Consider the following 72,089-nt stretch of genomic DNA (forward strand, 5'->3'; position numbering starts at 1 on the left):
CAATACTCTTCAGACTATTCCACAAAATAGAAACAGAAGATAGACTACCCAATTCATTCTATGAAGCCACAACTACACTTGTACCTAAAACACACAAAGACCAAATGAAGAAAGAAAACTTCAGACCAATCTTCCTTATAAACACTGATGCAAAAATACTCAATATAATTCTTGCCAGCAGAATCAAAGAACACATCAAAACCATCATTCACCACTATCAGGTAGGCTTCATTCCAGGGATGCAGGAATGGTTCAATATTCAGAAATCCATCAACATAATCCACCACATAAAGTAATTCAAAGACGAAAACCACATGATCATTTCATTAGATGCTAAAAAAGCATTTGACAAAATTTAACATCCATTCAAGTTAAAAGTCTTGGAAAAATCAGGAATTCAAGGCCCGTACCTAAAAATAGTAAAAGCAATATACAGCAAACCAGTAGCCAACATCAAACTAAATGGAGAGAAACTTGAAGCAATCCCACTAAAATCAGGGACTAGACAAGGCTGCTCACTCTTTCCCTATCTATTCAACATAGCACTTGAAGTTCTAACTAGGGCAATTGCTATATCCACTCCAGTAGTGACAGAATGACAGGCCAAAGGCCTGGATGCCGTCCTGAGGCAAAAGGTTCACGGAAACTTAGTTTCCTGGAACTGTGGCATTCCATAGCACATATGCTCCAATTTTGTCCTTGCGAATGGTTCTGTGTGCTTCCTTTCAGTATTGTTTTGTTATAGGTGCCTCCAAGCAATGACTTGCCAAATACCTAAGCAAAATCGAACTTTGCTTCCTGGCCTTCACCAATGCCCTAGGTAGTCACTGAGCCGACCCTGGGCTTGGAATTCAGTAAGAATGTTGCCTATTCAGTGACATTCAGAATTGCCTCTAGTATTGTAAGAGAGATAGTGAAAGAAATCAGGCTTTACTATCTACTACATAGAGTTAGAAATCTCAGGGCAAGCTTAGCAACATAAGTTTAGAATTCTTATTATAGTTATGTATGGCAGACTACATTACTTATTAGTAGAAAAATTCCCCCCACACTATCACTTAGAGTAAAAGCCAAGTGGCTTCCATATACAGGAATTTACAATGGTTTAGGAAGTAGATCAGGCTGTGGTTTTAGGATATTGCATTATTCATGAGATAGTTAGGTAGAGCGGAACTCCCTAATTAGAACCATGACTTGGGCGTGAAAGTCCTTGCCCTGGGAGTGTAAAGACCTCACACCTGGCTTCTAAGACTATAGCTGACCTTAGGTAGAGTTGACTTTGTCTCAGTTGTTTTATTGCTCAGTTCCTGCCAGTCTTTGTGTTTGCTTTCCTCTGTTTTGTTTAAGAGTCATTAAGCAGCCGGTAACCTCTTTTGTACCTTGCCAATGTGTCACCTAACTTCTATTTTCTTCTGTATAAAAAATTTGATGCTCGATTTGACAAATTACATTCAGATTCAGCACACTCCCTTGTGTCCTGTCTGTTTGTCACCCCATTATCGCTGACTCTATGCCCATCTGTCAGAGACCCGTATTCCCATAGATTGATCGGGGCTGACTGGGCCCGGTCTGTGGCAGGCAATTAGACAACAAAAGGAAGTCAAAGGGATACAAATTGGAAAGGAAGAAGTCAAAATATCACTAATTGCAGATGATATGATTATATACTTAAGTGACCCCAAAAATTCCACCATAGGACTTTTAAAGCTGATAAACAACTGTGACACCATTCACAATAGCTACAAGTAATATTACATACCTTAGTGTGACTCTAATCAAACAAGTGAAAGATATATATGACAAGATTTTCAAGTCTCTGAAGAAAGAAATTGAAGAAGATCTCAGAAAATGGAAAGATCTCCCATGCTCATGGATTGGCAGAATTAATATAGTAAAAATGGCCATCTTGCCAAAAGCAGTCTACAGATTCAATGCAATCCCCATCAAAATTCCAACTCAATTCTTCATAGAGTTAGAAAGAGCAGTTTTCAAATTCATTTGGAATAACAAAAAACCCCATGATAGTGAAAACTATTCTCAACAATAAAAGAACTTCTGGTGGAATCACCATCCACTACCTCAAGCTGTATTATAGAGCAATCATGATAAAAACTGCATGGTACTGGTACAGATAAGGCAGGAAGATCAATGGAATAGAATTGAAGATCCAGAAATGACCCACACATATAAGGTCACTTGATCTTTGACCAAGGAGCTAAAACCATCTAGTGGAAAAAAGACAGCATTTTTAACAACTGGTGCTGGTTCAACTGACAGTCAGCATGTAGAAGAATGCAAATCAACCCATTCTTATCTTATTGTACAAAGATCAAGTCCAAGTGGATCAAGGACCTCCACATAAAACCATATACACTGAAACTTATAGAGGAGAAAGTGGGGAAGAGCCTTGAACATATGGGCATAGGGGAAAAATTCCTGAACAGAACACCAATGGCTTGTGCTGTAAAATCAAGAATTGACAAATGGGATCTCATAAAATTGCAAATCTTTTGTAAGTCAGGGACACTGTCAATAAGACATAAAGGCAATCAATAGATTGGGAAAAGGTCTTTGCCAATCCTACATCTGAAAGAAGGCTAATATCCAATATATACAAAGAACTCAAGAAGTTAGACTCCAGTGAACCAAATAACCCTATTAAAAAATGGAATAAAGAGCTAAACAAAGAATTCTCAACTGAGGAATATTGAATGGCCATGAAGCACCTAAAAAAATGTTCAATATCCTTAGTCATCAGGGAAATGCAAATCAAAACAACCCTGAGATTCCATCTCACACCAGTGAGAATGGCTAAAATCAAAAACTCAGGTGACAGTAGATGCTGTCAAGGATGTGGAGAAAGGAACACTCCTCCATTGCTGGTGAGATTGCAAGCTGGTACAACCACTCTGGAAATGAGTTTGGCAGTTCCTCAGAAAAATTGGACATAGTATTACTTGAGGATCTATCTATACCACTCCTGGGCATATACCCAGAAGTTGCCCCAACATGTAATAAGGACACATGCTCCACTATGTTCATAGTAACCTTATTTAAATAGCCAGGAGCTAGAAAGAACCCAGATGTCATTCAACAGAGGAATGGATACAGAAAATGTGGTTCACTTACACATTGGAGTACTACTCAACTATTAAAAATGATGAATTCATGAAGTTCTTAGGCAAATGGATAGAACTAGAAAATGTCATCCTGACTGAGGTAACCCAATCACAAAAAAACACACATGGTATGCACTCACTGATAAGTGGATACTAGCCCAAAAGCTCCAAATAACCAGGATACAATTCACAGACCACATGAAGCTCAAGAAGAAGAAAGACCAAAGTGTGGATACTTCGGTCCTTCTTAGAAGGAGAACAAAATACTCACAGGAGCAAATATGGAGATAAAGTGTACAGCAGAGACTAAAGGAAAGGCCATCCAGAGACTGTCCCACCTGGGGATTCATCCCATATACAGTTACCAAACCCAGACACTATTGTGGATGCCAAGAAGTGCATGTTGAAAGGAGCCTGATATGACTGTCTCCCGAGAGGCCCTGTCAGAGCCTTACAAATACAGAGGTGGATATTAGCAGCTAACCATTGGACTGAGCATGGGGTCCCTAATAGAGGAGTTAGAGAAGGGACTGAAGCAGTTGAAGGAGTTTGCAGCCCCATAGGAGAAAACAACAATATCAACCAACTAGATGCCCCAGAACTCCTAGGGGCTAAGCCATCAATAAAGGAGTACACACGGTTCCAGCTGCATATGTAGGAGAGAATGGCCTTGTCATGTATCAATGGAAGAAGAGGTCCTTGGTCCTATGAAGGTTTGATAGATGCTCCAGTATAGGGTAATTGAGGGCAGGGATGTGGGAGTGGGTGGGTGGGTGGGTGGAGGAACACCCTCACAGAAGCAGGGGAATGTAGGATGTGATAGGGTGTTTCTGGGAGGGAGGCAAACTGGATAACATTTGAAATGTAAATGAAGAAAATACCCAATTAAAAAAAAAAGAAGCAAAAACAAAACAAAACAAAACAAAAAAAAAAAACAAAACCAAAAACCAAACAACAACAACAACAACAACAACAAAAACAAAAGCAGAGTGGGGGCTTTAATCATTCCAAGAAGATCCTTTACAAAGATGTGATGCTGGTAACCTATAGGAACTGCTATAGGTAAAAACGTGAGTTTTCCTTTACATCCTAAAGAGGAGAAAGTGTTTCTTGATTCTCTAGGCTCTTCTGTGATTTCAATTGTGGAGAAGGAAGAATGAGTTAAATAAATCAGGTATGTGTGTAGGGTTTACTGAATATAGAAATTTATGTTTTTCAATTTCCCAAAATATTTTATATTTTTTCCTGGCACTTTATTTTGTAATACAGTTTGAAGATTCCAATATTGAAGAACCTTGTCAAAATTTTAGAAGGAATGGTATTAATATTCATGTGTCAGCCAACACAAATGTCCCTCTGAAGGAAATTTTAAGTTGTTCCAGAAATTTTAAGAGATGCACCAGAGTAAAAGACCACAGCTTTAAGAGTATTGATGGTTTTTATGTTTTACAAAACTATATATCTCATTGTAAGTTGTTTGCAAGGCATTTCTCTAAGACACAATACTAGGACACTGCCATAAAAAATATCACTGTTTAAATTATACCCTATGACAGCCATAATGCAGAACTGTCAAAACATTTAAATTTAAACCAGTCAGGTCTGGTAAAAGGTCATGCTAGAAGTGAACATTTGAATGTAATCAATGTCATAAAGCCTTTGCATGTCACAGTTATCTTCATGGACATAAAATAGCTCATACTGGAGAGAACACATATGAATGTAAGTAATGTGGAAAAGCCTTTGCATGTAAACATTACTGTTGGGAGCACAAAATTCTTTGTACCCAAAGATCACTAGGGAAATGAGGAATTTTAAGTGCACAGGGTTGTCGTTGTCTTCTTCTTCTTCTTCTTCTTCTTCTTCTTCTTCTTCTTCTTCTTCTTCTTCTTCTTCTTCTTCTTCTTCTTCTTCTTCTTCTTCTTCTTCTTCTTCCTCTTCTTCTTTTTTTAAAATTATACCTTGTTTTTCCACTAAGAAAGTTTAGAAATGGAGGTGATTAATAGCCTAATAGCCTGGTGCTCGCCGGGCGGTGGTGGTGCACGCCTTTAATCCCAGTACTTGGGAGGCAGAGGCAGGCAGATTTCTGAGTTCGAGGCTAGCCTAGTCTACAAAGTGAGTTCCAGGACAGTCAGGACTATACAGAGAAACCCTGTCTTGAAAAACCAAACCAACCAACCAACCAACCAACCAACCAACCAACCAAGCAACCAAACAAACAAATAGCCTGGTGCTCCATGTTATGTGGAGGGCCAAGCTCTATGAAATTTCTACCACCAAGAACAGAGTTGGCTCATAGTCTAAATGACCCTTCCACTATCTGTACACTCAGGGTCATCCTCAAGTACCCACAACTAGAACTGATGGTATCGAAGAGCCAAAATCACCTCTACACTTTCTATATAACAGAGACCATGTGAGAGCCTTCCCTAGGTTCTTAAGCTAATACATGTATCCCATCTCTAGAACCCATCTTCCTGGAAGAAATGACGTGTACTTTGAATTGAGTTTCGATGTAATTATGCCTTCTAGTTTATTTTATTGCACCAAGAAACTTTATTCCAAATTATACTACGTTTAAATATGCTGGCAACAAACCACCTGGTATCAGACACTCAATATTTGATCTTGTAGCTTGGAGGGTTTTTTGGTACTCTGCTTTATGCTACAGGTGGGTCGTACACTTCCAGACCCCCCCCCCCAGTCCCCCAGAAACTCTGGATCTGAGAATGAAAGACAATGACAAATTAGCTTATTTTTGAAATGCCTTAGCAATCAAAAGCTGGGCAGTTTTAATTTTCCTGAAACTAGCTTACTAGTTTACTTACTTCTGGTACTCTTGGCTCAACACTATCTAAATCTACTTATAACTCTGCTGCCCTGTTACCTTCTGTGAGGCCCACTGCTCTTTGCTTCCCGAGACAGCAACCCTTCTGGGGACTACTTGCCCTTCCTACCTACATTTCAGATGATCTTCGGTCTGCAGCTCTAAATCTGATTCGTCTCCCTTCCCCTCGACCTGCCGCCCCCAATCATGGCAATTCATCAATTATTTTTAATAGTGGGTTCTTGCCTACCATATGGTTCCCTGCCAAGGAATCAAGTGCAGGGAGGGAGGGAGAGAGGGAGGGAGGGAGGGAGGGAGAGAGAGACAGAGAGAGAGAGAGAGAGAGAGACAGAGAATATGAGAGAGAGAGAATGTGAGAAAGAGAATATGAGAGAGAGAGAATGAGAAAAAAATCACTATGAAGCAGAGGGAGATGGATGGAAGTAGAAGCTTTAGGAGATAAAGCCAACCAGCCATGTGAGATTTCTGGTAAGTGGCCAGTTACCACTTCCCCAACTGGGCCTAGGGTAAGAGGCAGAGGATTAGACGTGCCTAGGCATTGAGTTAGATAAGGCAATTAAAAAATAAGCTTGTGTGTGTCTTTCATTCACGGATTAAAAGGGATCCTGGGCCAGTGTCTGGAGCCAAAGCTGAGTAGGTAAACTCCATGCTATATAGTTCCACCTCAGCTACATCCATCTGACTTCCTTCCCACTTTGCAGATTGTCTCCTGCACACCAAGATTCTTGTAGGTACTCACAAACATTACCATTTAGGGCATGAAAGGATTCATGGAGGAGTAAACCTTTAATGTGTAAACAATATGGGAAAGCACATAAGATTTCACATTAGTGTTTGATGTCATGAAATAATGCTTACTTACAGGAATATATGACTCAGAATAATGTAGGATTATCTTTAGCCAACATACATCACTTCAGTTGCAGAATGTTACATTTTCTGTAGGCAAAAAATTTGACAGCTGCAATCTATCTGTTCAAGTCCTTTGATGTCCTTTTTCATTTCACGTGCACCTATAAGTTCATAGGAGAAAAGACATATATACATATATTATGTCTCTATAATATATATACATGTGGGTATGAGACATGAAATATATATTTATATTTTTTCCTAAGTACAGATGTGGTAGCACATGCCTTTTATTTGGGAGGCAAAATGAAGCAGTTTTTCTTTTTTCTTTCGAAGCTCGACTTGATTCCACAACTGCATGAGCTTTTGCAGTGAAATAAAGTAGACATCAATTCGATCTGACACAGCAGGCCATTCTGTTCTGTGAAAGAGGACCAGGAGACCAGAAGAATAAGGAGATACATTAGTTCGGGATCAGAAGGTATCACACAAGCTATATCGTATGCCAAGCATGCTCACTTTGAAGTAGAATATCTCATATACTATTTTAAAGAAAGAAATAAGATGAGGTCAGCAGAAGCTACCATACAATGGGATGAAGACAGCAGGGAGCTAATGAAGCAATGTTGCACAAAGCAACACATGATACCTTCAGAGAATTACACACAGAGCACCCAGTAGCCTTGGGACTGCTGACCATACCCTAGTATAAGAATATGAGCTGTGTACTTTGGATCCTAAGCCAAAGATCCCCAGAGGCTTTGGTCTAGTCCTACTGGCCTGCCAAGCAAACTCCATGTTGTAGGGTCAAAGCTCCGTGTTTTCTATATGATATATATGATATAAATCAGGGTCTCAGGGAAAAGCTGCCAAGAACCTCACCCCCAGTTGTTAATGGCTCTGCCAAGCATGTTCCTAAAACTACTTTTCTTCTCCATACATCATGGCCTCAAGGAAAACCTTGACCAGGCCAGACCACAACACAATTTAATAGTGCTCATTTCTTTGACAGGCAGAGTTGCCTCTACAGCATACACAGTCAAAACAATTTCCGAGACTTCACAAGCCATTGATTCTCTCAACATTCTCCACTGTTCTACAAGAACAGACCCTCCATGATATCTCAGCATGGAATTTACAGCTCTGTTTTTAAAACACCTCTATCATCTGCTAACACAGTTATCTGTGTCTTAGGATTTTACTGCTGGAACAGATACCATGACCAAGGCAACTCTCATAAGGACAACATTTAATTGGGGCTGGCTTACAGGTTTAGAGATTCAGTCCATTATCATCAAAGTGGGAACATGGCAACATCCAGTCAGTCATAGTGCAGGAGGAGCTGAGAGTTCTACATCTTTATCTGAAGGCTGATGGCAGAATACAGGCTTCCAGGCAGCAAGGATGAAGGTCTTAAAGCCCACAACCACAGGGACACACCTACTTCAACAACACCAAACATTCTAATAGTGCCACTCCCTGAAATTAGCATATACAAACCATAACAATCTGGAAGCATAAAACGCCACAAAGTCACAGTATTCTAACCTGCAGCCCCACATCTCTGATAAGGTTTTCTTTCTAGTTCTAGTTCCATTTTATTTACTTATTCCTGTTTGTTTACTTGTATAAATAGCCCGACCAAATCAACCATAGGGAGAAAGGCTCTGTTTGTGCTGTGATTCCAAGTTATCATTTCAGAGGTGTACAGGGAGGAACTCAAGCATTTACTCACATAACACCCACAGTCAAGAACAAACCAGGATGACTGACTGCACGGTGGTGCGTGCCTTTAATCCCAGCTCTCAGAAGGCAGCAGCCCTGAGACATGTGTGAGTGCAAGACAGGTTGATTTTCTTACTGATATCTAGGCCAGCCTGGCCCTGTCTCAAAACCAAAACCATGCAAAGTAATAACAACAAAAACTATTAAGGACTGTCATTAACCTTAAAATTATCAATGTCTTAAATGTGAGAGGAAACTCACAGAATACAATCTATAAAACAGAAGGCAGCTTGAGCAAACATGAAATTTAGGAGCCTATTTTTGGCCTCTGGGAACTTTTTATTACAAATGGTATGGAAGGCGGCATCTTTTTTTTTTTTTTTTTTTTTTTGGTTTTTCGAGATAGGGTTTTTCGAGACAGGGTTTCTCTGTGTAGCCCTGACTTTCCTGGCACTCACTTTGTAGACCAGGCTGGCCTCGAACTCAGAAATCCGGGAAGGCATCTTTTAAGGTATGCACCTGATTTTTCATTGTTGTAGTTGACTGCTGTTCATTGTTTGCTCCAGGGAATTTCTGCCATCTAAGAACTGTCTGTATGAAGCTTTTTCTTGGTTTTGGGGTCTAAGAGTTAACTGTTTTAGCTCACATTCAGGCAGCTCTGAACAAACGCCTGAATCATTTAGTGACTGAGCCTTAAAGTTGTATGAACAATCATCTAATCACATGATGAGGGCTTCTGTTGTTCTCCAACCTTATTTCTGCACTGCTGGAGACAAGATTGTGAGGTCAAATATAGCAGCTTTCTTTATCTAGGATCTTAAATTTCTGAGATTAATGCATTAAAAAAAATCTTTCCTCTAGCATATACTGGTACGACCAGTAGCCAGCTTATATCTTTAATTTGTTAGGTTAGTTTGAGACTGGCTAACAAGATTTCTATGTTTCCATTGACTTTCATGGGTGTAAATGAACATCAAATACATACTTTCCCCAAAGCTCTTTAAACAGTTCACAGAATACTATCAAGAGACTCTTTAGAAATGCTAAGAGTCATACAGTTGGCAAATCAATTGTAGAAATGGCCGAGCACATTAAAAACTCATCCTAGAGCCAAGGATGGCCAGCGATTAATAATACTTGATGATGCCATGAGGACCAGAATTTGAATAAGACTACATGTCAGTACATCACAAGTGCCTACAACTCCACCTCCTGTGATCTGATATTCAATTTGGGATTGTTCACACATAGATCCCCCCCACCCCCCCACCCCCCCAGTGAGAAAGGAGAAAATGAGAAGGGGGATGGGAAAAGGGAGAGAGGCAGGTACAGAGGGGAAGACAGAGATACAGAGAGATTAAAAACAAAACAGAAGCAATTTATTCTAGAGCATGGACTGAAGTCTCTGAACCTGTAGCCAAAATCAATTCCCCTTCAGTTACTAGCTCACCTATTTCTTTCACAGAGATAATACAGTTGTGAAGGATCATGGAAAGACCAGCTAGAGTACCAGCAAAAAGATCATGTTCTTTTCACCTGAAACTGAAAACAAAACTAAATTCTCACCTACTACTCTCATGCAAGTGAACAATATCACACTAAATCTTAATAAATGTCACAAACAACAAACAAATCAACTCACATTCATGAACATGTCCAGATTATAATAGAATATATAATTAGAATAGTTTTCAAAATTTAACATAAGTTTTTATTTAATTTTTTTTGATAGGAGCTATATAGAAGAATCACTGAGTTTTTATTAGTATTTATATAAACAGACACATAAAAATATTAGCAATGAAAGTCTCACAGATGCAAACCAAGAATGAAATACAAGTGGTAAGAAGAAATATAATTTATTTTGATTACATGTTACAGTTCTATCATTGCAGGACAAATTCAAGAACATTGTATTTTATGGCCAATATTAAATAAGGAAAACCTGTAAATCCAATCTAAATTTTTATACAATAGTGATGTTGATGTTGATGACAATAAAGTATGTGTGTGGTTTGTGTGTGTGATGTGTGTGTGTGCACGAGCATGGATGTGTTTGTGTGTTTGTCTATTTATTTTTTAAAAAGCAGTGCCTACAGGGACAAGAGGATGCCAGACATAATGGAAGTGAAGTTACAGGGGTTTGTGAACTGCTAGACAATTAACATAAGCCTTTAAACTGAGCTATCATTGAATCGAAGAATGAAAGGAACTGTCATTGTTTTGGTAAACAGTGACAATTCTTGGAACATTTTAAGATACTAATCCCAACTTCTTAAACGTATCATATTTTTTTTTTCATTTAATATTTTGGCTATTTTCTGTGGTTTGTTAATTTCTTCTATTTAAAAAGGTACACCTGTAGCTGGGCAGTGGTGGCGCACGCCTTTAATCCCAGCACTCAGGAGGCAGAGGCAGGCAGATTTCTGAGTTCGAGGCCAGCCTGGTCTATAGCGTGAGTTCCAGGACAGCCAGGGCTACACAGAGACACCCTGTCTCGAAAAACAAAACAAAACAAAACAAAACAAAACAAAACAAAACAAAACAAAACAAAACAAAACAAAAGGTATACCTGTGTTTGTGTGCCATGGAGTACATGTGGAAATCAGAGAACATCTTATATCTGTCTGTTTTCTCCTTGCTCCACCTAAGTTCTAGAGATGAAATGCATGTAAGCAAACTTGGCAGCAAGTATCTTGCATTAGTAAGTGACTTTGGTGCCTTTAGGTATTTCCTTGAGTGGTGGTGTGTGGATATTCATATGTTATAGTTCAAGTGTAGAAGTCAGAGTATACAGAATAGCCAGGGCTATTCAGAGAAACCCTGTCTCGAAAAACCAAAAAAAAAAAAAAAAAAAGAAGTCAGAGTATAATGTGTGGGAGTCATGTGGATCTCTCAGGAATTGACTTCAGTCATCAGGCTTAGCACCAAACGCCTTTTCCCTCTGTGCCATCTCACAGGCACACATCTGTGCCATCTCACAGGCACACATCTGTGCCATCTCACAGGCACACATCTGTGCCATCTCACAGGCACACATCTGTGCCATCTCACAGGCACACATCTGTGCCATCTCACAGGCACACATCTGTGCCATCTCACAGGCACATCTCATCTGTGCCATCTCACAGGCACACATCTGTGCCATCTCACAGGCACACATCTGTGCCATCTCACAGGCACACATCTGTGCCATCTCACAGGCACACATCTGTGCCATCTCACAGGCACACATCTGTGCCATCTCACAGGCACACATCTGTGCCATCTCACAGGCACACATCTGTGCCATCTCACAGGCACACATTGCATTTCTGAGATTCTGTTTATGAGAGTTTCCTAATCACAGGTTTTTATGTTTAGTCTTCAAAATAAAGTAACACGCATAGAAAAACGAGGGTATGACTATCATTTTGGCTTGCAAGTAGGGCTTATTACTCAGATTATCCATGGACTTATACACTTGGATTATGAGATTTTAAAAGGAGACATACCTTTTACTGGTGGAATGTTACTGCAAGTGTTATTTGCAGACCAGTGAAAAGGCTTACTGAGAAAACTTCCTCTTGGGTACAAATCTGGCAACATGAGCTGGATATTCAGAGTCCATGTAAAGAAAGGGTCCACACAGTTATCATCCAGTTATTATATCTACATATCTGCATCTGTCTACACATCCATAATCATATCACACAGGCAAACTGCAGAGAAATTTGTTTAAAAAATATAGCCTAAGGCATTAAGGCATCAGACTCCCATTCTCACTAAAGAGGACAATTCTCTTACAAGTAGGACAATCAGCTGCAGACAGAGACAAACTTCCTAATTGGCTATCCAGTGCAATGTGATCAGCCCAGAAACCATAAACACACAGCCAAAAATAAGAAAATACTCAGCAGGTTGTAGTCATATATTAAGAGCTTGCTTATACATAACAAGGAAAATTTTGGGACAAGATGGAAAGAGGACGAGGAAGGGTGTGTGAGATGTAATATATTTTAATCAACCAGTATAAAAGGAAATTTTAAATAAAAAAGTAAGGCTAGAGAGATAGATGCTTCAGCAGTTAAGAGCACTGGGTGTTTTCCGGAGGACACAGGTTCCAGTTCCAGGACACATAAGGTTACTAATAATATGCTATGACTCCAGTTGCTGGGATCGTCTGCCCTCTTCTGGCCTCTGTGGGTTCTGAATAGACTCATGCAGGCAAACACTCATTACTAACATAAAAAAGAAAAATAAATCTTTGTGGATGTCACAGTCTTGAGAGAGACAGCAGCCAGGGTTGGTTAAAATGAACTCTTTCTTATTCTGCATGGCAACAGCCATCGCCTTCCTCTGAGCCAGCCTGCTCAGAGGCGAAAGCAGCCTTCTGAGCATAGAATAGCTCAGTGTAGCTGTTCACTGTAAGTACAGTGTCTACGGTGCCAATAGGTGACTTTTCCTTGATGTTTGCTATATTTGTGCTCTCTCTCATTTGTATGTGTGAAAATTATTGAATTGATACATCTATCTTTAAGAGTATAAAACATAATTAACAGGTATTATTGGCTCCTAAGTAAGATATATTCACAGACTCATTTACTTATGAGGAACCTGCCTGACTCCATTTTGAAGGCAGCAGCCATTATGCTGTATTTTTAAAAAATAGGTTTCCATTTACTGTAAGAGCTGAGCTGCTGCTTTTAATTTTGTTTCCTGGAGCTTGACCTGTCCCAACTCATGACCTTGATTTATTTTTGAGGACGCCTTGAACATTCCTGACCCTTCCTAACCACTCTTGCTAATCACATAATGACCATAGTGTGTGTTTTTGAGATATTTTTTCATATTACTTTACTGCCTCCATGTCTCCCTTCTGTAAACTGGCTTGGCAAATCTTATGATTTTACTCCTTAAAGTGGGTCAAAAATGAAGGGTTTCTCTCTTTAACCTGACTTAGGGGGCAGTTGCTGGCTAGCTCTTGGGTGCATCCCAATAAAATCAAGCTTGGTTCAAATTTGGCTCAAAATTGTGGTAGTGGCCTTATTCTCTCCTGGCTAGATTAACACATGATTTTCATTTATGATCTTGTGGTACAAGATGAACATGCCGGAGACATTTCCTTCCATCTTTTAAGATAATTTTTTTATGTTCCTGCTTGACTTTGAGTTAGAAGGCACATAAACGTCTCTGCTTTTAGATTGCGACCATGTTCAAAAGTGTATTTGTTAAATGAGCATGTTGAGGAATAAGCAGAACTCCACGTGAATGTGTCCAGGCTTCCTAAGAAAAATCCCCATGCTTCCTTTTTTGAGAAACAGCATTGCTTTGGAAATGACTCCCATGCCCATACAGGTAAGAACTTTGGCTCAGCATTTCTGTTTTGTCTGCTGTGATAGCAATTTTTGATAGTCAGACTGAATACATCTGGAATTAACTAAAACCCAATGGGCTGAAAACATGCGAGGGATTTTAATTAAAGCTTTTAAAGTGGAAAGACATTTCAGGATCTTTTGAGGTGACAATATTCACCTTTAATCTGGGCCACACCTTCTGGTAACAGCCTACTTTTGTAAGTTCATTTCTTTACTGGCATTAGAGCCCCTATCTTTAAAATCGTGGGTTATACTGAAGACCGGCTGAGACAACCAGCCTAATGGACTGAACTAGTGAATTCTTCAACTTTTAGTTGGTAGACAGCCCTTCTTGGACTTGCTGGACCACAGCCTGTGAGCCATTCTAATAGATTCCCTTTCTACCTACATAGAGATCTGTTTTATCCCTTCTGTTCATCTAGAGAACCTTCACTAATACACAGCTATGTTCTTTTCACCTTAACTCAGGAACATGCTGGCTAAGAATAGTGTTCATAAAAGGCATGTTTCTATGAACCAATTCATTCTAAGTATTCAAGTTACCATGGAGACTATACTTTTCATTATTACTAATTTGTCAGGAGACAGGCCTGCATTTCATGAGGAAAACTCCTATAGGAGTGGAGTACCATTCAGCCTTCTGGTGGGAGGTATACCTATCATTGTGTTTCTGATCTGGTTCCAGCTTTTCTCTCAGGATATTCTGACGTACCCTTGCCTCCCAGGTTACATGCAGTTGAACTTCACCTAGCCTCAGTGTCAAGCAAAAGAACAAACGTTTTGATTCCTAAAATCTCTCCTTAATTGTTAATATTGTGGCTCCCTTCTACTTGTGGGACACAAAAATCACTCCACTCCACATTGTGAAATGAGATGCACAAGCCAGCCACCCAGTGTCCAGGAGGAAGAAGGAAATGTTGCTGAGTGCAGAAAGGCGGAAGGGTGAATGGTTGGAGGCAGGGGCAAATGCGACTGAAATGCAAATATGTGCATATCCGGGAAAGGTCTGGCCTTGGGGTTGATATCAGCTCTAGCAAACACTGTGCTGTGTCCCTTCTGCATCCTCTAAGCATAAGGGGGAGGTTCTTGTCACTCAAGTCTCATTAGCCAATCAGACCCTTGAGGCGGACCTCCAGTCAGAAGGGGAGGCGGGCTCTTCCGGGGGACTTTCTGCAGGCTGGAATCTGAAGCTTCCTTAGTGCTAGTGGTTCTTTGCCACTACCTGCGGCTTAAGCGCGAGCCTGGGAGAGAAGATATGGTGAGCGAGGGGCGGTTGCCTGGTGAGCAGTGGGCTTGTGAACCTCGGGAGCCCGTGTGGTTGGCCCTCCCTGGGGTCGGATGGGAAGCAGTGGTTAGATGCAGCCTGCTGTGAGATTCTTTGTGGTATTTGCATCTCCCTAGACCCCAGTGGTGGTCTGGGAGCTGCATCTGCGCAGAGCCTTGGGAACAGGGGTAGTGTGTAGAAGTATCCTTGTAGTCAGTTTCACCAGGCTTTTGTTGCATCTGAAGATGGCAGTTTGCCAAACTCAGAGAGTCCCAGTTTCTCTAGCATCTCTAGAATTTCTGTGCTTCATATTTAATATTTAGGAGTACGATCCATTTGGAGTTAGTTTTGGGGAGGTAGTAAATGGCGTTTCATGTGTTCGTTAGCACTCCGCTAATAATCTGTGATGGAGAAGGGTAGAGTTGATGATGGAAAGGATTTACCAATGCTTAGGAGATAATAAGTCACGCAAAGTAGAGTTTAGCTAAGGGTGGGCTGCCTCTAAAGCATCCTAAAGATGATGATAAGTAGTATGCTAACCAGGCTTCTTAGACATGAGGTGATCAGAAACACATGTTCACTCACCAGAATTGTCTCGACATTTGGCCCCAAACTCTAACAAAAGATTTACAACCAGCCACTAACGCAATCCGCATATTAAAAGGCAGTTAGTTGTCTAAAAGCTATTCAAAGAAGTAGTGCACGGTCACAACTAACATCAAGGTCTGGTGTGCTATACAGGTCTAGTTTTTCCCACTAAAAAAGCATAGTTTTGCCCGATGGGTAAGACACAGCTCTTTGAAAAGGAAGGGCACTGTTGTGTTGAGGGCTGGCCTGATCTAGCAAGGTTTTCCCTGAGGCTTTCCTGTGTGGAAAAGGAGCACTGCCCCTTCTCAAACTGAGGAACAAACCTGGTAGATCCAGTAGAAACCTGGATTGACACAGTTAAGTCAGCTCAGAGGTTTGAGACACAGGCCACTCACTGGCTGTAGCTGTGTGTCATGGGTTATACATCTCAACAGCTAACACTGTGCCCAGAGGCAAGGTCAATCGATATCTTATTAATGGCATTCCCTCTACTAAGGAAGGATCTACTCTTTTTCCAGGTCAATAGTGCTAAGATTTTTTTTTCAATTATTTTTACCTTTTAAAAATTTTTTAACTTAATAACATGTACACTTTTTATTTTCTTAATTTAGGTTATATGTGGGAAACTGAGACAGTAATTCAAATAAAAAAAGTGTTTTGGTTGTACACATAGAAGAGGTAATGGAGCAGAAAAGTGAGAAAAGCAGAGAGAACAACTGAAGGTGAATCCCCACAGGGAAACTCCAAAGCAATGTAAAGCACACGGGGAGTTTCCCCACCAGGAGAAGCAGCTGGCTGGGATCATGCTTTTACACATCACCTCCAGTCAGCAATTTGTTAAAAGTTGTCCGTCAAGGGAGATGATACACGTACATTTCGGCACGCTGAGCCTGCTGCAATGACTTAGGGTGACAGGCAAAACTAAAATAGCAAGAGACAAATATACCAGAGGGCTTAGAGTTAGCAGGTAGGCGGGATGTACTGATGTGCTCAGTAGAGTAATACAGACAGAGCACCAGCAATGCTGACCACATTTGTCATAGCATTCTCCAACTAAGTGGTGGTCCTATGCTACACGGTGTACTGTGTACCCAGTGTAGCTAAAGCATCAGTTAAGTACAAAATTATACATCATTTTTACCTTTTAAAAAAGTCAGTTATTGGTATCACTTTTTAAATGTAATTTTCTTTAAATGTGTCACTGCTCCAATCTCTATTTCTTTCTGTTCTCCAGTGTTTCCTTCTCGTTAGGAATTTTATTCTGTTTTTCTCAAATGCTATTTATGTATTGATTTCTGTTTACAGCAATGTCTCCCATAGCCCAGGCTTGCAATTTATCATTGCTTTCCACACCTAATCCTGCCTCTGCTGCCTAGTGCTTGAAAGGCAGTCCTGCAACTCCTTCCAGGAAAAGGGAAAAGAGACCAATGAATGATTGTCCTCTGCCCTCCTTGGCTTCTATTAGGAAATTACAAATGAAGAGGAACTTGTGTTAGAACCGAGTTCACTGACCAACTTTGAAACTGCTGTAGTCACAGCACAGAAAGGCAGGGTCAGGAAGGGTGGTGAGAGCTTTTTTGCTCTGGCAACAGTAGGGATTACCAATGAGTACTCTGGGAGTCAATTTTAGGTGATCAATCAATGTCCTGTTTCTTGGGTCCACAGGACATGCAATCAAGAATCTGAATAAAGAACTGAATTTATTTCTAGGAACCAAATTACTGTAGTTACACTAGTTTAACCAGTACAGAAGATCTGGTCAAACTGACATGGCCATGTCTAACAGGAGTGTTGCTTTTCCTGGATGAAAATGGAGAGTCTGAGAGAAAAGGTGTGAGTAATCCTAGGTGTGGTCTTCTACAAATCGATAGTCCCTTGAGCAGGTGGGGCCATAAAGCTGGGTTTCAACGTTAAAATATAATTTTTGAAATTGTAATTACATCATTTACAAATTATTTTTCCTTTCTCCTATATACTCCTTTATGCATTCTATGAAATGGCCTCTTTTTGCTTTAATTGTTGTTACTGGTTGAATTTAACCTAAATTTGGCTGCAGGACTTCCCAGCTGTGAGATCAAGAAATGGCTCCACTAGACATTGAGTATCAAAGGGACCTCATGTCATGGAAGAGAGACAGGAAGTGCTCTGGGAGACTGGAAGAATTTCTACTAAAATACAAGTTTTCCAGACTAGGGACCTGTCTGCCTCTATTGTGGAAGGCCTGTCCTATTTGAGTCTGTTGATTTCTGCTCACCCTGTAGGGGAGCTGCTATTGTCCTATACCCTGCTGGGAAGACCTAGCTAATGAGAGACTCTGAGAAGTCCTAATAATCAGAAACACCAGTGAAAGGTAGTTTGTGGGTTCCTTCCAGAATTCTCCTCTGGTGCTGCTGTAGGGAGTGTGATGGAGACTACTAGCCATACCATGGTAGGTGTGGGGTCTGCTGACTAGATTAGGGGAGATAAGGCCAGCTATGCTGTCAGAGTCATTGGGACTGGGATGGAATGTGAACCAGACTGGATTCTGTTGAAGCATGTGGAGACTTGGGTAGTGTCCCCTGGCCTCTGAGCTTCCCTGAGTGTGGATTGCTGTGGGATGCTGTGGTTCTTGTAACATCACTGCCCAGTGTGCACACACAGGCATTCTGAAGGTTTGTCTGGTTTCTAGAACTTCTGAATGTTGTATTCTACTTTCAGGCTTGTCATATATAAATATTACAAAGGGTTTAGAAACTGGTAGAAAAGAGGTGATGGGGACCTAGGCCTGGAGAGATGGCTTAGTGGTAAAGAGCTCTTGATGTGTTTCCGGAGAACCAGAGTTCAGTTCCCAGGATCCATATCATGTGGTTCACAACTACCTGTAACTCTACCTCCAGGTGGTCTGATGTTCTATTCTTTTTTTTTTTTTTTTTTTTTCTTGAGACAGGGTTTCTCTTTATAGCCCTGGCTGTCCTGGAACTCACTTTGTAGACCAGGCTGGCCTCGAACTCAGAAATCCACCTGCCTCTGCCTCCTGAGTGCTGGGATTAAAGGCACGTGTCACCCACGCCCGGCTCTGATGGTCTATTCTTAACCTCTCTGGGCACACACACACACACACACGTGCGCGCACACACACACACACACACACACACACACACACACACACAACATAGACACAAGCATAGACACATATTTGTGTGTAGAGCCCATCTGCACTCTCCCTCATGTCCAGTGTTCCTACATTTCACTTCAAAAAAGAGCAGGCCTCCTAGTGATATCAACTGAACAAGGCAAGACAAGATACAATAAAACTAGGCATAAGCCCTCATTTCAAGGAAACCCACTAGGAAGAAAAGTGTTCCTTGAGAAGGCAAAAGAGTCAGAGACAGCCCAACCCCCACTGTTAGTAGTTCCACAAAATCCCCAAGCTGAACAACCACAGCACATACGCAGAGGACCTAGCATAGAACCATGCAGGCTCCATGATGGTTGATTCAGTCTCTGTGATTACCTATGAGTCCCCCCTTAGGTGGGCCATATTCTCATGGTGTCATCAACTCCTCTGTTTCCAGCAATCTGTCCTCCTCCTCTTCCTCAGGGTGCCCCAAACTCCACCTGATGTTTGGGTGTTGGTGTCTGCATCTGCTCCCATCAGTTGCTGTAGGAATCCTCTAGGCAGCATCTGTGAATAAAGTAGAATTTCATTAAGAATCACTTCATTGATTTTTTTTGTTTTTTTATTATCAGTCCAGTTACATTCAACCTTAGGTCTCTAAACCATATACCTTCTGATTCCTAGCCATATAGGCAGTGTTGACCATGGGCTCTCTCTTTGCTTGGGCCACAAGTTAGGCCAGTCTTTAGTTGGCCACATCTACAAGCTCTGAACCACCACTGCCCCCAGCATATTTTGCAGGCAGACCAGGTTGTGAGCTCAAGAATTTGAGGCTGGGTTGTTGTTCCAGTCCCACCACTGGAAGCCTAGCCTGGTTATAAGAAGATGTTTTGTTTAGGCTCTATATCTTCCATAACTAGGAGACTTCATTAGAGTCACCCTCAGAGTTTCCAGGAAGGTTCCACTGCACTTGGTTTCCACATTGGTCCATAAATGCCCAGCTATTTCACTAGTCGTTCCTCATACTCTCATCCTCCTACCCTCCTTCCTTTACCTGTTCTATCCTGTTCCCAGCATCATTCAACACTCCCCAACACCAAGTCACTGGGAAAATCTATTTCCACTTCTCCAGGGGATCCTCCCTCTACCTTGATCCCCCAGAGCCCTTTTTATTTCTTTGCCTCTTGGGGTTCTTAGATTGCAGTGTAATTATCCTTAACTTAAAAGCTAATACGTGCTTTTAAGTGAGTACATACCATGTTTGTCTTTCTGGGTCTGGATTACCATACTCAAGATGGTCTTTCTATTTTCATGCATTTCCCTGTATACTACAGTTTCTTTATTCTTTCTTACATTGAGAGAAACCCAAGTTGTTTTCAGTTTCTGGCTATTATGAATAAAGCTTCTATGAGTACAATATAATACATATGAATATAGTTGGATGGTGTCTTAATCAGGGTTTCTATTCTTGCACAAACATCATGACCAAGAAACAAGTTGGGGAGGAAAGAATTTATTCGGCTTACACTTCCATACTGCTGTTCATCACCAAGGAAGTCAGGACTGGAACTCAAGCACACCAGGAAGCAGGAGCTGATGCAGAGGCCATGGAGGGATGTTCCTTACTGGCTTGCTTCCCCTGGCTTGCTCAGCCTGCTTTCTTATAGAATGAAGATTACCAGCCCAGAAATGGTCCCACCCACAAGGAGCCCTTCCCCCTTGATCACTAATTGAGAAAATGCCTTACAGTTGGATCTCATGGAGGCATTTCCTCAACTGAAGCTCCTTTCTCTGTGATAACTCCAGCTGTGTCAGGTAGACACAAAACTAGCCAGTACAGATGGCCAGTGTCCTTGTGGTAGAAAATAGGGTCCTTTGGGTGTATGACCAAGAGTGATATAGCTTTTGGGGACCTGGTGGATTGATATTGTTGTTTTTCCTGGGGGGATGCTAACCCCTTTGGCTCCTTTTGTCCTTCCCGTAACTCCTCCATTTCGGTCCCCACACTTAATCCAATGGATGGCTGCTTGCATCTGCATCTGTATTGGTCAGGCTCTGGCACAGCCTCTCAGGGGACAGCTATACCAGGCTCCTTGTCAGCAAGAGCTTCTTGGTATCAGCAATAGCGTCTAGGTTTGATGTCTGCAGATGGGATGGATCCCTAGATAGCGCAGTCTCTGAATGGCCTTTCCTTCAGTCTCTGCTCCACACTTTGTCTTGGTGTTTCCTTTTGACAGGAGCAATTCTGGATTAATATTTTTCAGATGGGTGGGTGGCCCCATCCCTCAATAGGGGGCAATGCCTATCCACTGGATATGGTCTCTACAGGTTATCTCTCACCTTTGTTGGGTATTTTGGCTAATGTCATCCCTGTTGGGTCCTGGGAATCTCTTCAGTCCCTGGCCTCTGGGACTTTCTAGTGGCTACCCATCGTTTCCCACCCCCCACTTCTACCTCCATCCACTTTCCTGACCCTCTGTAGTTCTCTTCTGTCTCCACCCACACCTGATCCTGCTCTCCCTTTACTAAATCTTCCTCTCTCCCTTCCAGATCCCTCTCTCCCTCTACCTCCTGGGATTATTTTCTTACCCCTTCTGAGTAGGACTGAAGCATCCATACTTTGGTCTTCCTTCTTTTTGGGTTTCATATGGTCTGTGAGTTGTATCATGGGTATTCTGAACTTTTTTGGGGGGAGGTGCTTAATATCAACTTATCAGTGAGTACATACCATGTATGTTCTTTTGTGACTGGGTTACCTCACTCAGGATGATTTTTTCTAGTTCCATCCATTTGCCTGTGAATTTCATGAAGTCATTGTTTTGTTTTGTTTTTTTTGTTTGTTTTGTTTTTGTTTTTGTTTTTGTTTTTTTTCGAGACAGGGTTTCTCTGTGTAGTCCTGGCTGTCCTGGAGCTCACTCTGTAGACCAGAAGTCATTGTTTTTAATAGCTGAGTATTACTCCATTGAGTAAATGTACCACATTTTCTGTATCCATCCCTCTGTTAAGGGACGTATGACTTGTTTCCAGTTTCTGGCTATTATAAATAAAGTTGCTATGAGCATAGTGGAGCAGGTGTCCTTGTTATATGTTGAAGCATCTTTTGGGTATATGCTCAGGAGTGGTATAGCTGGGTCCTCAGGTAGTACTATGTCCAGTTTTCTGAGGAACTGCCAAACTGATTTCCAGAGTGGTTGTACAAGCTTGCAATCCCACCAACAATGGATGAGTGTTTCTCTTTCTCCACATCCTCGCCAGCATCTGCTGTCACCTGAATTTTTGATCTTAGCCATTCTGACTGGTGTGAGATGGAATCTCAGGATCTCTTTTTTTTTCATTTCTCTGATGATTAAGGATGTTGAACATTTCTTTAGGTGCTTCACAGCCATTTGAGATTTCTCAGTTGAGAATTCTTTGTTTAGCTCTATACCCAAATTTTTAATAGGATTATTTGATTCTCTGAAGTCTAACTTCTCTTTGTACATTTTGGATATTAGCCCTCTTTTGAATGTAGGGTTGGTAAAGATCTTTTCTCAATCTGTTGGTTGCTATTTTGTCTTATTGACAGTGTCCTTTGCCTTACAGAAGCTTTCCAATTTTATGAGGTTCCATTTATCAATTCTCTCTCTCTCTCTCTCTCTCTCTCTCTCTTTGGTTTTTCGAGACAGGGTTTCTTTGTGTAGCCCTGGCTGTCCTGGAACTCACTCTGTAGACCAGGATGGCCTCGAACTCAGAAATTCACCTGCCTCTGCCTCCCAAGTGTTGGGACTAAAGGCGTGTGCCACCACACCCAGCCTTTTTATTTTTAATTTTTTCAATTCTTGATCTTAGAGCATAAGCCATTGGTGTTCTGTTCAGGCATTTCCCCCCTATGCCCATATATTCAGGGTCTTTCCCACTTTCTCTTTATTAGATTCAGATTCAGTGCATCTGGTTTTATGTGGAGGTCCTTGATCCACTGGAACTTGAGCTTTGTACATGGAGATAGGAATGGATCAATTTGCATTCTTTTACATGCTGACCACCAGTTGTACCAGCACCATTTGTTGAAAATGCTGTCTTATTTTTTTTTTTTTTTTGGCACTGTATGGTTTTAGCTCCTTTGTCAAAGATCAAGTGACCGTTGGTGTGTGGGTTCATTTCTGGTTATTCAATTCTATTCTACTGATTTACCTGCCTGTTTCTATACCAATACCATAGAGTTTTTTGTTTTGTTTTTATTATTATTATTTATTTTACTATTGCCCACGCTTTTGTTCCACTGGCAAGAAAGACGCAACAAACCGGAATCTTCTGCGGCAAAAGCTTTATTGCTTACATCTTCAGGAGCAAGAGAGAAAATGGCAAAACCCCGTCCCTTTTAAGGAGAATTATCCTCCGCCTAGGACGTGTCGCTCCCTGATTGGCTGCAGCCCATTGGCCAAGTTGTCGTCACGGGGAAGGCAGAGCACATGGAGTGAAGAACTACCCTTGGCACATGCGCAGATTATTTGTTTACTACTTAGAACACAGGATGTCAGCTCCATCTTGTAACAGCGAATGTGAGGGCGGCTCCCCACATTTTACTTTATTTTATTAGATATTTTCTTTTTTTTTTTTTTTTTTTTTAAAGATTTATTTATTATTATATGTAAGTACACTGTAGCTGTCTTCAGACATACCAGAAGAGGGAGTCAGATCTTGTTACGGATGGTTGTAAGCCACCATGTGGTTGCCGGGATTTGAACTCTGGACCTTCGGAAGAGCAGTCGGGTGCTCTTACCCACTGAGCCATCTCACCAGCCCAGATATTTTCTTTATTTACATTTCAAATGCTATCCCAAAAGTTCCCTATACCCTTCCCCCCACCCTGCTCCCCTACCCAGCCACTCCCACTTCATGGCCCTGGCATTCCCCTGTACTGGGGCATATAAAGTTTGCAAGACCTAGGGGCCTCTCTTCCCAATGATGGCCGACTAGGCCATCTTCTGCTACATATGCAGATAGAAACATGAGCTCTGGGGGGTACTGGTTAGTTCATATTGTTGTTCCACCTATAGGGTTGCAGACCCCTTTAGCTCCTTGGGTACTTTTTCTATCTCCTCCATTGGGGGCTCTGTGTCAAATCCTATAGATGACTATGAGACTATAGATGACTTCTGTATTTGCCAGGCACTGGCATAACCTCATATGAGACAGCTATATCAGGGTCCCTTCAGCAAAATCAGGCTGGCATATGCAATAGTGTCATGGTTTGGTGCCTAATTATGGGATGGATCCCCGGGTTGGGTAGTTTCTGGAAAGTCCATCCTTTCGTCTTAGCTCCAAACTTTGTCTCTGTAACTCCTTTCATGGGTATTTTGTTCCCTATTCTAAGGAGGAATGATGTATCCACACATTGGTCTTCCTTCTTCTTGATTTTCTTTTGGTTTGTAAATTGTATCTTGGGTATTTTAAGTTTCTGGGTTAATATCCACTTATCAGTGAGTGCATATCTAGTGACTTCTTTTGTGATTGGGTTACCTCACTAAGGATGATATCTTCCAGGTACATCCATTTGCCCAAGAATTTCATAAATTCATTGTTTTTAATAGCTGAGTAGTACTCCATTGTGTAAATGTTGTGGGAAGCCGTTGCAGAGTGGCAATTACAGAGTGGCAGTTACAGAGTGGCAGTTACAGAGTGGCAGTTGGCTACAGCTGGCCACCACACATACATAGCCAGTAAAGGTTCTTTTGCTAAGGTGAGGTTTTGAGAATTGACAAAAATTAACCAATCAGATGAGAGACAAGTTAACCAATCAGATGAGAGACAAGTTAACCAATCAGATGAGAGAGAACGCCTGTCCTAGGCCTATAAAAGCAGCACCAGTTCTGGGCTCGAGGTCTTTTCGCCTCTACAATCAAGCTCTCCCAATAAACGTATGCAGAAGGATCCTGTTGCAGCGTTGTTCTTCCTGGCCAGTCGAGCGCGCGCAAGAAAATGTACCACATTTTCTGTATCCATTCCTCTGTTGACGGACATCTGGGTTCTTTTCAGCTTCTGGTTATTATAAATAAGGCTGCTATGAACATAGTGGAGCATGTGTCCTTATTACCAGTTGGAACATCTTCTGGGTATATGCCCAGGAGTGGTATTGCTGGATGTTCTGGTAGTACTATGTCCAATTATCTGAGGAACCGCCAGACTGACTTCCTGAGTGGTTGTACCAGCTTGCAATCCCACCAGCAATGGAGGAGTGTTCTTCTTTCTCCACATCCTCGCCAGCATCTGCTGTCACCTGAATTTTTGATCTTAGCCATTCTGACTGGTGTGAGGTGGAATCCCAAGGTTGTTTTGATTTGCATTTCCCTGATGATTAAGGATGCTGAACATTTTTTCAGGTGCTTCTCAGCCAATCGGTATTCCTCAGTTGAGAATTCTTTGTTTAGCTCTGTACCCCATTTTTAATGGGGCTATTTGAATTTTTTGGAGTCCAGCTTTTTGAGGTCTTTGTATATATTAGATATTAGTCCCCTATCAGATTTAGGATTGGTAAAGATCCTTTCCCAATCTGTTGGTGGCCATTTTGTGTTATTGACAGTGTCTTTTGCTGTACAGAAGCTTTGCAATTTTATGAGGTTCCATTTGTCACTTCTTGATCTTACAGCACAAGCCATTGCTGTTCTGTTCAGGAATTTTTCCCCCGTGCCCATATCTTCGAGGCTTTTCCCTGCTTTCTCCTCTATAAATTTCAGTGTCTCTAGTTTTATATGGAGTTCCTTGATCCACTTAGACTTAAGCTTTGTACAAGGAGATAGGAATGGATCAATTCGCATTCTTCTACATGTTAACCGCCAGTTGTGCCAGCACCATTTGTTGAAAATGCTGTCTTTTTCCCACTGGATGGTTTTAGCTCCCTTGTCAAAGATCAAGTGACCATAGGTGTGTAGATTCATTTCGGGGTCTTCAATTCTATTCCATTGATCTACCTGTCTGTTGCTGTACCAGCACCATGCAGTTTTTATCACAATTGCTCTGTAGTACAGCTTAAGGTCAGGCATGATGATTCCACCAGAGGTTCTTTTATTGTTGAGAATAGTTTTTGCTAGCCTAGGTTTTTTATTATTCCAGATGAATTTGCAGATTGCCCTTTCTAACTCAGTGAAGAATTGATTTGGAATTTTGATGGGGATTGCATTGAATCTGTAGATTGCTTTCAGCAAGATAGCCATTTTTACTATATTAATCCTTCCAATCCATGAGCATGGGAGATCTTTCCATTTTCTGAGATCTTCTTTAATTTCTTTCTTCAGAGAATTGAAGTTTTTATCATACAGCTCTTTCACTTCCTTAGTTAGAGTCACACCAAGGTATTTGATATTTTTAGTGACTATTGTGAAGGGTGTTGTTTCCCTAATTTCTTTCTCAGCCTGTTTATCCTTTGTGTAGAGAAAGGCCATTTATTTGTTTGAGTTAATTTTATATCCAGCTACTGCATTGAAGCTGTTTATCAGGTTTAGGAGTTCTCTGGTGGAATTTTAGGGTCACTTATATATACTATCATATCAATGCAAATAGTGGTATTTTAACTTCTTCCTTTCCAATTTGTATCCCCTTGATGTCCTTTTGTTGTCGAATTGCTCTGGCTAGGACTTCAAGTACTATATTGAATAGGTAGGGAGAAAGTGGGCAGCCTTGTCTAGTCCCTGATTTTAGTGGGATTGCTTCGAGATTTTCTCCTTTTAGTTTGATGTTGACTACTGGTTTGCTGTATATTGCTTTTACTAAAACATAATAAAACAAGGTATAGGCCTTGAATTCCTGATCTTTGCAAGACTTGTATCATGATGGGGTGTTGGATTTTATGAGTTGATAACATGGTTTTTTTCTTTCAGTTTATTTAAACAGTGGATTATATCGACAGTCCCTGAATCTCTGGGATGAAGCCTACTTGATCATGGTGGATGATCTTTTTGATATGTTATTGAATTTTATTTGCAACTATGTTATTGAGTATTTTTGCATCTTTGATCATGAGGGAAATTAGTCTGGAATCCTCTTTGTGGATTCTTTTTGGAATATTTGTGTACTTTGGGTACCAGGGCGACTCTGGCCTCATAAAATGAATTGGGCAGTATTCCATTTGTTTATATTTTGTGGAATAATTCGAATAGTATTGGTGTTAGCTCCTTTTTTTAAATGGCTGGTAAAGTTCTGCAGTAAAACTGTTTGGACCTGGGCTTTTTATGGTTTGGAGAATTTGAATGACTGCTTCTATTTTCTTAAAGGGTATAGTCCTATTTAAATTGTTTATATGATCTTGATTTAACTTTGGTAAGTGGTATCAATTGAGAAAACTATCCATTTCTTTTAGTATACAGATATACAGGTTTTGTGGTATACAGGTTTTAAAACTATGACCTAATTATTCTTTGGATTTCCTCAGTGTCTGTTATGTCCTCCTTTTATTTTTGATTTTGTTAATTTGGATACTGTTTCTATGTATTTTAGTCAGTGTGGGTAAGGATTTGTCCATTTTGCTAATTTTCTCAAAGAACAAATTTCTTGTTTCTTTGATTCTTTATTATGTTCTCTTTATCTCTATTTTATTTATTTTAGTCCTCAGTTTGATTTTTTTCAGTGTCTTCTTTTTGGATGTGCTTATTTCTTTGTTTTATAGCTTTCAGATAGTGCTATGAAGTTGACTCCTAGTACTGCTTTCATTTTGTCTCATAAGTTTGGGTGTGCTGTGCAATCATTTTATTTGAATTCTAGGAAGTATTTAAGTTTTCTTTATTACTTTCTTGATACAGTATTCATCAAGAAGAGAGTTGTTAAGTTTCCATGAGTTTGTAGAGTTTTTGTTATTTCTGTTGTTGAAATTCAGCTTTAATCTCTGGGTGGTCTGATAGTATGCAGGGGTTGTTTCAATTTTCTTATATCTACTGAGACTTGCTTTTGAACTGAGTATGTGCCTAATACTTCTTGGAGAATGTTTGCATGAAGTGTTTTGTAGTTGTATTAGGTCCATTTGGTTTGTAACATGTGTTAGCTCCAGTGTTTCTCTGTTTACTTTTTATTCCGAAAGACTTTTTGGTTGGTGAGAGTTTGATATTTAACTCTTTCAGTGTGCAAGGGTCAATGTTTCGTTTAAGCTTGATTATGTGAGTGCCATTGCATTTGGAACATAGATGGTCAGACTTAAGATGTCAACTTGCTGTATTTTTCTTTTGATGACTATGAAATGTCCTTCCCATTCTCTTGATTAATTTTGGTTTGAGGTCTATTTTGTTAGATATAGAATGGCTACAGCAGTTTCATTCTTAGATCCATTTGACTGGAAAATCTTTTTCTAATTTTTTTCACTGAGGTAATGTCTATCTTCGATGTTGAGGTATGTTTCTATATACAGCAGAAGGATGGATCCTGTTTTCACATTTGTTATGTTAGTCTGTGTCTTTTTTATTGGGAAACTGAGGCTATTTATCTTCAGAGATATCAGTGACAAATGGTTATTTATTTCAGTTGTTTTGTCATTGTTGTTGTTGTTGTGTGTGTGTGTGTGGAGAGAGAGAGAGAGAGAGAGAGAGAGAGGAAGAGGGAGGGAGGGAGAGAGAGAGAGAGAGAGAGAGAGAGAGAGAGAGAGGGAGGGAGAGAGAGAGAGAGAGAGAGAGAGAGAGAGAGAGAGAGAGAGAGAGAGAGAATGCGTCCTTTAGTTTTGTTGGTGTAAGATTATTTTTTGCTATTTTTTTCATGGGTATCATTAGCCTTTTTGGTTCAGAATTTTCCTTCTGACTCCTGTAGGGCTGGATTTGTGGATATTGTTAAATTTGACTATACTGTGGAATATCTTATTTTCTCCATCCATATGGTGATTGAAAGTTTTATTGGGTATAGTCACCTTGGCTGGCATCTGTGGTCTCTTTAGTCTGTAGTACCTTTGTCTAAGATTTTCTAGTTTTTTAAGTCTCAGTTGAAAAATCGGGTGTAATTTTAATAGGTCTATCTGTATATGTTACTTGGTCTTTTTCCCTTACAGCTTTTAATATTCTTTCTTTGTTATCTATATTTACTGTTTTGATTTTTCATGTGGTGAGGAGACTTTCTTTTCTGGTCCAGTCTATTTGTTGATCTGTATGCTTCTTATGTATGTTAGGCCAATCTTTCTTTGGGTTAGGAAAGTTTTCTTCCATGAGTTTATTGAAAATATTTTCTGGACTTTTGAGCTAGTATTCTTCTCCTTCCTCTATTCCTGTTATTCTTAGGTTTATACTTCTCATGGTGTCCCAGATATTCTGGATGATTGTGGCATGAGTTTTTAGATTTAACATATTCTTTGACTGATGTATCTATTTCTTCAATACCTGTATGCTGTTTGTGATGCTTCCATCTGTTCTTGTTCACTCATCTAGATTTTCCATTTCTAGAATTCTCTCAGTTCGAGCAGAAATCCCTGCACATATGGGCTATCTCCAACCACTGCCTGTTCTACCTCTCCTTTCCAGCCAAGAAATAAATATTTGAGTGACCTGGCGGGGGGGGGTGGGGGTGGGGGGTGGGGGGGGGCGGGGAGAATTCTCTCAGTTTATGTTTCTATTTTGTTTCTACTCTGATACTATTTCTATTTTCTTGTCTTAAACACTTTTATTTGTATCAATAAACTGTTGTTTTTTCTTGTCTTTCTTTAAGGGATTTATTTCCTTTTTCAAGTATTTCTATCATCCTCATAAAGTTTGTTTTAAAGTATTTTTCTTTTACTTCTACTGTGTTGGAGTACTCAGGGCTTTCCATAGTAGGATCCAGGGTCTGATGGTGACATATGGCCCTGGCTGTAGTTGATTGTTTTATTATGTTGACTTTTAGGCATCTGAGTTGGGCATAATTATAGATTTAGGTCTGGATTTTTGGGCTTGTCTTTGTTGGATGGTATTTTATCCTCTGTTTTTTGGTTTCTCTCTGGTCTTCTCACCTATGTGACTGGTGGTTGAGTACGGTTCTAGACCTAAGTGGGAAACAGGAGTTCTGGAGACCTGTATGGTTTCTGATCCAGCAGGGAGTCTCTGCATGAGTCGTAGTCTGAACTTTTTGTAGCTGGTGTGGTTTGTGTTTCAGCAGTGAGCTTCCACCCTAGTTGAGGGCTGTCATGGAGTGAGGAGGAAGGAAGGGACACTGGGCATAGGGTGAGAAGCCTACATGGTCTTCTGGCAGGTGTGGTCTGTAGTTAGTCAGGGAGGTGTTGTCTGAGGGATCCAAGAGAGTAAAGGATATCTGCAAGCAGGTAGCCTATGCCATTTAATTTCTATAGACTTAGAATCATCTATTGTTGGGTAATATTGGTCAAGATCATAATTTTCATGACTGAGTTTCTTTAGGTCTTTTGATTAAAACTTGACTATATTTTTGTGCTTTTGTTTTTGTATTTTTTCTCTTGATCTCTTCATTCATTCACAAATATTGTACACATTCTTCATTGTTGTGACTCTGTAGTAAATATAGATGTCATTTTGTCAATATGTGTATTATTTCTTTATAACCCTATTGAGCATTCTGTTTCCTACTATACATGGAGCTTTGAAATCAGCTTTCCTATTATGAATAGTTGGGAATTGTCTTTGGATTGTATTAAATTTGTGCTATAAACTGACCATCCTTAACATCTTAATAATGATGCTATTCATAAAATATTCCCAAGGATCATTTATAAACTTCTTTATTTATTTAGGTTTATTGTTGTTGTTAAACTGTGAAAGAATTTTAGTCTGTTGGATAAAAAGGACTAATTATTTGGGCAAGTTACACACCATGTATTCTTCTTGGGGGTGACATGAGTTCAGATCTCAACACCTGAATTAAGAGGCTCATAATCACCTGCTACTCCAGATCCAGTGATTCTGACACCCTTTTCTCTGATGTGTCTCCAGTTTAAACACGGAAGACATTCTTTCACATGTGTAAACGTACATATAAAATGTGGATAAACTTGTTTTTATAGTTTTATGACTTATAAAGCAAACCAAGTTTCTTTAGATGTACAATGCCAATGATATACTATATCTATCTGATCCTTTCCTTTATCATGAGACAAATAGATACTTTTAATAGTCAAAACTATTTTATACAATGTTCAAACATCAGAAGGTTTCCAGAAAAATCACTCCAATTTTGGTGGAACAGCCCTTCTCACCTAATCCATTTTCTAATATTAGCATAGTAAATTAAAGCATTGGAGTGCACAGCATAAGTACTGACCAGTGATTTCTTTGATGTTGATGTTGTAGTTCTTGGTTAAGGAACTGTATTTGTTGATATGTCTTTGTGTCTTCTTTTATCAGTGTTGTCATGCATGGTGTGTAATAGTATCAATTATGCATGTAGTCATATTGTTTCTTCACTGGAAAATGATGTGCCACCACCTATTGTATTCTGAACATTGACTCTATTAAATTATGAGTTCCTTGAGACTCTTCCCTGGAGAAACAGTTTTAGTTTTTTATCTTAATGCACCATTCTTCTTATTCCTTGACATATTTGGTTTTTTTTTTTTTCAGTTGTTGCTATTGTTTGGGTTTATTCTACTTAAGTGATTGATATGGTTAATATATTGTTTTGCTTTTAAAACAGTTTTTTATATCATTGTCTCTGTGTCCTAGTTATTCAGCTGTGAATATGACAGAGCCTAGTGTCATCAGTTGAGAGCATGCCCTGATGAGAATGGCTGGTTGTTATGTCTGAGAAATTTTGTTAATTAATGGTTGATGTGGGAGGGCTTTTTCACTGAGGGTGGTAATACCCTAAGCACGTGTGCCTGGGCTGCATCAGAGTGCTAGCTGAGCATGAGACAGAAACCAAGCAAGTGCGACAGCCAGGAGACAATATTTACCCAATAGGTTTTGCCCTCAGTTTCTAGCTTGAGTTTCTATGCTAAGCACCCACAGTGATGGATTGTGATCTGCCAGTATCAGCCAAACGCATTTATTTCCTAGGCTGTTTTGGGGTAGAGGATTTAATCACAGCATTCTAGAAGCACATTAGAAGAAAAAAAAAACCAATCCCAAAAGTTATTTTGTTGCCTCAAAGAATCTGGGAATATTGTCTTTTGGATGAATGTAGAAGATAGCAGTGCATTAGATGTCAAAAGCCATCAAAAGTTGGACACAAAACTTAATCAGCTGTTCTTGTAGGACCTGGATGAGGGGGCTGTTGAGAGTCTTGCAGCAGTGTAGGTTGATGTCATAGGATCTCAATGGGAAATAGACTCCATGAAAAATTAAACTAAAGGTCTTTTCTGTGATGTTTTGGTTCAAATCCATTCTTATCTGCCAATGCTATGCAAAATTGAGTGGAAAAATAGGTTGATTTCTTAGAAGAAACATTGATTCTGTTGAATAGTTATTATTGATGACTCATGCAGGTCTTCAGCAAAAAAGAACAAGTAGAACAGAAGGGAACAAAAAGTCTGATTTGTAGAAAAAAAGCACCACTAGGTAGTTTCAGATGGCTGTCAAGTGCTAAAACAAAGGCAGACACATTCAAGGAAGATAGCACTGCTCTTTATAAGAAAGGACCCTTCCTCTGCATTGCACTGGAAGCTTAGGAATGTGCCCTACTGGTAAGTCACCATTGAGCTAAGCCTTGAATTTATGGAAGGAACAAGCAAAGTGATTCCTAGTCCCAGGAAGCAACTTCATACAGAACCTGCTTCAACTGTGGTCCAAGTGTGGCAGGGTTATTCCCAACCTAGAAACCAAACTTGACAAGATCACATTTTATCCTGGTTCTGGAAATAAGAAAGTTGCAAAATTTAAAGGTCATATGTGGGGTATTGGGCTATACACAGACAGGCTGGTCTCCAGTTGAGCTGAGAAGCTGAACCCCGGGACCCGGTGGTCATAATTTACATACATGGGATAGAAGGAGTTCTCTCATGTCTCCTGGCTCCTGTCTAAGTTACTGCTCTCCCCAAGCCCCCACAAGAGAAACATGGCTACCAGTCATGTAGGCAATGTCCCAAGCTTCTGACCTTCAGGCTAAACTCCTCCCCAGGTACCTAGCAACAGAAAAGATAGCAGCTCACTTTAAAAGGGGCTGTTTGGCCCCTCCTTGCTCTCTCATTCCTTTGTTATCTTACCTCTCACTTCTCTTACTCCTCTCTCCTCTCTGTCTTTTCCCCTCTCCTCTCCTCTCCTCTCCTCTCCTCTCCTCTCCTCTTCCCTCCCCTCCCCTCCCCTCCCCTCCCCTCCCTTCCCCCCCTCTCCCCTCCTCTCCCCTCCTGTCCTCTCCTCTCCTCTCCCCTCCCCTCCCCTCCCCCTCCTCTCCTCTCACCTCCTCTCCTCTCTTCTTCTTACTCTTAATCTCTTTCTTTCTAGCCTTTCCCCCCTCTCTCTTTCTATCTTCTCTTTTTCTCCCAGCCTTTCTACAATAAAGCTCTAAAACCATAGACAGTTTCTGCTCATCAAGATCTTCTGTGCTCACTCTCGCCTGTGTGGGAACCTCTCTTCCCTCTCTCCTATAACCCCGGGGCTACAGGGTGTGGCCCCAGGTTAGGCTGCCCCTTGTCCACCCCCTGTCAAGTGGGTCAGAGGCTTGGATGCCCACCTAGGGCTGAGTGGAAAGAGTCTGGCAGCCTTCTCAAGTCCACCTGTCCAGAGCATAGGTGGAACTCTGGCTGGACGTGGGTCTTCCCTCCTCCCTCTTCCCCTAGGCCCCTTTTTAGTTCCCACAGTCATAGATTTCTCCTCTGTTGTTTCAGTCCAGCCCTGTTGCACTCACCTGTTTGGCAGAGTCAGAGCCTCAGTGAGAACAATATAAGAGTTCATTGCATGAAGCTTTGAATATGAAATGTGATTTCCATCTTGAGATTGCAAGATGTTGAAATACCTAATCTGTAAGATTTCTGCCATGCAGAGCTGCGGCCTATAAGGAGTGCAAGTAGTATGAAGAATTAGAGATAGACAGATACAGAGAGAGATAGAGACAGAGTCAGAGATGAGAAGTTGAAGAGAGACAGAGATGAGAAGTTGCCGAGAGAGAAAGAGACACAGACACACAAGGCAGACAGACATACTGACAGTCAGAAATGAGAAGTTGCAAGGATAGAGTCACTTAAACCATTTGAAACTGAATCCCCATGAGTCTGAGACAAGCTACAAGATTTGGTATTTGTCATGCAGGCTTTCATTCTTGTTTTGGTCCAATCTTACATCACTGTGTGCTCTTCTGTTTTCAAATGGGAAAGTATTCTGTGTCATTATATGCTGCAAAGATATAATTTGTTTTCTGATTAATCAAGATCCCACAGTCAAGAGATTGCTTTGAGTGACAGAGAGACTTTGGGCATTTGAACAGTATTGGGGCCGTTATAGATTGTAAAGATCATTTAATTTAAACACATTTCATCTTGGGATGTCCATAAACCTTAGTGAAAAGTAGTAAATTGAATGAAAAACATCCCAGATAGAATTATGTATTTGAATACTTGTCTAGTTGACTTTTATTGGTGGCTTTCTTTGGGGTTGTTATGGAATTGTTAGTAGGGAGAATATTTCTGGAGGAAGTTTCTCTTTGGGGATGGGTTTGGTCCATAAACCTTAGTGAAAAGTAGTAAATTGAATGAAAAACATCCCAGATAGAATTATGTATTTGAATACTTGTCTAGTTGACTTTTATTGGTGGCTTTCTTTGGGGTTGTTATGGAATTGTTAGTAGGGAGAATATTTCTGGAGGAAGTTTCTCTTTGGGGATGGGTTTGGGTCTCCATTGCCTCACCCCATTTCCAGTTCAAGGATTCTACTTTGTTGTAGTTGAAACTGATCAGCTAGCTTCCTTCGTATGTTGCTGTGTCTTCACCACCATTAGAGACTCTATTGGTAAATAAGATACAGTAGAAACATCGTTGCTAAGCTATTTTGCTAACCAGATATTTTAAATATTTTGTTATTTTTGCTTTGTTCTAGAAGACAAGGTTTCTTTGTGTAGTCCCTGCTGTTCTGAAACTAGCTTTTAAGACCAGGCTGTTACTGGTCTTACTCCTGCCTCCCAAGTCCTGATTGTGCCTCCCAAGCATTAGCATTAGAGTTAAGGACCAGCACACCTGACTTTTCTTTTTTCTTTCTTTCTTTTTTTTTTTTCTTTTTTTTTTTTGTTTTACTGGGTAGTGGGCCTAAAATGTAGGTTTTTGTGGGATTCAAGCATATGGTGGTGTGCTGACCTTCACCTATATCTTGACTTTTGAACTTTAGCAGAAGTTATCATTCTGTCTCCCAGGATGACATGTGTTTATGACATTAATAATATCGGAGAATCCTAAGAAAGAGCATGATATTATTCTTACCTGTTGTATGCTTTGATTTTTTTAAATGAATATGTGCCTTTTGCCTGTATGCATGGATGTTCACCATATGTTGTATGTCTGGTGTTTACAGTAGTCAGAAGATGGCCTCAGAACCTCTAAGCTTGGAGTTATTGACAGTTGCGAGCCCCCATGTAAGTACTGATAATTGAACCCATCTTCTCAATAAGCCCAGCAAGAGCTCTTAATTCCTGAGCCCTCGCTCTTGCCCTATGTTTTCGATGATTTACATACACATTGTTTACATTATCATCTGTCCATGTCCAGTGGTTTAAACATTCATTCTCTTTTACTAAGATCCTAATCTTACAGTTTAAACTGTGACACTTCCGGTTTCTGAGAGATGAATACAGAACTGGAGTGGATGCATAATTCTTCATAAGAACTTCAGTGAGGGCCTTCCTGTTTCCATCTGCACCCAGAGGTGTTTCTGTGCCATAGGGCTCCATACCCAAATAGGGCCAGGAGAGAGCTAGCCTCCCAGGAGTATGGACAAGCCTGTGAGCACAGGTAAAACTACCACTGCTGCTCAGAGGGATTCTACGGGAATCCTCAGGACACAAGAACTGAGGAGCAGCCTGAGACAGGAGCCTTCTGGTTTCCAACTGTGCGCTGGAGCTGACCCTGTGCTACAGTGCTACATATACAAATACCACCTGGTCTCCCAGGAGAGCCAACACACTGGAGAGCACAGGTAAGACCACCACTTTTGTTCAAATTCTTGGCCCAAGAGGGACTCTCCCAGAGCCATCAGGACACAGGAACCAAGGAACAGCTAGGGACAGAATCCTTCTAGTTTCTGTCTGCACCCTAGAGCTGACCTTGTACCACCACAGCTCCTCATACCCAAATTCTCCCGGAGAGAATTGATCTCCCAGAAATACTGACAGAGAACCTTGCAAAAGGGAGAAGCCACAGTCAGAGACAACAAGACCAGCTAACACCAGAGATAACCAGATGGCGAAAGGCAAGGACAAGAATATTGCCGCAGACCTTTTGGGTCCCAGTGTCTGCGTGGAACGGGGTCTCTCGACGCGGGTGGGCAAAGCGTGGATGGATGACAGACAGACACACACGCAGGAGAGTTTGTGTGGAATCTGAATGTAATTTTATAACTCGAGCATCAGACTTTTTATGCAGAGGACAATAAGGAAGTTGGGTGACATATTCGCAAGGTACAATTGAGGTAACCAGAATCTTACATAAAACAGAGGAATGCAAACACAAAAGGTCTAACGGGAACCACCCAGGATAGAATACATTGATAACAGCTGGGATCAACAAGGGCTCCACCTAAAATTCACTAATCTTAGAAGCCAGGGTCAAGGGCTTCGCGTCCTTGCCATAGTTCCTATTTTAGTCTCTTGTATAGTCCACCTTCCCCTTAGGCCATTGTAAATATGTGTATGGGTGTAACTCTGCTATAGTATCTATTCTGGTTTCTCCTCTGGTCTGAAACTTCCTTCTTCCTAAGCGATGGTAAATTCCTGTGTAAGGGAGTGACTTAGCTTTTACAATCTTGCTGAATTCTAAACCCTTGATCTTGGTCAAGGATGCCCTTGGACTGTTGGAACACTGGCAGAAGGCTTTAGCCATGTCAGAGCACTTATAGGAAAATACTGAAAGAGAGCACGTGGATCCATACTCTAGACTAGCGTAGTACTGGAACTCGGGAATGAAAAATTAATGTATGGGTAGAGAACACTAGCCTCCAGGAGGAGAGCTTCCTTGAAACTCTTTTGCCTCATGAGTGACTTTTAAGCCTTTCAGCTTGTCCAGTTGACTCGACCAGAGAGCGTAGCAGAATATAAGCAAAATAAACCAAGGCTCCTTAGCATTATCAGAACCCAGTTCTCCCACCACAGTGAGCTCTGGATACCCCAAAACACCTGACTATCAAGACGCTGATTTAAGATCACATCTCATGTCGATGATAGAGGACTTTGAAAACAACATAAATAACTCCCTTAAAGAATTAGAAGAGAATACAGGTAAACGGGTAGAAGACCTTAAAGAGAGAACACAAAAATACCTTAAAGAATTACAGGAAAACACAACTAAACAGGTGAAAGAATTGAACTAAACTATCCAGGATCTAAAAAAGAAAATAGAAACAGTAAAGAAATCACAAAGGGAGACAACCCTGGAGATAGAAAATCTAGTAAAGAGATCAGGAGTCATAGATGCAAGCATCACCAACAGAATACAAAAGATAGAATAGAGAATCTCAGGTGCAGAAGATACCATAGAAAATATTGACACAACCATCAAAGAGAATGCAAATGCAAAAAACTCCTAACTCAAAACATCCAGGAAATCCAGGACACAATAGGAAGTCCAAACCTAAGGATAATAGGTATAGAAGAGAGCAAAGATTCCCAACTTAAAGGGCCAGTAAATATCTTCAACAAAATTATAGAAAAAAAAACTTCTGTAACCTAAAGAAAGAGATGCCCATGAACATACAAGAAGCCTATAGAACTCCAAATAGATTTGACCAGAATAGAAATTCCTCTTGTCACATAATTTCAAAACACCAAATGCACAAAACAAAGAAAGAGTATTAAAAGCAGTAAGGAAAAAAGGTTAAGTAACATATAAAGGCAGAATTACACCAGACATCTCATCAGAGACTATGAAAGCTAGAAGATCCTGGGCAGATGCCATACAGACCCTAAGAGAACACAAATGCCAGCCCAGGCTACTATACTGAGCAAAACTTCCAATTACTGTAGATGAAGAAACCAAGATTTTCCATGAAAAAAAAAAACAAAAAAAACAAAAAAACCCAAAGTTACACAATATCTTTCCACAAATCCAGCCCTACAAAGAATAATAGATGGAAAACACCAACACAAGGAGGGAAATTACACTCTAGAAAAAGCAAGAAAGTAATCTTGTTTCAACAAACCCAAAAGAAGATAACCATACAAACATAAAAATAACATCAAAAATAACAGGAAGCAACAATCACTATTTCTTAATATCTCTTAACATCAATGGAATCAATTCCCCAATAAAAAGACATAGACTAACAACCTGGAAATGTAAAAAAAACCCAGCATTTTGCTGCATACAGGAAATGAACCTCAGTGTCAAAGACAAACACTACCTCAGAGTAAAGGGCTAGAAAACAATTTTCCAAGCAGTGGTCCCAAGAAACAAGCTGGAGTGGCCATTCTAATATCAAATAAAATCAACTTCCAACCAAAAGTCATCAAAAAAGATAAGGAAGGACACTTCATACTCATCAAAGGAAAAATCTACCAAGAAGAATTCCTAATTCTGAACATCAATGCTCCAAATGCAGTGGCACCCACATTCATAAAAGAAGCTTTACTAAATCTCAAAGCACACGTGGCACCTTACACAATAATTGTTGGAGACTCCAATAACCAATCTCATTAATGGACAGATCATGGAAACACAAACTAAACACAGACACAATGAAACTAACATTAGTTATGGACCTAATGGATTTAACAGATATACCTATAGAACACTGATCCTAAATCAAAAGAATATACCTTTTCAGGACCTCATGGTACCTTCTCCATAATTCACCATATAATTGATCACAAATCAGACCTCAAGAGGTATAAGAAGATTGAAATAATCCCGTGCCAACTAACATCACTATGGATTAAGGCTGGTCTTCAATAGCAACAAAAACAACAGAAAGCCCACATATACATGGAACCTGAAGAACACCCTACTCAGTGCTCATTTGGTCAAAGAAGAAATAAAGAAAGAAATTATGACTTTTTAGAATTTAATGAAAATGAAGGTAAAACATAACCAAACTTAAGGGACACAATGAAAGCATGGCTAAGAGGAAATCTCATAGCTCTGAGTGCCTCCAAAAAGAAACTGGAGAGAGCATACACTAGCAGCTTGATAGAACACCTGAAAGCTCTAGGACAAAAAGAAGCAAATTCACCCAAGAGGAGTAGATGGCAGGAAATAATCAAACTCAGGGCTGAAATCAACCAAATGGAAACAAAAAGAACTATACAAAGAATCAACCAAACCGGGAGCTGTTTCTTTAAGAAAATCAACAAGATAAATAATCTAACCAGAGGGCACAGAGACAGTATCCAAATTAACAAAATCAGAAACGAAAAGGGAGATAACAACAGAAACTGAGGAAATTTAAAAAACTACCAGATTAGAATCTGTACTCAACACAACTGGAAAATCTTGATAAAATGGACAATAGTCTAGGTAGATACCAAATACCAAATACCAAATACTGATCAGATAAACCATCTAAATGGTCCCATATCCTCTAAAGAAATAGAAGCAATCATTAAAAGTCTCCCAACAACAATAACCCCCAAGACGAGATGGTTATTTAGTGCAGATTCTATCAGACCTACAAAGAAGACCTAATACCAATATTGTTCAAACTATTCCACAAAATAGAAACAGAAGGAACACTACCCAATTTGTTCTTTGAAGCCACAGTTATGCTTATGCCTAAACCTCACAAAGACCCAACAATGAAAGAAAACTTCAGACCAATTTCCATTATGAATATTGCAAGAATACTCAACCAAATTCTCAAAAAACAAATCCAGGACCATATCAAAATGATCATTCACCATGATCAAATAGTCTCCATCCCAGGGATGCAGGGATGGTTCAACATATGGAAATCCATCAATGTAATCCACTACATAAACAAACTCAAAGGAAAAAAAAACCACATGATCATTTCATTAGATGCTGAGAAAGCATTTGACAAAATCCAACACCCCTTTATGTTAAAAGTCTTGGAAAGGTCAGGAACTGAAGGCCCATACCTAAACATAGTAAAAGCAACATACAGCAAACCAGCAGCCAACATCAAACTAAATGGAGAGAAACTTGAAGCAATCCTACTAAAATCAGGGACTAGACAAGGCTGCCCTCCCTCCCTATCTATTCAATATAGTACTTGAAGTTCTATCTAGACCAATTAGATAAAAAATGGAGGTCAAAGGGATACAAATTGGAAAGGAAGAAGTCAAAATATTACTATTTGCAAATGATATGATAGTATACTTACATGACCCCAAAAATTCCACCAGAGAACTCCTACAGCTGATAAAAAACTTCAGCAAAGTTTCTGGATATAATATTAACACAAACAAATAAGTTGCCTTCCTCTTCTTAAAGAATAAACAGGCTGAGAAAGAAATCAGGCAAATGACCCACTTCACAATAACCACAGACAATATAAAGTATCTTCATGTGACTTTAACCAAACAAGTGAAAGATCTCTATGAAAAGAACTTCAAGTCTCTGAAGAAAGAAATTGAAGATCTCAGAAGACCGAAAGATCTCCCATGGTCATGGATTGGCAGAATTAATATAGTAAAAATGGCCATCTTGCTGAAAGCAATGTATAGATTCAATGCAATCCCCATTAAAATTCCAACTCAATTCTTCATAGAGTTAGAAAGAGCAATTCTCAAATTCATTTGGAATAACCAAAAACCCAGGATAGTTTTTATTGTTGAAAACTATTCTCAACAATAAAAGAACTTCTGGGGGAATAACCATCCATGAACTCAAGCTGTACTATAGACAATAGTGATAAAAACTGCATGGTATTGGTACAGTGACAGGCAGGTTGATCAATGGAGTAGAATTAAAGACCCAGAGCCGGGCGTGGTGGCGCATGCCTTTAATCCCAGCACTCGGGAGGCAGAGGCAGGTGGATTTCTGAGTTCGAGGCCAGCCTAGTCTACAAAGTGAGTTCCAGGACAGCCAGGGCTATACAGAGAAACCCTGTCTCGAAAATAAAAAAAAAAAAAAAAAAAAAAAAAAGAATTAAAGACCCAGTTGATCTTTGACAAAGGAGCTACAACCATCCGGTGGAAAAAAGACAGCATTTTCAAAAAATGGTTCTGGATCAACTGGCGGTCAACTCATAGAAAAATGCAAATTGATCTATTCTTACCTCTTTGTATAAAGCTCAAGTCCAAGTGGATTAAGAACCTCCACATAAAACCAGATACACTGAATCTTAACAGAAGAGAAAGTGGGGAAATGTCTCGAACACATGGGCACAGCGGAAAATTTCCAGAGCAACACCAATGGCTTATGCTCTAAGATCAAGAATTGACAAATGGGACCTCATAAAATTGCAAAGCTTTTGTAAGGCAAAGGACATTGTCAATAGGACAAAATGGCAACCAACAGACTGGGAAAAGATCTTTACCAATGCTACATCTGTAAAGGGCTAATATCCAAAATATACAAAGAACTCAAGAATTTAGACTCCAATAACCCTATTAAAAAGTGGGGAACAGACTGACCAGAGAATTCTCAACTGCAGAAAATCGAATGGCTGAGAAGCACCTAAAGAAATGTTCAACATCCTTAGTCATTATGGAAATGCAATTCAAAACAACCCTGAGATTCCACCTCACACCAGTTAGAATGACTAAGATTTAAAACTCAGGTGACGGCAGATCCTGTCAAGGATGTGGAGAAATAGGAACACTCCTCCATTGCTGGTGGGATTGCAATCTTGTAACAACTGCTCTGGAAATCAGTCTGGTGGTTCCTTAGAAAATTTGACATAGAACTCTCTGAGATTACAGCTATAACACTCCTAACACCCAAAAGATGCTCCAACATGTAATAAGGACACATGCTCCACTATGTTCATAGCAGCCTTATTTATAATAGCTACAACCTGGAACGAAAGAGCCCATATGTCCTTCAACAGAGGAATGGATTCAGAAAATGTGGTACACTTACACAATGGAATACTACTCAGCTATTAAAAACAAGAACTTCATGAAATTTGCAGGCAAATGGATGGAACTTGAAAATATCATCCTGAGTGAGGTAACTCAGTCACAAAAGAACAAACATGGTTTATACTCACTGATAAGTGGATATTAGCCCAAATGTTGGGAATACCCAAGATTCAATTCACAGATCATATGAAGCCTAAGAAGAAGGAAGACCAAAATGGGGATACTTCAGTGCTTCTTGGAGGGGTGAACAAAATACTCACAGGAGGAAATATGGAGACAAGTGTGGAACAAAGACTGAAGGAAAGGCCATCCAGAGACTGCCCCACGTGGTGATCTATCCCATATACAGCCACCAAACCCAGACATTATTGTGGATGCCAGCAAGTGCTTGCTGATGGAAAGCCTTATATGTCTGTCTCCTGAGAGGCTCTGCCCCAGCCTGCCAAATTCAGAAGCAGATGCTTGCAGCCAACTGTTGGAGGTCCCTGATGGAGGAGTTGGAGAAAGGACTGAAGGTTCTGAGGGGGTTTGCAACCCCATAGAGGGAGCAACAGCATCAACCATCCAGACCTCCTGGAGCTCCTGGGGACTGGACTACCAACCAAAGAATACACATGGAGTGACCCATGGTGCTGGCCACATATGTGGCTTAGGATGGCCTTGTTGGACATCAGTGGGAGTGAGAGGTCCTTGGATCTGAGGGTGTTTGATACCCCAGAATGGGAGGATGGGAGTGGGTAGGTGGATGGGGGAACACCCTCATAGAGACAGAGAGAGGGAGGATATGATGGCGGTTTTCAAAGGGGAGACCTGGAAAGGGGAAAATATTCGAGATGTAAATAAAGAAAATACACTAACAAGATTTTGCTGAAAGGACCCTGATATAGCTGTCTCTTGTGAGACTATTCCGGGGCCTAGCAAACACAGAAGTGGATGCTCAGTCAGCTATTGGATGGATCACAGGGCCCCCAATGGAGGAGCTAGAGAAAGTACCCAAGGAGCTATAGGGATCTGCAACCCTATAGGTGGAACAACATTATGAACTAACCAGTACCCCGGAGCTCTTTATTATTGCAATTTATAAAATTTACTATCCTCAGTGAGCCTTATAACTATGACTGATTTCTTTACTACATTCTTTCTCATTCAAAATCAAAGTACAGGAGAGGATCAATAACTGAGAAGCTCTTTTCCATATATATATATTTTGTTGTTGTTGTTTTTTTTTTTTGTTTTTGTTTTTGTTTTTTTTTTTCTAATACAGGGTTTCTCTGTATAGCCCTGGCTGTCCTGGAACTCACTTTGTAGACCAGGCTGGCCTCAAACTCAGAAATCTGCCTGCCTCTGTCTCCCAAGTTCTGGGATTAAAGGCTGGCTGCATATGTATCAAAAGATGGCCTAGTCGGCCATCAATGGAAAGAGAGGCCCATTGGACTTGCAAACTTTATATGCCCCAGTACAGGGGAACGCCAGGGCCAAAAAGTGGGAGTGGGGGGGTTAGGGCAGTGGGGGGGAGGGTATGGGGGACTTTTGGGATAGCATTGGAAACGTAAATGAGGAAAATACCTAATAAAAATATAAAAAATACATATTTATGTTTTACTCTAAAAAAAAAAGAAAATATCCAATCAAAAAGAAAAGAAAAGAATCCCCTCCCCCCGCCCCCCCCAAAAATCCCTGAGCCATCTAAGAAAACCAAAAGAAAACTTGTTGCAATTCTTTCTACCTCAAAAAAACAAAAAACAAAACCAAAAACATACAAAAAACACACCAAAAAACTTCTGTGATACCTTGGGAGTTTTATCTGTCATTTTTTGTTTATTTGATTGATTAGCTGTTTGGGCTTTTTGGAATGTGTGTAACAGCGTCTTAATATTTACTTGATGCTGTCCTATAACTCATTATGTAGCACAGGCTGGCCTCTAACTCATGACATTCACTTGCTTGTGACTCCTGAGTGCTATGCTTAAGGGCATGAGTCCATACACCCAGCTTTCCTACCTTGTTTTGTAGTTAGTAATTGTTCATACAATTTCTCTGATGTGTACTCAGTACTGTTAACCTGTTTGTTTCTGTCTGTATGTTTGCTAACAGGCATTTCTATTTACAGGGCCCAGAAGTTACAGAGGTGAACCTTCTTTTCTGTTTCCTTCTAAAGTGATTTGGCTATTACACTTGAACTTTAGTGTCATGGAAATCATCAGCATTATATGAATCTATTGTCACAGAAGTACATTTACAAGCAATGTGTTTTTTACAATGTTGCCAGTATTATGCTTTCTGTTGTTCACAAGTGTGGCATATTTTAGGATTCAGTAACCTACGATGATGTGCATGTAAACTTCACTGGGGAAGAGTGGGTCTTGCTGGATGCTTCCCAGAAGAGTCTCTACAGAGATGTGATGCTGGAGACCTACAGCAACCTCACTGCTATAGGTAAGACTGTGAATATTATTTTACTTTTTAAAATATAGGGAAAAGAGCCTGGCGTGGTGGTGCACGCCTTTAATCCCAGCACTTGGGAGGCAGAGGCAGGCGGATTTCTGAGTTCGAGGCCAGCCTGGTCTACAAAGCGAGTTCCAGAACAGCCAGGGCTATAAAGAGAAACCCTGTCTCAAAAAACAAAAAACAACAACAACAACAACAATATATATATATATATGGAAAAGAGCTTCTCAGTTATTGATGCTCTTCTGTAATTTGATTTTGAAAGAGAAAGCATGTAGTAATCAGTCATAGTTATAAGGTTCACTGAGGATAGTAAATTTTATAAATTGCAATATAAATTATACATTTTCTGTTAATATATTCTAGGTTACAAATGGAAAGACAATGATATTGAAGAACATTTTTGTCAAAATTCTAGAATACATAGAAGGTAAGTTTCATATATAAGCTGCTACAAATATGTCTCTGAAGAGATTTAAATATGTCCTGGAAACTTGAAGGAAAAGCAACAGGGTAAATAAGCAGAACTTTAAGTGTATTGATAATTAGGAAATTCTCGCAACACCATGTACCTCGGTGTCAGCAAGCTGATCCATGTTTACATGGCATTCCTCTAAGAAAAAAGACAAGGAAGCCAGGCCTTAGGCACTATCACCATTTCAGTCAGAGTCCTGTGAGAGCTAGGCCGTAGAGCTGCCAAGCTGTTTAGTTTGATACCATTTAGATATCTCAAAAGATATACACATAGATTAGATGATACGTATATGTCTAAAACCTTCTAATAAGCAAATAGACCATAGCTTGTGTTACTCATATTACTCATAATGACCTATCAACATTTAGTGAGAGGGGCAGTTTATGAGAGTCAAGAAGTTTGTTGTGGAGAATCCTTAATCCTTATATTATATCTCTATGATGAACAAAAACATAAACTGTATGAATTCACTGTGGAAACCTTTCAGTTTTAAAATCTTGCTTTAATAGGCATATCGTATGTTACATTAGATAAAAGCCATGTGAGCATAAGGGATATGGAAAGAAGAAAATGTACCTCTCTTGGTCCCAGAGCAATGAGAAGCCATGTAGTGGTCCCTATTTTGAGTAGACTTTGTGAATGTGATATAAGTAGACAATTAATTTGTGTTTCAAATTTTATTGGCAATACGTTAACAAGCTCAAATGCAGAAAAGCCCTGGGAGGAGAAGGAATATGGAAATTCTTCTGTTTGTCTTGGCTTATTTTGCAAAGATAGTATGACTCACGTTATAGGAAAATGTTATGAATGCAACCACTGTGGTAAATCTCTGAGTTCTTCTTCTCTGAGTTCAGTTGTCTTCAAAGATGTGGAAAAACTCACGTGAAAAAGGATGTTATAAACGTGAACCATGTACTAAAGACTATGCATCACAGGTATCATTAAACACACATAAAAACCTATAGTGCATAGGAACCCTATGAATGTAAACAATTTGGTAAAACCTTAAGATCTGATTCCTTTTTACAGTAAATTAGACTAAACTATAAAGCTAGATCACACAGATAAAAAGATCCACCGTAATCAATGTATTAAAATGTTACACATGCCATTTATCTTTGCAGGCATGAAAGAGGTCCTGGAGAGAAACCCTATGAATATACTCAGTGTGGTAAAGCCTTTGCACAACACAGTCATCTTCAAGGGCATGAAAGAATTCTTACTGGAAAGAAACCCTATGAATGTAATCAATGTGGTAAAGCCTTTATATGTCACAGTAGTCTTTCAAATCATGAAAAGCATCATACTGGAGAGAAACCATACAAATGTATTGAATGTGGTAAAGCCTTTTCACAACAGAGTCACCTCCAGATACATAAAAGAATACATACTGGAGAGAAGCCCTATGAATGTAATCAGTGTGCTAAAGCCTTTTCACAACAGAGCCATCTCCAGAAACATAAAAGAACACATACTGGAGAGAAGCCCTACAAATGTAATCAATGTAATAAAGACTTTTCACAACAAAGTCATCTCCAAATCCATAGAAGAACACATACTGGAGAGAAACCCTACAAATGTAATCAATGTGATAAAGTCTTTTCACAACAAACTCATCTCCAAAGACATAAAAGAACACATACTGGAGAGAAGCCCTACAAATGTAATCAATGTGGTAAAGCCTTTGCTCATCACAGTTATCTTGAAAAACATCAAAGAACACACACTGGAGAGAAACCTTATCAATGCAACCAATGTGGTAAAGCCTTTGCACATCACAGTTATCTCCAAAAACATAAAAGAACACACACTGGAGAGAAACCTTATCAATGCAATCAATGTGGTAAAACTTTTGCATGTCACAGAAGTCTTCAAATTCATGAAAGAATTCATACTGGAGAGAAACCTTATGAATGTTGTCAATGTGGTAAGACCTTTGCACATCACAATTATCTCCGAAACCATAAAAGAACACATACTGGAGAGAACCCCTACAAATGTAAGGAATGCGGTAAAGCCTTTGCATGTCACAGTCATCTTCAAAGGCATGAAAGAGTTCATACTGGAGAGAAACCCTATGAGTGTAGTCAATGTGGTAAAGCCTTTGCATGTCACAGCAGTCTTCAAAATCATGAAAAAAATCATATTGAAGAGAAACTCTATGAATTATGTAAGCAATATGGTAACGCCTTTGTACATCACAGTTATCTCTGAAAACATAAAACACAAAAGAATATATTCTACAGAATATAATCAGGATTTTAAAGTCATGTCACAGTTGTCTTTGAGGACATGAAAGAACTCATACTGAAAGGAATCTCTGACTATAAAGTGTTTAGTGAGATCTGTAGCCAACACACTTCCATCCGGGACAGAATATTATTTACTAGGGAGAAAATAATCTGAGATGTGTCCACAATATTTTCAAGGCGTTTGCCTGTCTTTACTTTGTATCTACAAACTCTTATGGACAAAAGCCGTATGGATGTAAATTAAAAGATATCCAATTTAGGTCTCACACTTCTTTTTGATGACATGAAATAGCTCATCCAGATATGAAACTTTATGGATGCCAGATATGAAACTTTATGGATGTGTTTTAGTAAATTTTCTGAGCTATGAGAAAACACAATGTCTAAGGCAGTTTATAAAAAAAACCATTAATTTAGTTTATGGTTCCAGACGGATGTGGGATCACCATCAAAGAGCCAGGGCAATGAGCGCCAGGCGTGGCAGCTAAGGTGTGAAGTTAAAAGTTCACCTCTTCAACTTGAAGCATGAAGCAGACAGGAGGAGCTGGAAGGCGTGTGAGGATTTAAGCTCTCAAAGCCCATCCCCCAGTGACATGTTTCCTCCAGAAGGGTGGCATTTACTAAATCTTCCCAAATGACACCCCCAACTGTGGGGTGTTGATTCTCTGACTTTAAGTCTACATGCTTGCTTTTTATTAGGGTAACCAATCCACAGGGAAGAAAATCCCTGTAGGTAAGCCTTTAGATGCCTAAACATTTGGGTTGCAGAAATGAGTGGTTACACGGGAGAAGTCATGAGTGAAAATTGTTTCCTTAACACTTTGTCTTAATTTTAACTATGGGCCGTCACTGTGTCTTTGTGTGGGTATGTGCGTGTGCATGCCACTGACCAAGAAAGTTAGAGTCTGTATCTTCCTGTGGCAGGTAGTACAGGAAGTTGTCAAAAAAAATGACCTTGGTCATCGGAATGAACTCGTTTAACTGCTTGTTCATGCCCCAGCCCTGTCAATCTTTTCTAGATTGTATATATATATATATATATGATGGCAGAAAATAGGAAATAACTCATAAAAGAGACAAATCCTACTCGTGAAAATAATTGTCTTCGGTTTCATGAGAAAGACCTTCTTTCTTCTCTGTTTCATAGATTTGAAGGAAGTAATTATTTACTACATTTATTCAAATGCCATGGTGGAGCTCACCAATTGTGATTTATATTTTGAATCTTTTGAATTGGATATTGAAAGTATGCTGTATGCGTGGCAGATCCATTTGCTGAAGTTTATTTGGTGGTTCCTATATTCCTTCTGTGGCTTCCGATCATCTATAACTGCAGTTTCACTCGGTGATGGGTATTTTTCTGCTGAAATGTATAGAATGGGGTGCCCACCCTCTGAGTGGTCCATTGCTTACTTAAATGTCAGGCAGTGTGTGATCATAGTCTCCAAGTCAGGGTATCTATAAAAGGGAGGTAATTTGTTGTTACTGGTTTTGGTTTTCATATTTACACAAATTTCCCTGAGGTTGTGTTTTTTTTTTTTTTAAATCCAACTTTGCTTGGGTGTCAGCAGTAAGTCAGATCTACATTGGAACTCATGGTTCTCATGTGACAGCCTCCTGAGCACAAGCCCAAGGATGGTTGTTATACCCTCAATGTGTTCTATTTTGTCAACATGCCTGTATATATGTATGTATGTATGTATGTATGTATGTATGTATGTATGTATGTATGTATGTATTTATTATGTATTATTTATTTAATTCGCGTTAGGTCCCAGTCATAGCCTCCCTCCTTCCTTTCTTCCCAGCCCCACCTTACAAATCTCTCCCTCCATTGACCTTCTCCCCTTCTTTTCAGAGAAGAGGGTATCATCCCATCCTAGGGCATCTAGTCCTAGCAGGTTTAGGCACAAACTCTCCCACAGAGGCCCAATCAAGCAATCCAAGTAGGGGAAAAGAGGATACAGAAGCAAGGAACAGAGACTGAGAGCCCCGTTCCTCTTTTTAGGGGGACCACACTAACACCAAGGAATACATTTGCTACAAATGTGTAGGAGATCTAGTTCCAGCTCCTGCATGTTTCCTGGTTAGTAGCACAGGCTCTGCGAGCCTCCATGGTCCCAGGTTAGATGACTCTGTGGGTCTTTTTTGACCCCTCCAACTTACTTACTTCTATCCTTCACTCTACTGTAAGACTCAGGGATCTACCTAATGTTTGGCTGTGGGTCTGCATCTGCCTCCATTTGCTGCTGGATGAAGCCTCTCCGGAGACATTTATGCTAGGTTCCTGTTTGCAAGCATAGCAGAGTATCATTAATAGTGTCAGGGGTGAGCTCTCTCACATGGGATGGGTCTCAAGTTGGGGCAATTGTTGGTTGGCTGTTCACCCAGTCTCTGCTCCATCTCTATCCTTGAACATCTTACAGGCCAGACAAATTTTCAGTTGGAGGTTTTGTAGGGGGATTGATGTTCCCAATCCTTCCTCTGGAAATCCTGCCTGACTATAGGAGGTGGTCATTTCAGTCTCCCTATGGTAGGAATCTAAGCTAGGGTCATCCCCTTAACCTCTCTTATCCCAAGCCTCCAGCTACTTACCAGAGATGCCCTGCCATGATCGCCATTCTCACTCCCAGTCTCTTACCCCACTTCTTACCTTCCTGATCACCTTCCCTGTTCCCGTCCTCCTCTTATCTCCTACCCAGTTCCCTCTCTCCATCCAACTCAGATGACTATTTAGTTTCCCTTTGGAGGTAGGTTCATATGTCCACCCTGGGTCCTCATTTTACCCAATTTCATTGGGTTTGTGGATTGTAGCATACTTATCCTGCACTTCATGTCTTATGTCCAGTTAAAAGTTAGCACATACCATATGTGCCTTTCTGGATCTGGGTTACCTCACTCAGGATGAATTTCTCAAGTTCCATCCATTTGCCTGGAAAATTCAAGAATCTTTGGTTTTAAAAGCTGAATGGTATTCCATTGTGTAGAGGTACCACACTTTCTTTATCCATTCTTCAGTTGAGGGACATCTAGGTTGTTTCTCATTTCTGGCTCTTATGAATAAAGCTGCTGTGAATAGAGTTGAGCAATTGTCCCTGTGATATCGTGGGTTATCTTTTGGATATATGCTCAGAAGTGGTATATATAGGTCTTGAAAGAGAGCTATTCTCAATTTTCTGAGAAACTGCCAAGTTGATTGGCTGTACAAAGTTTGGTTACGCATGTTTATACTCCCACCAGCAGTGGCTCCACATCTTCCCCAGAACGTGCTGCTCCTTGAGTTTTTGATCTTAGCCATTCGGATGGGTGTAAGAAGGGAATCTTAGGGTTGTTTTGATTTGCATTTCCCTGATGACTAAGGTCCTTTAAGCGCTTGTCAGCCATTCTGGATTCCCCTGTTGAGAATTCTGTACTTAGCTTTGTACCCCACTTTTTAAAAAATTGGTTATTTGGTTCAATGGTGTCTAACTTTTCAGTTTTTTATAATTATGGATACCCTCTTTCAGATGTAAGGGTTGTGAACATCCTTTCCAGATCTGTAGACTGCTGTTTTGTCCTATTGACTGTGTCTTTTGCCTTACAGAAGCTTTTCAGTTTTATGAGGTCTCACTTACCAATTGTTGATCTAGGAGCCTGAGTTCTGGTAGTTGTCTCCTGTATCAATGAGTTGAAGGCTATTTCCCACTTTCTGTTATATTAGATTTAGTGTATTTGGTTTCACATTGAGGTCTTTCATCCACTTGGACTTGAGTTTTGTGCCGGGTGATACATATTGATCTATTTTCATTCTTCTACATGCTGATATCCAGTTAGACCAGCACCATTTGTTAATGGTGTTTTCTTTTTTCCATGGTATGGTTTACCTTCTTTGTAAAAAAAAAAATAATAATAAAAATCAAATGTCCATAGGTATGTAGGTTTATTTCAGGATCTTTGATTCAATTCCATTGATCAACCTGTCTGTTCCTGTACCAGTATCATACAGTTTTTATTACTATTGCTTTGTAGTAGAGCTTGAGGTCAGGAATGGTGATACCCACAGATATTCTTTTATTTTTCAGGATTATTTCAGCTATCCTGGGTATTTTGTTCTTCTGTATGAAGATAAGAATTGATTTTTTAAGGTCTGTAAAGAATTCTATTGGAATTTTGATGGAAATTGAATTGAATCTGTAAGATTGCTTTTGGGAAGATGGCTATTTTCACTATGATAATCCTACTGATCTATGAGCATAAGAGATCTACCATCTTTTGATATTTTCCTGTATTTCTTCCTTCAGCAACTTCAAGTTCTTTTCATATAGATCTTTCACTTGCTTGATTAGAGTTACACTAAATTTTCAGTATTTGTGGCTAATTTAAAGGATATCACTTATATGTACTATCATCATATGCAAATAGTGATATTGTGACTTCTTCCCTTCCAGTTAGTATTTTTTTTTGACCCCCTTTTATTTTCTAATTGCTCTGGCTAGGACTTCAAGTACTATATTGAATAGGTAGGGAGGGAGTGGGCAGCCTTGTCTAGTCCCTGATTTTAGTTGGATTGCTTCAAGTTTCTCTCCATTTAGTTTGAAGTTGGCTACCGGTTTGGTGTATATTGCTTTTATTATGTTTAGGTATGGGCCTTGAAGTCCTGATCTTTCCAAGACTTTATTGTGAAGGGGTGTTGGATTTTGTCAAATGCTTTCTCAGCATCTAATGAAATAATCATGTGGTTTTTTTTTCTTTGAGTTTGTTTATATAGTGGATTACATTGATGGATTTCCATATATTGAACCTTCCCTGCATCCCTGGAATGAAGCCTACTTGATCATGATGGATGATCATTTTGATGTGTTTTTGGAATCAATTTGCGAGAATTTTATTGAGTATTTTTGCATCGATATTCATAAGAGAAATTGATGTGAAGTTCTCTTTCTTTGTTGGGCCTTTGTATGGTTTAGGTATCAGAATAATTGTGGCTTCATAGAACGGAATTGGGTGGAGTACCTTGTGTTTCTATTTTGTGGAATAGTTTGAAGAGTATTGGAATTAGGTCTTCTTTAAAAGTCTGATAGAACTCTGCATTAAATCCATCATGTACTGCATTTTTTTTTAGTTGGGAGACTATTAATGACTGTTTCTATTTATCTAGGGGACATGGGACTGTTTAGGCTGTTAATCTGATCCTGTTTTAACTTTGGTAAGTGGTATCGTATAGAAAATTTTCTATTTCATCCAGGTTTTCCAGTTGTGTTAAGTATAGGCTTTTGTAGTAGGATCTGATGACTTTTTTAGATTTCTTCAGATTCTGTTGTTATGTCTCCCTTTCTATTTCTGATTTTGTTAATTAGTACATTGTCCTTGTGCCCTCTAGTTAGTTTGGCTAAGGATTTATCTATTTTGTTGATTTTCTCAAAGAACCAGCTCCTGGTTTGGTTAATTCTTTGTATTGTTCTTTTTTTTTTTTCTATTTGGTTGATTTCATCCCTGAATTTGATTATTTCCTGCCATCTACTCCTCTTGGGTAAAATTGCTTACTTTTGTTCTAGGGCTTTTAGGTGTGCTGTCAAGCTGCTCATGTATGCTCTCTCCAGATTGTTTTTGGAGGCACTCAGAGCTATGAGGTTTCCTCTTAGGACTGCTTTCATTGTGTCCCATAAGTTTGGATATGTTGTGGCTTCATTTTCATAAAAGTCTAAAAAATCTTTAATGTCTTTATTTCTTCCATTACCAAGTTATTGAGTAGAGTGTTGTTAACTTTCCATATGTATATGTGCTTTCTATTATTTATGTTGTTATTGAAGATCAGCCTAAGTCCATGGTGATCTGATAGGATGCATGGTATTATTTCAATATTTTTGTATCTGTTAAGGCCTGTTTTGTGAACAATTATATGGTCAATTTTGGAGAAGATACCATGAGGTGCTGAGAAAAGGGTATATCCTTTTGTTTTAGGATAAAATGTTCTGTAGATATTAATTAAATCCATTTGTTTCATAACTTATGTTAGTTTCACTGTGTCTCTGTTTAGTTTCTGTTTCCCAGATCTGTCCATTGATGAGAGTGGTATGTTCAAGTCTCCCACTATTATTGTTTGTGATGCAATGTGTGTTTTGAGCTTTACTAAAGTTCCTTTCATGAATGCGAATGCCCTTGCATTTGGAGCATAGATATTCAGAATCGAGAGTTCACCTTGGTAAATTTTACCTTTTATGAGTATGAAGTGTCCCTCCTTACCTTTTTGTGGATATCTTTAGTATGAATGTCGATTTTATTTGATATTAGAATGGCTACTCCAGCTTGTTTCTTGGGACTCTTTGCTTGGAAAATTGTTTTCCAGCCTTTTACTCTGAGGTAGTGTCTGTCTTTGTCACTGAGCTGGGTTTTCTGTATGCAGCAAAATGTTTATGTAACCAGTCTGTTAGTCTATTTTTTTAATTGGGGAATTTAGTTCATTGATATTAAGAGATATTAAGGAAAAGTAATTGTTGCTTCCTGATATTTTTGTAGTTAGAGTTGGAATTTTTGTTCATGTGACTCTCTTTCTTTAGGTTTGCTGAAGGATTACTTTCTTGCTTTTTCTAGGGCATAGTTTCCCTCCTTGTGTTGTACTTTTCCCTTTATTATTATTTGAAGGGCTGGATTTGTGGAAAGATATTGTGCATTTTTTTTGTCATGGATTATCTTGGTTTCTCCATCTATGGTAATTGAGAATTTTGATGGGAACAGTAACCTGGGCTGGCATTTGTTCTGTCTTAGGGTCTGTATGACATCTGCCCAGGATCCTTCTGGCTTTCATAGTCTCTGGGGAGAAGTCTGGTGTACTTCTGATAGGTGTGCCTTTATTTGCCCTTTTTCCCTTTTTACTTGATCTTTTTCCCTTAATGCTTTTAATATTCTTTCTTTGTTTTGTGCATTTGGTGTTTTGATTATTATATGACTGGAGGAATTTCTTTTCTGGTCCAAACTATTTGAAGTTTTTTAGACGACTTCTTGTATGTTCATGGACATCTCTTTCTTTAGGTTGGGTAAGTTTTCTTCTACAATTTTGTTGAAGATATTTACTGGCCCTTTACGTTGGAAATCTTCCTTCTCGTTTATACCTATTATCCTTAAGTTTGGTCTTCTCATTGTGTCCTGGATTTCCTGGATGTTTTGGGTTAGTATCTTTTTGCATTTCCCATTTTCTTTGACTGTTGTGTCAATGTTTTCTATGGTATCTTCTGCACATGAGATTCTCTCTTCTATCTGTTGTATTCTGTTTATTATGTTTGCATCTATGGCTTCTGACTTCTTTCCTAGATTTTTCTATTTCCAGAGTTTTCTCCCTTTGTGATTTCTTTATTGTTTTTACTTCCATTTTTAGATCCCAGATGGTTTTGTTCAATTCCTTCACCTGTTTGGATATGTTGTCCTGTATTTCTTTAAGAGAGTTATTTATGTCCTTCTTATAGTCCTCCATCATCATCATAAGAAGTGACTTTAGATCCATATCTTGCTTTTCTGATGTGATGGTGTATTTAGGACTTGCCATGGTGGGAGAATTGGGTTCTGATGATGCCAAGTAACCTTGGTTTCTGTTGCTTCTGTTCTTATGCTTCCCTCCCCACCATCTGATTATCTCAACTGCTCCCTGCCCTCAATATATCTGATTGGAACCTGTCCTTCCTGTAACCCCAGTTGAGTCAGAACGTCTCAGAGTCCAGCTTTCTTTATGATCCTGTGATTCTGGGATCCTGTGATGCTGAGATTCTGGGTGTATCAGAATTCTTGGCAGCCATGCTTCCTCTGAGACCTGAGATCCTGGTGTGACCAAGCTCCTGGGAACCTGGGATCCTAAGATCCGGGGCGTGTTAGAGCTCCTGGAAGTGGTACCTCCTCTGGGGACCATGGGGCTGTCTGCTGAGTTCGAAACCAAGGTAGACCAGCACCAACTGGAAGGAACCTGAGCCACTGGTCGGGTGGGGTTCCTGTGTCCATGCTCCAGTTGGCCCTAGGCACTACCGGTTCTGTTGAAACAGATGTTGTGTTCCACTCACCAGCAGTGATCCTAAGTTCCTGGGCTTGCCAGGGTGCCTGTGGGGTGGAGAGTCCTTTGGAGACCGTGGGACTGTCCCCTGACTTCAGGCCAAAGGTGGCCCGGCCCCCTCATCATTTGTAATTCCAAAATAAAAGTCAGGGAGGTCAAAGAACAATCATTCACTGGTCTCTTTTCCTTCTGACCAGCCTGAAAGGAGTTGCAGGACAGTCTTTCAAGCCCTAGGCAACAGAGGCCGATTTCGGTGTTCAATGCAATTTGCAATTGCATAGTGTGAGGTAAGCCTGGTCTACAGGAGGCATTGCTCTAAACAGAAAAAAGAAACAAATAGCACTTGAGAAAAATGGAATAAAATTATTAATGACCAGAAAACATTGGAAAGTAGAAACAAATAGAGATTATAGAAGTGATGCATTTAATGATCATTATTTTAAAAGTGATACAAATAATTTACCTTTTAAAAAGGTAAAACTAACTGGAAAAGGCTTGGAAAAAGAAGAGGCCCTTCCTAGGAGAGAAAATGCCATCAATAAGATACTGATTGACCTCATAGAATGAGTTTGGCAATGAACCTTCTTTTTCTATCTTGTGGAATAATTTGATGAATATTAGAATTAGTTCTTCTTTAAAGCTCTGACAGAATTCTGTGCTAAAATCATCAGGTACTGGGCCTTTTTTGGCAAAAGACTTTTAATGATAGCTTCTATTTCCTTATGTATGGGTCTGATTAAATTGTTTGCCCGAAGGCTTATATGTTTAAAACCTACTTTTAATAAGAGTGTTTAAATGCTGCAGCTTACTTTCTAGCCTGTCACCCAAAGGTAGGGGGGAAAAGATGTTAAATAGGACAAGGGGATGTGGACCTATTTAGAAGCAGGGTTTTTTGTTTGTTTGTTTGTTTTTTGTTTTTTTGAGGTGATTTAAATCTCCCGTTGTCAGGATACCAGCAGTCCTGTCAGTAGTGTCCCGATACCAAAAACAAATCAGTAGCAGTGGCAGGATCCAGCGGAAATAGCCAGGACTCCAACCAATCAGCATGAGTCAGCTATGTTGATCAGAATCAGCTGGAAGCCAGAACTTTTCTGCCAAGCTTCTCTCAACAAAGAGAACATCAGTGAAGATGGGAGACCAACAGAATATTGCAAAGCTAGCTATGCAATTATGCCATCACTGTCCCTAGAGTCCTATTTATATTCTAACCAAACATCACTTTTCCTCCTATGGGTCTTGCCTCAATAAAAGACCACATAGTCTGCCTCACATGACATATCTGCAAACTTTCACTTCATTTACCTGATCATGATTTTGCTTTGGTAAGTGATATCTATCGAGAAAGTTATTCACTTCATTTACATTTCCCAGTTCTGTACATTGTAGGTTTTGGAAGTATGCCCTAATGATGCTTTGGATTTCCTCAGTGTCTATCATTATGTCCCCATTTTCATTTATGATTTTAGTAGTTTGGATATTGTCTCTCTGACTTTCAGTTGGTTTGACTAAAGGTTTCTCTACCTTGATGATTTCCTCAAAGAACTACCTCTTGGTTTCATTGATTCTTTTTATTGTTTTTTGTTTTTAATGTATTGACTTCAGCCCTGAGCTTAATTATTTCCTGCTCTCTATTCCTACTGGGTGTACTTATTCTTTTTTTTGTTTTCCAGAGCTTTCAGGTGTGTTATTAAATTGCTAGTATGGGATCTCTCCAAATTCTTTATAAAGCCACATAGTGCTACAAACTTTCCTCTTAGCTGGGCTTTCATTGTCAGTGAATTCTAGAAAGTCAATTTCTTTCTTCTTCCTTAGTCCAGTGGTCAAGGAACACACAGGTTTTTCTGTTTCCACAACTGTGTAGGCTTTCTGTCATTTCTGTTGTTGAAGTCCAGCTTTATTCAATGGTGGTCTGAAAACATACAAAGGGTATTTCAATTTTCTTGTATGTGCCAAGACTGGCTTTGTGGCCAGGTATATTATTAATTTTGGAGAAGACTGCATGAGCTGTAAAGAAGAAGGAATATTATTGACTTTGGAAGAAATGTTTTGTAGATATCTATTACGTCCATTTGATTCATAATATCTCTTAGTTTCATTATTTCTCTGTTGAGTCTCTCTGTTTAGTGTCTCTAGATGACTTGTCCATTGGTGAGAGTGGGATATTGAACTCTCCCACTGTTATAGTGTATGGATGTGTGTGTGTGCATGCACACACATGCGATATGTGTGCTTTTGGTGAGGTGAAATTAGTTTTTTCCTGTGTTTTCTTAGGTTTTTTTAAACGCCGTTGTGCTTTAGTTTTACTTGAAGTATCCTCTGTAGGGCTGGATTTGTGGAAAGACATTGTTTAAATTTGATTTTCTAATTGAAAATCTTATTTTACCCATCTCCGGTGATTTAAAAGCTAATACCAATTCTCCTCAAATTATTCGACAATATATAAACAATGAAAATATGGAGACGCATGGATGGGGGTGGGGGGACCTCGAGTAAGTCCTAGAGACCTGAGATATGAGAAGCTCCCAGGACTCAATGAGAGTGACATTAGCCAAAATGCCCAGTAGCGGAAAGATATAACTTGATCAGTCCACATCCAGAGGTCAGACAAGGTAGGTTGGAGGTATGGGCACACCAACCTACCTTCAAAATTTTTGGTTCTTGTCTAACAGAAATGCAAGGATAAAAATGGAGCAGATCTTGAAGGAATAGCCATCCAGTGGCTGGCCCAACTTGGGACCCATCCCAGAGGCAGGCACCAAACCCTGACACTATCACTGATGCCATGTTTTACTTGCAGACAGGAGCCTAGCATGGCTGTCTTCTGAGAAGGTCTACCAGCAGCTGACTGAGACAGATGCAGATAATTACATTACAGATAATTGGACTAAGGTCAAGGACCCCTATTGAAGAGTTAGGAGAAAGATCAAAGGAACTGAAGGGGATGAAAGGAGCTACCCCACATGAAGACCAACAGCAGTGTCAACTAACCTGGACCCCTGAATACTCCCAGAAACAACAACCAAAGAACATACATGGGCTTATTCAAGGCCTGTGGCACATATCTAGCAGAGAACTGATTGCCTTGAGTATCCCCAGAGGGAGAGGATGTGCCCAGTTCTGTAGAGACTATATACCAGGTAGATACCTGGGGAGGTCACCCTCTCAGAGGTAAAATGGAGGGAAGACAGAGTGGGGAATTCTGGGAGGGGGTAATGGGAGATGGGGCAATATTTGGGATGAAAATAAATATGTGATAAAAAAAAAAACAGAACAAACACTGCCAAATTCATTCTAGGAGGCCACAGTTACCCTAATAACTTAATGGTGAGGTTTGGTCTGTTGCTATGTATTGTAATGCTAAATTCTCTATCACAAGGTCTAATTGCCTTAAGGCAATGCAACCCTCTGGTATACTAATTTTTGTTGTACAAATCTTGCCCTGTAAGTTATCTTGTTAATAAAGATGCCTTCAGGCTCTAGTTGGACAGAAAAGAGTTAGGTGGGGCTTTGGTTCCTGGGATTGAGGCCTGAGGCAGAGTCCATGAAGGAGAGAGAAAAGAAGAAGGAATGAGGCATGCTAGGGTGCGTGAATTGTGAGCACATGGTCATGTGGGCTGCTACATGGAGTAGGAGCAGCCCAGGGAAAACATGGCAAGTGATATCTCAGGATTATTGACAGGAAAATAGACAAAGTAACAAAGAGGGTTGATATCTGCCTAGCTCTAGTGCTTTAAGGCTTATTATAAATAGAAAGGTTTTGTGTCTTTTATATGGGAACTAAATGACCTAAGGTGGAGTCAAAACCTCCAAATAATTTTACTACAACAGCTAAACCACAAAATGGCACAACAAAGAAAGAGAATTTCAGACCAATCCCCCTATGAACATTCACATAAAAATAATAAAATATTTGCACACTAAATCTAAGAACACATCAAAAACATCATCCATCATAATCAAGTAAACTTCATTACACAAATGGAGGGATGGGTCAACATGAAAATCTACCATTTAATGCAACATATAAACAAAATGAATTTAAATAAAACCACACATTATTATCTCATTAGATTCTGAAAAAACCCTTTGAAAAAAAATCCAATACCCTTTCATGATAAAAAGTCTTGGAGAGATCACAAGGCACACATCTAAACACAAGAAAGGCAATATACAGCAAGCCAATAGCTAACCTCAAACTAAATGGAAACAAACTTAAAGCAATCCCACTAAATCGGGGACAAGGCAAGGCTGCCCACTCTCTCTCTGTCTATTCAATATAGTACTTGAAGTTTGGCTAGAGCAATAAGAAAACTAAAAGAGATCAAAGGGATAAAAATTGGAAAGCAATAAGTCAAAACATCTTTATTTGCAGATGATATGATAGTATACACAAGGGACCCCCAAAATTTACCAGGGAACTCCAACAACTGATAAACACCACCAGCAAAGTGGCTAAAAACAAAATTAACTAAAAAAAAATTAGTAGCCTTATTTATACAAATAATCAATAGTCTGAAGAAGAAATTATGGAAAAAACACATTTTACAATAGACACAAATAACATAAAATATCTTGGTATAACTCTAACCAATAGAGTGAAAGACCTGTATAGCAAGAACTTCAAGTCATTGAAGAAAGAAATTGAAGAATGTGTCAGAAGATGGAAAATCTCCCATACTCTTGGACTGGTAGGATTAACATGGTAAAAATGGGCACCACACCAAAAGCAATGGACAGATTCAGTGCAATTCCCATCAAAATTGGAAGACAATCCATTACATACCTTGAAAGGACAATGAAGAACTTTCAGGGGTATGACCATCCCTCATCAAAAGCTGAATTACAGAACAATTGTAAAAATCCACATAGTATCGACCTAAAAACAAGCAAGCTGATCATTGAACTCAAATCGAAAACCCAGAAGTAAAGCCACACACATATGAAAAATTGATTTTGGACAAAGAAACCTGAACTATACAATGGAACAAAGAAAGCATCTTCAACAAATGGAGCTGGTCCGACTGGATGTCTGAATATAGAAGACTACAAATAGATACATATCTAGTATCCTGTACAAATCCAAATGGATCTAAAACCTCAACATAAAACATGATATACTAAATCTAATAGAAGAGAAAGTGGGGGAATAGCTTTGAATACACTGTCACAGGAGATAACTTCCTGAGCAGAACACAAGTAGTTTGGGTGCTAAGATCAACAATTAATAAACTGGACTTCATGAAACTTAAAAGCTTCTGTAAGGCAAAGAACACTGTCAAAAGGACAACACAGTTGCCAATAGAATGGGAAATGATCTTTACAAAACCAGCATTTCACAGAGGGCTGATATCACAACTATTTAAACAACTGAAGAAATGAGATGCAAACAAATGAAACAACCCAATTTAAAAATGGGTACAGAGCTAAACAGAGAATTCTAAACAGATAAATCTTTAATGACTGAGAGGCACTTAAAGAAATATTCAACATCCTTACTCATCAGGGAAATGCAAATGAAAACCACTCTAGAATTCCGTCTTACACCTATTGTAGGATCCAAAATAAGTTCAAGACCACCTAGCCCCTTCCCCTCTGAAGGAACTTTCAGAAACATAGCAGTCAAAATGACTAAGTCTACAGCTACCAAAACAAAATGGGCTGTTCTCAGAAAAATAACCATAACGAGATTAGCAATTCCCAGAGAAATTCCCCTATCCTTCCCACACTGAATTCTGAGAAAAAACTACAAACCACCCTGACCTTGTCGATAGCTGTAACATTAATAGCTGACCCATAAGTTTGAATTGTACTGCTGCTTTGCTGACCAAATCATAATAACCCACCATAAGGGCAGGCAAAGTGAGTCACTAGGCCAAAGGTAGTCACCAAGCATTGCCTGAAAAGGTTACTTGCTACACCAATGAAAATAAGCCAGCTAGCTCTGTTGCTTAAATCTGCCCCTTACAAGGTACAAAAAGTGTGTTCTTTCTTTGTTCTGGGTCTCTCCTCTGACCTGCATGCTGGGGGGGCAGGTCCCCAATGTGTTGGATCAATAAAAACCCTCTTGCATTTTGCAGCAATGGTGGTCTTTGTGGTCTTTGTGAGTGAGTGTCTTTTGACTTCAACACCATCAGGATGAATAAGATGAAAATCTCAAGTGACAGACCATACTGTCAATGATATGTCTGAGGGCTTTACTGCTGTTTGGGAGTGCAAACTTGTACAATCACTTTGGAAATCAATTTGGTGGTGTCTTAGGGTTTCATTGCTGTGAAGAAACAATATGGCTAAGGCAACACTTATTTAGGAAATATTTGACTGAAGTGGTCTTACAGTTTCAGAGGTTGTGGTAGTTTGAATGATTGGCACACTATTTGAAGGTGTGGCCTTGTTGGAGGAAGTGTGTCATTGTGGGCATAGACTTTAAGACCCTTCCCCTAAACTTGTGGGAGCCAGTCTTCTCCTAGTGGCCTTCAGATGAAGATGTATAACTGTCAACTCCTTCTGCACCATGCCTGCCTGCACGTGTCCATGTTCCTACCTTGATGATAGTGGACTAAACCTGATAATAGTGGCCAGCTCCAATGAAATGTTGTCCTTATAAGAGTTGCCTTGGTCATGGTGTCTATTCACAGCAGTAAAGCCCTAAGACACAAACTGGTACCAGGGACTTGGGTATCACTGAGATAAGCCTGACAATTGGAAGAATATGAATTTGAGGACTTTGGACTTGGGTATCACTGTGATAAGCCTGACAATTGGAAGAATATGAATTTGAGGACTTTGGATTTGGAAAGCATTTGGATGCTTTAAGTGTGACTTAATGGGCAATCCTGGTAGGAATATGGAAGACTTTGTTGCTGAGAGTGACTTGAACTGTTCAGACATGATCCAAAATGTTTCAGTGTAGAAAAGCTTCAGTATGTGGCATAGAGACTTGTTTTGTGGATTTTTTTTTTGAAGAATGTGGCTGCTTTTTGCCCTTGTCTGAAGAGTCTACCCGAGGCTAAGGTAAAGAGATTTATAGTAACTGAATTGACAAAGAAAATCTCAAAAGAGCCCAGCATAGACTTTGTTCTCTGGTTTAGTCTTATGAAGAGCGTTTTAATGAGAAGTATCAAACTGAGAAAGGAAAAATGAAAAATGTGTGGTTTAAGTTATAAAAGGGAACCAGGAAGTGAAAGGGAGACGAATCTTGTATTCAAAAAGATAAAGAGATTAAGGTTGTGGCGATATCAGGGCAAGATCCCACCCAGCAAAGCTTATTGTTTTTGTTTGCAGTTGAAGAAAAAATAGTTTGGATTTTTAATTTGCATTGAACTACAATCCAGAAATGTGGGGGCACACTTGTGATCCAGATCTTGAGTCTGGAAGACACAGGCTTTCTTTCTGGATCTTGAGGAACACTGGTGATGAAAAGCCTATGCCCAGACATGGTGGTACACTCATGTAATACTAGATTATGTCAAGCAGATCTCTGAGTTCAAGGCCAGTGTGGGACAGAGCAAGTTCTAAGCAAAGTAAAGCATAAATCCAGGCACAGTAGTACAAATGTTTAATCCCAGCATTTGGGAGACAGAGACATACAGATCTCTGAGTTCAAGGTCAATCTACAGGGCAAGATTCAGCACAGCCAAGCTTAGGCAGTGAGAGAGTTGGAAAACAGAAAGCTAAGGGTGGCTCTATTCTAGCTCCAGCAACTACTGGGACAATTGATGCTGGTTAGCTGGAGCTAAGAAATTAGTGGTGATTAGGAACAGACTAGCATCACTGAGGTGAAATCTTCTGAGAAGTGTTTTCTGAGAGCACAAAGCATTTGTGTTCTAGAGATAGTCAAGATTGTACCCATGCTGCAACCTTGGTAATTGTGTAAGAGTCACCCAGGTGGTACTGGTTGTAAAGGTATGAAGGCATAATGGAGAGCAGCTGAGACTTGTCACTGTAAGAGGCCAGGGAAGGCCATTGGTAGAGGTGCAGCCTCAGTTACAGTTGATGGCCAAGGACTGAAGGTGTCATGTAAAAGTTAAGGTTTGGCACCATGGAGAAGCCTAGTTGCAGCAGACGATCCCAGCATATTGTAGATGCCAGTACCATCACAAGAACATCAGAGGAGTGGAGTGAACAAGAGCCTAGAGTACTACAGAGGGCAGAGCTGGAGAAGTGACACAAGCCTATTGGAGTAGCCTAGAAGATCGTGTATGGATCCCAGATATTGGAACAAGAAACTGTGAAATTCAAGTTCACTTGGAGATCCCAAGACATTAAAGATGTCAGAGTTGTGGTATATCTGCTGAGGAAACCTTCCAACAGGACGGAGAATCAGCCCAAGAGAAAGCAGTTTGTACAAGCAACAAAGACAAAAATGGAGTTGGAGATCTGATGACAGCTTTGAAATCAGAAATGGAGATTCGGAGTTTGGAGTTTGCCCAGCTGGTTTCCTGTCTTGCTTATGGATTACAGTTAAGTGATTGGATAAGTATCAGAAGAGACTTTGAACTTTGGATTTTTAATATTGTTGAGACTGCTATAGACCACGGGGACTTTGGAAGTTGGACTAAACTTATCTTTATTATACTTTGGCTAAGTATGGCCCCCATATACTCATGTGTTTGAACAAGCCTAAGGGGGGCGGGCAGGGGATAGAATGTGTTAGTTTGAATAAACTTGGCCCAGTATGTGGCACTATTTGGAAGTGTGGTCTTGTTGGAGGAAGTGTGTCATCATGGGTGTGGGCTTTAAGGCACTCCTTCTAACCATCTAACCATGTCTTCTCCTAGTGTCTTTTAGATGAAGATGAAGAACTCTCAGCTTCTCCTGCACCATGCCAGCTGGATGCTGTCATCCTCCTTCCTTGATTATAATAGACTGAAAATGAACCTATAAGCCAGCCTCAATTAAATATTGTCCTTATAAGAGTTGTTTTGGTTATGGTGTCTGTTCTAGCAGTAATAACTAAGATAGAGCTTCAGTCCATTATCATCATATCAGGAAGCATGGTAGCATCCAGGCAAACATGGTGCTGGAGAAGGAGCTGCAACTTGTACATCTTGTTACAAAGACAGCCAGAAAAACTCTATCTTCCACAGACAGTCAAGAGGAGCGCCACTTCTGGAATGGACAGAGCTTCAGCACTAGGAAATATCAAAGCCTCTAGACAGTGAAAAACTTAATCTAAGACCACAACTATTCCAACAAATCCTCACCTCTGAATAGTGTCACTTCCCATGGTCTAAGTATATACAAACCACCAGAGGAGGTCTCCCAAAGTTTTTGGAATATTTCTAGCTCAAGACCCAGCTATACTACTCCTGAACATATATCAAAAAAAAAAAGTTCCATCATACAAAATAGATACTTGCTCAACTATTTTCCTAGCAGCTTTATTTGTAATAACCAGAAATTAGAAACAACCCAGATGTCCCTCAACTGAATGAAGATTAAAAAAAAAAAGTACATTTACACAATGGAATAGTACTCAGCTACTAAAAACAAATCATGAAATTTGCAGGATAATGGATGGAACTAGAAAATATCATTCTGAGTGAGGTAGCCTACACACAGAAAAACAAACATGGTATGTAGTCACTTATAAATACCCATAAAGTAAAGGATAACCAAGCTACAATCCACAGCCCCAAAGAAGCAAAACAAAAAATTGGGATCAGGGGAGTATGCTTGAGTGTCACTGAGAAATGGAAATAAAATAGACATCTGGGATGGATGGAGGGAGAAAAGTGGGCAGGAGAGTGGGATAGAGAGGGGAACAGGAGTGATCCAGTATGTAGAGAATGTGAGGAGAGAAAACTAGGAGAGAGAACTGGAATGGAGGAGGGAGAAATATTTCAGGAAAAGCTAGAAATCCAGGACAATGGAAACTCCTGGGAATATATGAGGGTGACCATACCTAAAACTCCTAGCAGTAGGGGAATACAGAATATAAAATTGTTGCCTCTTGTAACCAGACAAGACTTCCAATGGGGATATTAACCTAACCACAGTTTTTCCTTTTATAAGAAGTGCAGAGATATGGAGGGAACAAAAAGGGAGGGAATGGACAACCAAGGAGTGGCCCAACTTGAGTTTCATGCCATGAGAGAACCTAACCTTGGTACTATTAATATTATTCTGCTATACTTCATAGAGAAGGCTAGTATAACAATCATCAGAGTGGCTTCACAGGACAGATGAAAATAAGATGTTGAGACCCAAGGCCAAACAGTAGGCAGAGCTTGGGCAATCTACTAGAACGGGGAGAAAGGAAAGGAAGAAGCAGGAGAAGAGGACCTGTAATGCCTCTGAGGAATTTCTCTCAATAGATTGCATTGATTCAATGGACAATTACTTGTTTAATTGGAGAAATTAAACACTCAGCAATTCTGTTATGAAGAAGTGGATATTTAAGTGGGTAAAATAACAGAACTTCTCTAAGCTCGAGGTTTCTCATTTACAAAGTGAGGCATTAAATGATCTCATAGGGCCTTCTCAAAACTCTAATATTCTTTAATTCTTTCTACTATATTTCATAAATCACAGTCTGTGTAGACAGAAAGATCACTAGCAAGTGTGGAGAACTGCTCTAATTTTCTTTTTAAGTGAAAATAATGTTATTGACTCCATGGGGAGAAGAAGGAGGTTACTGAATGACCTTGCCCCTGTACACAAGTAAGATGTTGAGATCTGTCACTTGATGCACACAGCTACAGCCAGTGAGCACCCTATGTTTCCAAAACTCCAAGCTGAATTAACTGTGTCAACCAGGATTGTACATTTCTGCATAGAGTTGGAAATTCAATATTCATCAGTTCAAGTTAACCTCCCCAAATGGTACACCTACTAATCTGGTCTCTTTTCATTTATATGGCATGAATTAATGCATGCTGTGGAAAATACAAAGCCACCCTCCAACTTCAATCAGGTCCTTCTTCATAATGGGGACCACTGAAAACTTTGGTCTGTGATCTACCTATGCCATTTCCCCCTGTCTGTACACTATAAACTATTCCTCCTATTCTAGTCTGAAAGCAGAGCCATGCTCCACACACAAATCCTTTTTCTGCTGTTACAATGGGCAGTTATCTAAGTGACTCAAACTGATAATTTTAAATCTCTGTGATGGTACAACCCCTTAATTTAAGAATATCAAAGTTTTAATTTTAATCAAGATGGGCGTGGTGGCACACACCTTTAGTCCCAGCACTTGGGAGGCAGAGGCAGGCGGATTTCTGAGTTCAAGGCAAGCCTGGTCTACAAAGTGAGTTCCAGGACGGCCAAGGCTATACAGAGAAACCCTGTCTCGGGGAAAAAAAAAAGCAATAATTCTAATCAAGTGGACAGTAAAGCCCTGTGGAGATCAAGGGCACTTGAAACAATTCAACAGAGCCTCATAAACATTTTTTTCTAAAAGGCTGGAGGTACAACCATTCTAGATTAAATATGTCTTCCCAGGGAGAAATAACATCATGAAATTAAGAAAGAAATAAATGGGGAAATTTTTCTTGAAGAATAGCATGAAACCAGTTCTGGCTAAAGCTCAAAGAAGAGGCAGCCTACAACACATTTTGGATTCAATATATGCTGGCTCAGGCCTCAGGTTACCCTTTGAACAATTTAAATACAGACTTCAATTCTAACCACTTAAGCAGAAGGGAGATTTACACAGCACAGCAAAAATATTCCCAGAAATAATTCTTCAGTACACTAATGTCATGAAACCGCAGATCATTCCTCACTGACACAGTCCATAGGTGAATAAGACAGATGATGAACAAGATTGGGAAAGTACAAGGAGCAAAAGAAAAAAGCTGGGGTGGGGAGGTCTTAACACAATCCATGATTAATGCAAAGTAGGCTTCTTAAAAAGGATACTACTTCAAGGGGAAAGGGAAGGAAATGGGAGACTTCTATGAAGACAGTAGAAACAATAATATATTGGTACAAATTCAGAAGAAGGTTAACTGAAAGTTCCTGAGAGAGAAGAGTGAAAAATTATGTAAGCCCCTAGACTTGTGTCCAAAATAGACCTCACTAATGGCAGGAAGTAAAAGTTTAACTCGCCCCATTGTTTCAGGATGTACTAACCACAAAGTAGAAGTTTAACTTGCTCCATTGTTTTAGGAAACGTTTGTACAGAATACTCCAACCGTTTCTTGAACCCATTATGCTTGCCAAATGCTATAGCTCCATGCCAGGTGTTTGCGGTTTCTGCCTTTATAAATCCCTTACCCTTTGAGCTCAGGGTCGACTCCTCTACCCCTGCGTGGGATACAGGTCATCCTCAGTGCACTGTCCTTTCCTGATTAAACCTCTTGCTGTTTGCATCAAGACCAGTCTCTTGTGAGTTTTTGGGCGTCACATCATCCTGTGGCTTGAGGAAGGTCCCTCCAGTTTCAGGACCAAACAGTGCTGCATAGGGGGAACACTGTGTATCACAAGAACATTACTGACTAAGCCCATAGGGGCTTTGGGACTGATAATTATAGCTCCAAGTGATGGGAAGAGTTAGGTTCTCAGGAATATAAGCAACTACTCTCCAACAGATCTGGTCCCAAGATCATGACCAACTCTCCCAAGCATATATCTGGTGTTATTAAAAATGCTTTGTTTATTTCTTTATCCCTCCTCGGGCCTAAGGGAAAGTTCCCAAGGCCTAGACTCCAAGCTATTCCTGGGTTTGAGAAGGATCTGTGTTTCCTTATCCACACATGAAAGCCTCAGGGAAAGCCTTGCTTGATCAGGCCAGCCCTCAACACAACTGATTTCTCATCTAGGGTCTTGCCCATCTGGGAAATCTAAGCTTTTCTCATGAAGAAAACTGAATATTTATGGCACAGCAGGTCTTAGTGTTGGTTGTGGCCCTGCAATGCTCCTTTAAGAAGCTTTTTCGACTCCTGCCATTTAATAAGGTCATTGGACTAGTGTCTGTTTAAAAATCAGGGTTGTCTTCTTCCTTATGATTGGAGAAAAATGTCTACACAATCCTAGTGAACAAACATGTGTATCTAGCACTTAATCTTTCACAGACCTCAGTAAAATATGAGGGAATCTAAGGGGTTTTCAAGTCCCACACCCTCCTTACAGCTTCTCCCTCCCGCCTGGAGGCAAAGCTAGGTCAAGTTCCATTCTCCTCCCACAGGAACATTCTTGAGTAAAAAATTCTCAGAATGTACTGACTGACAGTTACCTGACCCTCTGGAAAGTCCCAGGTAGAGTTCAAATGCATGTCATGCTTTATAGTCAATAGATTTAAAGGTCAGTATGCTTGGCCAGTAAGTTTGAACTGTAAACTTGTTGATGTAACCTGTGCCCCTAAAAAGTATAAAAACTACTTGTAATAGCCGTCCAGGGTCACCTTCTTAGTAACTCACCTTGAGGGACTAATTGAAGGTCGACCCTAACATGCAGAAAATTAAACCTATTGCTTTTGCATCAATCTGAGTCTCGGTGTCTCACTTGGGGGCATCTCAAAGTAAGTACCACTGATCGAGGGTTGGGGTCTTACATATACCCAGATTGTCGGGCCTTATCGACCAGGGACACCCCCCCCCACACACACACCAAGTAAGCTGGAGATTGATGCAAATGCAAGGAGTTTATTGTTCTAGCACGCTGGGGTCATCCTACACCCAAAGGAGAGGTGACCCCAGGCAGTGAGTTTTTATACAGTTTCCAGGGGCAGGATAGAGTAACAGCAACTAGGCACAATATGATTGGCGAAAACAGTGTGACCTTTAAACTGATTGGTCCTTAGGGAATGAGGTAGCAAGGGCTTCCCATATCTGTAGGGGGCCAATGGTCGGTCCTCACTGTGGTCTTTCTGAGGAATGTAATCAGCCTCTCCCTTTCAGGAAGGGAGGGGTGCCTATGTGCTCCATTCTACCACTCTACTCTGAGAAGGGAGGGGCCTTCATGTTCTGGGACTTGTGTGGAGAGCTTTGGGGGCTCCTGGGCAGGAATCTGACATTGGCCAAGGACAAGGAAATGGGCTGGGGGGGGGATCTAATCTTAGGCTAGAATAGGGAAGTAAGTTCAGGCAGGAATCTTAATTTTAGGGTGGGACAAAAGAGGTAGGCTTCAGGCAAGAATCTGATTTTGGGACTGGACAAGGAAGTAGGCTCAGATATTTTGGTCATCCTGACAAGCCCTTAGAAACAACAGCCATGGGACTTTGCTAATTCCCTGCTTGTTCCTTGACTAATTGTGTTTATTGTACTGCTCACCCTTATTACTTGTATGTAATTAAAATGGTATAAAAGTGGACTGGGAAGAAATAAACCTGCCTTCAGTCTCAGGATTGACTGAGGTCATGCTGCAGTATTGTCTAACTGTCTCTTTATTTTCAATCCTCACTCCTGCACTGGAGAACCTGTTGACTGCCTGAGCGGGCTTGGTCAGGCCTGGTGGAATTTTCCAAAGGCCCTGAGCTGACCTCTTCACTCAGCATGGGTAAATCCTTTCCATTATCAATTGTACCCTTCTACATCCCAGCAAAATAGTGGAGTGCTACCCAACACATAAGATTCCACACACAATACCCACAAAATTAATCCCAAATGTTAAATCTCTTAAATGTTAAATATAAAGCACAACATTTCTAGAAACTGCAACCTTCCGTCCTCTGATGCATAAGAAGCACGGTGATGTTCATTAAAAAGATATTTCTACCCACAGCCCACGTTCCCAAAGTTCTGCACAGTTTCTGCCCAAAGACTGAAGTTCTCCAGAGGCCACGGCTCGGTTCCAAAGAGTTCTAGTGCCCACAAAGGACCTCATACCAGCCACACCTGGCTACTGGTTTGCATCCAGTCCCAGGGAGAGCCTATCACAAGGGCTCCTGAGCTTCAGGCTCCCCATTCTCCTCAGAGTATGAACTGTAGCTCCCCATATTGTGTGTTCCAAGCTTGTCCTTGCACCCCTCAGAGCTCCTTGTAGTGTCACCGAACGACCGGCACTTCCCTAGCTTCAGAATAGAGCTACACGGAAGCCCCAGGAAGAACCAGCCTTTCCTATGACTGGTGCTCTGACTGCAGGTTCTGCTTGGCTCATGAGGCCTGAGTGACAAGAGTCTCTCTTTCTCTTAGTCGGAGTATAGAGAAAACCACGGAAGAGTATTTCCTGGCACTGGGTTCCACCGAAGGTCAAGAGCTTTCCCAGATCTGCAGATATTTGCTTTGTAGTAGTACTTGCCCCTGACTTCCAGTAGCTTTTCTTCTGTATTCCTGTGCTTAGTAGGCACTTCCTCACTAGCCAAGGTGGGGTGGAGTGTTTCTCCTGTCTCACAGGTGAAAGGGTGCTCACGATATAAACAATTAAGAAGAGATTTTAGAAAGCACACCTTTGTTCTGTGAGTTCACTATGAAATGAGGTGACCTGGAGCTACGTTTTACCTGGTGGCAAGGGTACTTCAGACAATCCTGAGAGAGAAGATCAAACTAGATGATGGCTACATTCCTATAGGCGTTTTCTTCTGAAATTCATGTCTACCACTATTCATGTCAAGGACAGCTTAATAGTCATGGAAAGTATAGTTTCCCCGGAAAGTTGAATACTTATGGTGTTTATGAGCACTATCCTGAGCCAGCATGTGCCTGAGTTATGATGAAAAGAGCAACCACACTAGTCAAGGTTCTGCAGATGAACAGAGCTGATCAAACAGATCTCTCTACGTGTGTACAAAGGGGTTTATTAGAATGCTACACAGGATGGGGTCCAGCTAGTCCAACAAAGACTGTCGACCGAATAAAATTTGAAGAATTCAGTAGTTCAGTCCATGAGGCTGGATGTCTCAGCTGGGCTTCATTGCACAGCACATTTTCAAAGGAGTAAGCTCTCAAGCCACTCAGAGAAAGAACATACTAGCTAGAGATACAGCAAGTCGTCAAAGAGAGACAGAGACAGAGCTTCTTTCTTCAGTGTCCTCTCTTCATGTTGGCTGCAACCAGAAGGTGTGGCCTAGATTAAAGGTGGATCTTATCACCTCAAAAGACCCAGAAGGGTCTTACCACTTCAAAACGTTTAAGAAAAAAAAAATCTCTCAAAGGCATATGCAACTCTTTGGAGTTAACTCTCAGTTAACTCCAGTTGCAGTCAGTTTGACTACCAAGAATAGCCATAACAACAGGCAAGACAGAAGAGCTAAAGATAATTTTTACCAGCAGCATGGCAGTCATTTTTCTTACAAAACAAAACAAAACAAAACAAAACCAAGAAGCATAGGGATTTTCTTTAGGGAGTCTGGACACATTCATGTAGAGTTCTGCCTATTCCTAACTATGTTCATTTAAAGAAATTCTACTTTAGAACATGATCACAATGTAAAAGCCAAACATTTGGTGATTTGGTGTCGTTTTTAGCTCAAAATTGTGCAGAAATATACATAATTTATTTTAAAAGACAGAAGAAAATGTCTCTGGCATGTTCATTTTGTACCTCAAGATCTTAACTGAAACTCAAATGTTAATCAATCCGGAGGAAAGTAAGACCACTACAGCAACTTTTGGACTGCTGGAAGCAATGGTGATTTTTGTATCCAAGAGCTAGCCAGCAACTGCCTCCTAATTCTTTTTTGTTTGTTTGTTTGTTTGTTTGTTTTTTGTTTTTTTCGAGACAGGGTTTCTCTGTATAGCCCTGACTGTCCTGGAGCTCACTCTGTAGACCAGGCTGGCCTCAAACTCAGAAATCCACCTGCCTCTGCCTCCCGAGTGCTGGGATTAAAGGCGTGCGCCACCACGCCCGGCCTGCCTCCTAATTCTAGTTAAAGAGATCAACCCTGAATCCACTTTTAGTGCCCCATTTTAAGAGTAAAATCACAAGTATTTCCCAAGCAGGTTTACAGAAAATAGACAATGAGAGAAAAAGGAAATATAAAACAACAACAACAACATCCCAACAAAACAAACAAAAACAGCAACAACAACAAAATAACATCATGTGGCCAATATGCAGTTATATAGGGTCAGATATAGTCAGGGTGTTCTCCAAAATATGTAAAGT

The 72,089-nt window shown here is 40.1% G+C and overlaps 1 protein-coding gene across 7 annotated transcripts; it reads left to right on the top strand.

Annotated features, from left to right (window-relative positions):
• The first annotated feature begins 15,027 nt into the window (after positions 1–15,027).
• D130040H23Rik (RIKEN cDNA D130040H23 gene) lies at positions 15,028–47,352 on the top strand. Of its 7 annotated transcripts, NM_172491.3 has the most exons (6): positions 15,072–15,159; positions 35,230–35,290; positions 35,598–35,850; positions 44,221–44,347; positions 44,726–44,789; positions 45,959–47,345. In NM_172491.3, the coding sequence occupies exons 5-6, from the start codon at positions 44,744–44,746 to the stop codon at positions 47,128–47,130; spliced, it is 1,218 nt and encodes a 405-aa protein (NP_766079.1). In that variant the 5' UTR covers positions 15,072–15,159; positions 35,230–35,290; positions 35,598–35,850; positions 44,221–44,347; positions 44,726–44,743; the 3' UTR covers positions 47,131–47,345. The 7 variants fall into 7 exon arrangements, with proteins under 7 accessions (XP_011240579.2, NP_766079.1, NP_001371053.1 ...); XM_011242277.3 differs by lacking the exon at positions 35,598–35,850 and having other exon boundaries at positions 15,028–15,181; positions 45,959–47,352; NM_001384124.1 differs by lacking the exon at positions 35,598–35,850.
• The last annotated feature ends 24,737 nt before the right edge of the window (positions 47,353–72,089 follow it).

Source organism: Mus musculus, chromosome 8, assembly GCF_000001635.26.
Source record: "Mus musculus strain C57BL/6J chromosome 8, GRCm38.p6 C57BL/6J".
Taxonomy (NCBI): Eukaryota; Metazoa; Chordata; class Mammalia; order Rodentia; family Muridae; genus Mus; species Mus musculus.

Excerpts from the sequence above, each read along its gene's own strand:
- D130040H23Rik (XM_017312634.1), top strand. The coding sequence starts at position 35,195 with ATGTTCACCATATGTTGTATGTCTGGTGTTTACAGTAGTCAGAAGATG. Across the intron at positions 44,348-44,725 it reads CAGCAACCTCACTGCTATAG|GTTACAAATGGAAAGACAAT; the intron begins GTAAGACTGTGA and ends AATATATTCTAG. Across the intron at positions 44,790-45,958 it reads AATTCTAGAATACATAGAAG|GCATGAAAGAGGTCCTGGAG; the intron begins GTAAGTTTCATA and ends TTATCTTTGCAG.